At 42.8% G+C, this 72,089-nt stretch overlaps 2 protein-coding genes across 2 annotated transcripts; both read left to right on the top strand.

Annotated features, from left to right (window-relative positions):
• The first annotated feature begins 3,813 nt into the window (after positions 1 to 3,813).
• Positions 3,814 to 6,953, top strand: BCL2A1 (BCL2 related protein A1). The gene is made up of 2 exons (XM_084640385.1): positions 3,814 to 4,338; positions 6,200 to 6,953. Exons 1-2 carry the CDS (start codon positions 3,919 to 3,921, stop codon positions 6,305 to 6,307), a joined length of 528 nt encoding a protein of 175 aa, XP_084496511.1. The 5' UTR covers positions 3,814 to 3,918; the 3' UTR covers positions 6,308 to 6,953.
• A 12,531-nt stretch (positions 6,954 to 19,484) lies between these two features.
• Positions 19,485 to 51,043, top strand: MTHFS (methenyltetrahydrofolate synthetase). The gene is made up of 3 exons (XM_084642238.1): positions 19,485 to 19,703; positions 23,985 to 24,246; positions 50,599 to 51,043. The coding sequence occupies exons 1-3, from the start codon at positions 19,590 to 19,592 to the stop codon at positions 50,820 to 50,822; spliced, it is 600 nt and encodes a 199-aa protein (XP_084498364.1). The 5' UTR covers positions 19,485 to 19,589; the 3' UTR covers positions 50,823 to 51,043.
• Positions 51,044 to 72,089: the final 21,046 nt, after the last annotated feature.

The raw sequence follows: 72,089 nt of genomic DNA on the forward strand, positions 1-72,089 counted from the left end.
CGAGGTGTTTGAAAATTTTGCTCTTGGATCTAATGCTGCAACATAATGACATTGATTCCTGCAGGTCTTTTCCTTTGCCATGTAGTACCATGTTGAGATGGATATTTAGAATACCAGAATGAATTTGGCTGGAGCCTCAAATTTACCAGTGACACATGAAGTCTTTGTGGAGAGTTTGTAGGGCTCTAACAGGGCTTCACTTAGAATCATACTCCACTGCAAGGGAGACTTGAAGAGACATGTATATTGTTTGTTTCACCATTGGTAAAATATAGGGATCATTCAAACTGGCTCAGTGCTGGGTAAAAATCTGGAAAGGAAGATGAGGGAGGGCTCGGACAAAACCACACATAGAGGAACACTCCAGAACAGTGTCCCCTGGTTACCAACCACTCCAAGCTCCATCTCCGTATCTTAATGATGAATTTTGGTTCTGGGACCCAGTATGTTGCCATGCCTCACCTCATGATTACGAGGCTGGGTTTGGAGAAAGCTGAGTTTTATTGTGGGTGAGGCTATGTACTGTTTAGTGGGAGGTGGCAGGCAATGAGTAGTAGAGCCAGCCCCAGCCCCTGCTATGGCCTCTTTATGCCATTCTAGTGGAGGAGAGAGGTTGCAAAGGGGGCCTGCATGAGAATTCTTTCTGTGCAGGGGCAGAACAGGAGCAGCATGTAGCCTTCCACTGGGCATCCTTAGTCTCTGGTGTCTAGGCATGCTGAGAGCAGATGGATTGTTTCAGGGACGGGAGGGGGAATGGCTAGAGTGCTCAACACCTGGCAACGGTGGGCTCCACTGCAGCCCAATGGCAGCTGGGCAGAAGCTGCTGTAAATCAGAGGAGCCCCTCTGGCTCCTCTAATTCATGCTGGGATCCACATTGGCCTGCACATTATCCCAGAATATGTAAGGGGCAAGAGGAGCTTTGTCTCACCCACCCCTAGGGCTGTGCTACCTGGGCTGCATCTCCTGAGAGGTGCAGCACAGATTCTGGCCCCTGCCCACAGTCTGGTGAACTGGTTCAATTGTCTTAAGAAGCTGAGAACTGCTACCCTACTGCAGCTATTTCCTCTTCCATATCTCTGTCACATAAAGATTAGGAGAAGAGAAATCTTTTACACTGAACTGGATGCACATCTCTATTTAAGGAGATGAGCATCCCAAAACTTTGGAAATGAACTATTTAGTGTTTCTAGATTGACTGAATACCCCAAGAGATGCAAAAAATAAAAATAAAAAATCATCTAATCATTTATAGTGAGAGGCAGTGGGTCAGCACAAATACCATTGTGTTGCTGTTCCTTGCTGTGCACACAGACAGACACAATACACAGAACCCCTGAACAGATAACTGCTGTGACATTATTTCCTATATGGCTGGAACATTTCTGGTCATGCAGAAATGCTTGCTGCAGGCAGGTGGCAGCACACCACTGAGCAAACCAAACCATATTTTGCTTGACAATAACATAAATTAACCATTTGTGCTGTCAGAAAGGTTGCTTCTGATGTATTAATCATTTTCATTAATTTAGGAGGGGAAGTCACTTAGACCTCGCAAAGGACCACAGGTCGCCTCTGCTTCAAGATCTTTTTTGAGGGGTAACAGCTAATTTAGACCCCATCATTTTGTATGTATAGTTGGGATTATGTTTCCCAGTGTGCATTACTTTGCATTTATCAACATTGAATTTCGTCTGCCAGTTTGTTGCCCAGTCAGCCAGTTTAGTGAGATCTCTTTGTGACTCTCTGCAGTCAGCTTTGGACTTAACTATTTTGAGTAATTTTTTATTGTCTGCAAATTTTGCCACCTCCTTTTCCAGATCACTTACGAATATGCTGAACAGCACAGATCCCCTGCAGACTCTTGGCAGTGGTGTAGCCAGGTGGAGAAAACGGGGGGGGGGGGGGGGAATTAAAAAAAGGTGCCACCCGGCGGCGCTCAGGGTCTTCAGCAGCACTTCGGCGTCGGGTCCTTTACTCGCTCAGGTCTTCGGCGGCACTGAAGGACCCCCCCCCCCCCGCCACTGCAATGCCGCTGAAGACCAGAGCAAGTGAAGGACCCGACACTGAAGTGCTGCTGGAGACCCGGAGCGCCGCCTGACCCGTTGCCGAAGACCCGGAGCACCGCCGGGTGAGTAAAAATTAAAAAGGCACCAAAGAATTTAAAAGGGGCCACTTCTGCTCAGTGGGGGAGCGGCCGCTGCCCCGCTCCCCCCCTAGCTACGCTACTGATTCTGGGGGGACCCTGCTATTGACCTCTCTCCATCGTGAAAACTGACCATTTATTCCTCCCCTTTGTTTCTTAACTTTTAACCAGTTACTGATCCATGAGAGGCCCTTCCCTTTTACCCCATGACAGCTTACTCTGCTTAAGAGCCTTTGGTGAGGGACCTTGTCAAAGGCTTTCTGAAAGTTCAAGTACACTATATCCACTGGATCCCCCTTGCCACATGGTTACTGGCCTGCTGTAATTGTCAGGAACTCCTCTGGAGCCTTTTTAGAACTAGGCGTTGCATTAGCCACTCTACAGTCACTGGGTACAGAAGCCGATTTAAATGACAGATTTCATACTACAGTTAATAGTTCTGAAATGTCATGAGTTCCTTCGGAACTAATTTATCAGTTGTTTCACAACGTCCTCTCCTGACACCACAATCTGGGAGAGTTCCTCAGATTTGTCATCTGAAACGAATCGCTCAGGTGTGGGGATCTGCCCCACATCCTCCGCAGTGAAGACGGATGCAAAGATTCATTTAGCTTCTGTGCAATGGCCTTCTCTTGCTTGAGTGCTCCTTTGGCATCTCGATTGTCCAGTGGTCTTCCCGACTGTTGGGCAGGCTTTCTGCTTCTGATGTACTTACATTTTGTTGCTGTTAGTTTTTGTATCCTTAGCTAGTTGCTCTTCAGATTCTTTCTTGGCCTGCCTTATACTTTTATATTTGATTTGCCAGAGTTTATGCTCTTTTCTATTTTCCTCACTAGGATTTGGCTTCCAATTTTTGAAGGATATCTTTTTGGACAAGTCAGAGTTAGAGGAAGGCATGGTTGTTGGCCCCTACCATCCAGAGACCCTGCTCTTCTCTTCTGCTTCCCAAGAACCCTGTTGACACTGGGAGTACCAATATCTTTCTCAGCTGCTGCCCAGTAAAGACCCCTGTAATTTGTGTGTGTTCACAGTACAGGAGGCCATATCACTTAATGCTGACTGGATCAGTATTCTCTTATACCTGGATTCCCTGAGGGATGGAGGAGTTGTGAGGGGGAAGAACTTTGTCACAGTCAGTCACTCCATTCCAATCTTCAGAGCCTGATCTTCACTCACATGGGGGCTTTTGTAGGAATAAGGTCAGCGGTATAATCTTATAGAGCTGACACCCCTTCTTCCATAGGCAAGAGGAAAGATATACCAGATTTGGGTTCCCTTCTATCACTAACTGTGAAGATTTAGCCATCATCTCCATGCAGTTCAGAGTGAAGCATTGGCCACTGCCTGTGGCAGTGTATTTCTCAAGAATTGCATGTTCCAATAGTGTGCACTTTTCTTTTAAAAAGCAAAATGTGGCAGCTCCTCAATGGGTGTAAATCAGCACAGGTCCATTGAAACTACGCCAATTTACACTAGCAGAGGATGTGGCCCCCACTAATGTATTCTTGTAAGGCCTCACTTCCTGCATAATACATAATTTAGGATAAAGTTTTTTATTTTTTGCTTCTCTTTGACCTCAGTGAGAATTTTTCTTTCATTTCTGAACTCATAGCAACAACCCACACATTCATTTAAGGAAGCTTTAAGTCAGTGGGTTGTACAGGAACTTCTGTGATGCAAGTGCCTAGCTTGTAGATATTTAGTTCAGCTTTCACAGTGGATTAGCAGTTTCACACTGGTCAAAGGCTGTGCTTTGCTCTGAGTCTGCTTCTAAATGGAAAGCTCTGAGTACCGCTATGTTTACTATTTAGTCCAAGATTATCTGAAATACATTCTTCAGGAACCACAGCTTGGACCAGCCCCAAGCAGAGTTGCTCATGTCTTAAGAAACGCTGCATCCTTTCTGCAAAAGGAAAATGAAGAGAGTCTGAAACCATGTTTGGACACACTTGATATTACCTCTGTAGATGCTGCCAGAAGAATTTTCACTCAAATCATGGATGAAGAATTTGCTGATGGAAACACTAACTGGGGACGGATTTTGACAATATTTATGTTTGGAGGAATTCTTTCTAAGAGGCTTCAAGAACACAGAGTTCAGCTTACAGGAGATAATAAAGAGCAGATTTCTTATTTCATCACGGGGTACATTATAAACAACAAGGCTGAGTGGATAGAGGCAAATGGAGGTTGGGTAAGTTTCAGTGCTGTATTTTATAACCATTTTTCACTGCTGTCTACATCAGGAGAATTTTCCTTAATAAATTTTTTTAAAAATGCTCTTTTAACTACTGTCAAAAAGAATTGTCAACTTAGCCAGGGCTTTACCATTTGCTTTATTTAAAACTTTTATATCTTGAATTCTTCCTCGAGACTTAAAGCAAATATCTTGCTTCCGATATAAATTAGCAGACAATACAAGACCTTTTTAAGGTGCTTGTGACAGTATAAACCACTAAAGTAAGCCCTGAATCATTTGTACAGTACACTTTCCAAACTGAAATTAAAGTGAAAGGACGCAATAATAATGCTATGGTCCAGAGCCTTTTGAAGTCAATGGAAAGGGAAATCTTTATAGGTTAAATCCTGTCCACACTGAAGTCAATGGGAGTTTTGCCACTGAGCTCCATACAGCCAGGTTTTCATCCCCTGTCAATTTAGTTGTATGGGCTGATAATTAAATATAATTGGGGTCAAATCCTTCTAACCTTATTCGTGCACTGAGACTACTTGTGTGAGTGGAAATTGGCTGAGATATTCCTAGAACTTCCCCATGGTTATTTTACAAAAATGAGTAAAGTATCTGACAAACAGTATGCCTCTTTTTCCAGCTTCATATGTATGACCATTTAATTAAAGTCCCTGTGCTGATGCAGAGGAAAGTTGTAGGAAACTCCGCTCTTCTGCTTTGCAGGGTTTCATCATGCAAACTTGATTTTCTGTAGGAGTTTAGGGGAAGTTGATGGTAAATGCCATCAGAGCCTGAGATCCCCTGGTATTTTGTGTGTGTGTGTATATATGCAAATGCCACTTTCTCTTTATATCACCTCTTTGGGCCTGATTCTGCTCTCAGTGCAATGACTTTTGATTTACACCATTGTAGATGAGCTTAGAATCAGGCTTATTTTCTCCTTTCTCACCTGTCCCCCTTTACTACTGTCTTTGTCCTTTCCCACACTTTTCTCTAGCTTGCTTTTCTCTGTTTCTGTTGGGTAACAGTTGTAGTGAGTTAGTGGTGCTTCAAACATCACGTTTATAGAGGCTCCTTTGCCTGCCTCTTTCAGTCAAACCTGTTTAAGGTCAGCATCTATTCCTGCCATTTTTTTCTCCCAGTATCTGGAATTTTCAGTAAGTACCTCATAACACCAGAAAGAGAAGGCTTAAAGGGGGAATATTTATACGCATAAAACCTGGATTTGTGCTGGAAATGGCCCAACTTGATTATCATACACATTGTAAGGAGAGTGATCACTTTAGATAAGCTATTACCAGCAGGAGAGTGGGGTGGGAGGAGGTATTTTTTCATGCTTTGTGTGTATATAATAAGATCTTCTAAACTTTCCACAGTATGCATCCGATGAAGTGAGCTGTAGCTCACGAAAGCTCATGCTCAAATAAATTGGTTAGTCTCTAAGGTGCCACAAGCACTCCTTTTCCTTTTGTGAATACAGACTAACACAGCTGTTACTCTGAAACCTATAAGCATATTAAAACTGAAACACAGATAGTTATGTTACTTGCAGAAATGAGCCCGAACTCCAAAGTTTAAATCCAACCTAAATAATGAACCTTCCCCAGAAGGGAGTAGGCAGGGAGGGAGCAAATTTGGCCATGTTATAATCTGGAGATAAGACAGGCTTTGCATGATTTGCAAATAGTTTCAGCTATTGTTTTTAAAGCCCAGTTCATCTTTTTCTGAGGTAGTTGTAGGTAAACCTGTCTCTATGACAGCTCTATTGAACGGAAAGCCTCCTGCTATCATGAAACAATGGTGCATTTTTCACGAGCTCATTATTTTAAAGCTATAACCAGACTGTACATATTCTTCTCCACAGGAAAACGGCTTCCTACCTATGTTTGAGGAAAAACGATCATGGCTGTCCTTATTCAACATTAAAGCAAAAATCATGGATGCTTTTTCCTTCTTCAGTCAGTACTATTGACAAGATGGAGATCAGCCTTCCCCATGTAAACTGGATGTTGCCACAAGACTCATTGCAGTGGCTTTCTTCAAGCAAGAGGAAAATGAATCAGTCTTCTAGAATTAAGGATACGTTTTCTTGCTTACATTATATTTTAATTTACGTATTTACTAATAAATGTTTAGGTGCTGGCTTATTTGACAACACTGAAGACTAGAGTCTTCCTGCCATCGAAGAGGTACAGAACTGACCCCCAATATGCCTCAACCCTGACCTGGAGGGAATACCTCTTGGAGAGACAGAGAGCAGTTCAGTGTCTATCGCCTCTGATGCACCCTCAAAGACGTGCATTGTTTCACCTACATATAATCCAATGGGTTAGGAGCAGTATCAGTTTTAATTCTGAATTTTAAAAATTTTGTGAATTAAATTTATTACTTGATTGCATTTTGTTGTTTGCTTTATCAGCAGAAGACTTCTTAAATAAAGGGGCTAAAGCACTCACTGATGAAAGCACATGCAAGTTCATGAGATGGATCAAATGATCACTTGGGATCAGCAATTTAAAATGTGTGTATATATTCACTAATCAGTACAATGGCATCTGTTTAATAATTCCTTTTTTTAAAAAATGTTCTTCATATGCATGGTGCTCTTTCCAGCTGCAATGACCACTGACTTATTTGTTTAAAGAGATGCTTTTAAATGGCCAAGTGCAAAAAGTTTATTCAAAATCAATAAACTATTTATATCTTCGATAATTCAAATGTGATGAATGGGTTTTTGGAAAAAAGATTAAAATATAAACATATACTTAGGCTGAAAGTTTATTTTTACCAAGTTTCATCTCTGAAAAAACATTTTTTTCTATTCAGCTGAGTTAGATACACCTGGTAAAGCAAGTGTAGGCATAGGTGCAAATCTAGGCCGTATAGGCCTGATCCAAAGCCCACTGAAATCAATAAAAAGACTTGTTTACAAGCCAGTCTGTAGCATTTTTGGTGCATTATCTGGCAACGTGTATGAGCAGCCTGTTAGATCTTGATGAAATAATATATATGGATCAGATTTGGATGGCAGTACTAGATATTTAGGGGATACATTTAGTGACTGAAGTAGGAGCCTCTGAAAAGTCACAGGAACACCCTCTTGTTAAAGATTTCAACTTATGCTAAGTAAAAGACCTTTTCTTTAACTGTTAGGACCCTAGAATTCTCCTGGAATAGCTGATGAGAGTTGGGACTCACTGGTCTCCTTCCCTTACAGGAATGGAGAGAGTGAACCGGGGTAGGAAACACCAAGTACATATGGGTGGGGAACAGTGGCTCTGTGCCATGCCACTTCCTCTCCGAGAGCCCTCTATATAAGCAGGGTTCTGTGGTGTAGGATGTGCCATAGCAGGAAGGCAAGCAGTTGCTCTTGGAGGGCATGTTCTCAATGTGACGTGGTGGCTTTTTGATAGAAAATACTCAACTGTGAAAAAAGAGTTAAAAGCAGAATTAGCTCCCTCCACAGTTTCTCTTCTCACTTGAAGATGGGATACGGCACAGCTGTGAGGGTATGTTTACTGACAGTACAGCTCCTGGAGAATCTAGCTGCTGTTAAGGAGGCAGACTCTTGAGAGCACAAAGAGGTGGAAAGCCATCTTCAAAGATAGCCCGGGCTCTAGATAACGTGACATGCCTTTCCTGTGGATCCTTGGCATCCCTGGGATGTGCAAATCCAGCTTCATGTGACGAACCTCATGGAGTTTCTGTAGCACATTGTCTCTTCCTACAGGAGTCCTGGTGACTAAGTCACTGACCCTGGTCATTCACCTGCAGGGAGTGGTGCCTAAGATCTAAGAGTCCAGGTAGTTGTATTCCTTACACCATGTTAGATCAACAATTGTAGCAGGGAAAATCCAGAACCCCAAAAGCCTGGATTCAGGTCTCTTAACAGGTATATTTGTCTACATATTAAGAGTGCATTATGAATGCATTAGAGAGAAAATAGACAGATGTGAAGGAGGATAAGTGTCCGTCATGGGATTTTACCTTTTCCTCTGAAGCACCTGATACTGGCCACTGTAAAAAGCAGAATATTGGACAAGGCAGTTCCTATGGCTTTTTAAAAATAAAATCTTTAATGTATTTATTTGTAATCTAACCCTTCATATATATGTTCTGTTAAGGATTAGGGATTTTAAAGCATTTCAGTTCACCTTCAGACACAATTCTCAATGTTTATTTTAGTTGTCATTATTATTACTATTGTACAGGCAAAGAACTTCAGTAATTCCTAGGAACTGTAGATCAGCAGCAGGGAATCAAAAATGACCTTACCGCTAACTGTGAACAAAGTGGTTGTAAATTAAGTGTTTAAAGATTTGTATTTAGTTCTCCTTGTGAACTTCCTCTGTCAACTAAATGACACATTCATTGACATTCTTTGGGTATATTTTGCCCCAATGGAAAAATACAAGTTCATTTTTTGTCTAATAACTTAATATATTAAATATACAAAGCCAGAGTTGGCCTTTTATATAGACATAGAATTACAGATAGACAGTGTAATGGTTTTAGCACTTGTCTTTCATCTCTAAAACATGGGTTTAAATAAAGGAAGGTAGGATTATCCGCTAAATGATCCATTGGGACTATGGACTATCTTCACCAATAACAAAATCTATAGCTGCTCTGGATTTAAGAAAAAGAACAGCTAGTATATCTTCTTTTTATTATTTTATTATTCATTCTTTGTACTATTGTAGTTTCCAGGAGCCTTAGGCATGGAACAGAACTCCAGTGTGCTAGAAATGACAGACCCTGCCCCAAGGATCTTACAGTCTAAGTAAAAGACAATAGACAGCAGCTGGATACAGACAGATGGGGAGTTTAGGGAAACAATGAGACAATATTGATCAGCATGAGAGGCAGTAGTCAGCACCCCAACAGTCTAACCATTGTCACGTTTTTGTAGGCCTCACGGCAAGAGTTTTTAAGAAGCGTTTTGACTGAGAATAATGAGTTTGTTTTGCAGATGTTTACAGGGAACTTTTCCCAAGGCTGAGGGGAAGCATAGGAGAAAGTACAAACATGCTTGGTTACTGACATCATGTTATGCACCACCACATCTGCAGTGTATCTATACCACAGCCATTGAAGACATCACTTCAACTGTCAGGCAAAATATTGGAGCAGCAGACAATGCTCTGTTTCTGGAGGAAAGGCCAGTCAAACGGCACTGGAGCAGCACAGAAGATGAATACATCAGTACAGTGGTCAGGTAGTATCAGGATGTCACTGCAGCACATGATGGCATTGAGACCTACCAGATCACCTAATCCCATTTTTTTACCAATGGAGCATTGGTCATTATTTACTAGTATTTACTAGTGTTTGGTCAGATGTTTTAAATGCCCCAAGTGATGTGGCTTCTGCCCCTTTCCCTGGGAGATTGTTGCACAGGTTAATACGTGTTCCTGACAGGCATGATGCAAGACAGCACAAGCCACAGAAGCTGCTGACACATACTGAAAAGGAGGAATCACATTGACAAAAAAAGCCATCGTCCATTTCCTGTAACTCACAAAATTCCCCTAATGTTCCAGACACTGTCTCCTACTCTCCACCAGTTGCCATTTAGTCAGTATGAGGATGGGAAATCACTTGGTCAATGGCTGTTAAATTATATTAAGTTGTACTCCCCCTTTGGATAGCAAAACCATGATGGGGGCGATTTCTTTATGATGTTCTGTCTAGACGAGGCAAACATGATTTGCAACCAAGTGTTGGATGGGATGCCTTTCTACGAACACAACAGTCAACTTCAGACTGCTCTAAATTATGGTGGGGGGTAACATTAAAACCATCTTTGCCTCTGGTCCTGTGCTGAGCACAGCTCAGGCAGGGCAGTGAATCTGGAGCAATATTTCTAATAGAGTAGCAAAAAACGCCAAAATACAGTGAAAAGTACCTTTCATGTCTCTTCATTCATCAGAAAGAAACAACACAGGTCCCGGACATCTTCCAAAGTATTTTTGACAGTCACTTTCAATTGGTTGATTTAGTAGTAGATGCTAAAGTCTGAAGCATTAAAATAAATCTCACAGTAGTGAATCACCAGGCATTCTAAAATCAGAAGTCAAATCATGAGATTGGCTTAAAAATCACAAGACTTTAGTTATTTGCCTGGCTTCTGACTCTTTATGGTACACTTGGCTCACATTTTCAGACTGTTCTTTGGAACCATGAGGATTAGAATTTTCTGAAAGCAGAGACTGTTAGTCATCACTCAACTCCAAAAGCTACAGGTTTAAGAACATCAACCACTGCACCACTGGTGATAAAACCAGAAGAGCTGGCAAGGCTGATTTCAAGCTTACAAGGATTTGCAGTCAGAATGGGTGGGTCGGGGGTCTCATGGGTGTCCAGAATCACAGAATCATAGGACTGGAAGGGACCTTGTGCGGTCAATCTAGTCCAGTCCCCTGCACCCATGGTAAGTATTATCTAGACCGGGGTAGGCAAACTTTTTGGCCTCCCCAAACAGCCTGGCCCCCGTTCCCTATCCGCCCCTTCACTGCCCCCCTCAGAATTCCCAACCAATCCAACCCTCCCCCGCTCCTTGTCCCCTGACCGCCCCCTCCTGGGACCCCTGCCCCTAACTGCCCCCCTGAGACCCTACCCCCATCCAACCCACCCTGCTCCCTGTCCCCTGACTACCACCCGGGACCCCTGCCCCTTATCCAACCCCCCCCCCGACTCCCTGCCCCCTTACCATGCCACTCAGAGCACCAGGACTGGCAGCTGCACTGCCCAGCCAGAGCCAACCACACTGCAGTGCAGTCTAGAGCACCTGGGCAGGCTGGTGGCTCTCGCAGCCGCGCTGCCCAGCAGGAGCTCACAGCCCCGCTGCCCAGAGCGCTGGCAGCATGACGAGCTGAGGCTGCTGGGGAGGAGGAACAGCAGGGGAGGGGCCGGGGTCTAGCCTCCCCGGCCGGGAGCTCAAGGGCCAGGCAGGACAGTCCCGTGGGCCGGATGTGGCCCAGGGGCCGTAGTTTGCCCACCTCTGGTCTAGCTCCATCTCTGAACTAAATAGCACAACAGAGAACAGAACATATGACTTTACTACTTGAAACTGGTCTCTACCATTTGAGCTAAAAAAGAATCCCCAGTACAGTGAAGTAATAGGGCTCATAGAGCATCCTGTTTGTAGGCCTGTTTCTAGGGTCAGCCGGCTACAAAAACTTGGCAAGTCTCAAATTCCATCCATCCAATGAAATGTTAAATGGGGCATAAACAGACCAGCCTGGAGGCATTACACAACAGTGTAAGACATTTTCCATTTTTCTCCTCCCACATCTCAGGCAGACTCATTGAGCTAGTCAGGCTCAAGACTTATACAGATTCTGCAGAGAAACTGTAATGCAGGTTCCCTTGTTCTATGTGTGGGGCTGCCCCTAGTGTAAATTGGGTGGTCTTGCACTAGCCAGTGCGGGTGTGTACTTGTCACCACTGTCCTCTATGTTATGTTCATGACATACACTCAGAGAAGTTAGATAAAAACATAAACATAACAGACTGACTGCTGCTGGGCCCAGATCCTAACCTGCAAGCAAGGTCAGGGGAAACCCCTGAAATTTAAAGGGACAGCCTACAATTGTAACACAGTTTTCAAAACACCACACACTACAGGATAGAATGTTAGGTGACTCAAGTTTCTGTGAAACACAGAACCCTCCGTTGCCTTATCTGCAAATGGGCTAAAAGCCATATAATTGCTGATGGCAAACGATTCTTCTTTAGTTCAATATTCCCATACAGCGCAGAACAGCATCAGAGATACACAGTGCAGACTGGAGCAAAGACTTTCACCCTAGCATGTATTTAGTTGTGGTTTCCCCATATAAAAGAGAAAAAAAGGCTGGCACTATCATTTGAGCAAAACCCTTTAACTGTCTGTGTCATTCAAACAACAGTAGGATGAACTCCCAAGTTACTTCAGGTCAAACAATTCCATATTCTGTAACGGTTTGCAGATCTGCTGAGGAGTTAGCTAATTGTATGCAAAATGCTAGGAAGGACTCAAGGCTTTCCGAGGTCTGGGGCAATTCTGTGAAATTTTTTGTGCTCTTCAAAAGCCAATTCTTGTAAGTAAGCCCATTTCCCCTAAATTACCGCACATACAATAGCAGATGTTGTACAGCACGCTCTAGAGGGGAAAAAAAAAATTTTCCCACTACTTTCCCATCTGATGGTAAGTAATATTTGTTTATTTTATTTTATTTTAGTGTGTGCTGAGATGAGTCAGAAAGAAGAGAAACCTTTCATCCCTTTAGGAGAGTGTCAGTACTGTATCAGCTTCTGCCGTTCATTCTGTAATCGATCAGCTCCTGGAAATTGGGGCCGGGGGAGGAGGTTCAGGAGGGTTGACATTTTGCTATTCAATAGTGACACCTGCTCACTGCCCAGGAACACCTTAATGGAGGTCTCAGAAAACACAGTTCAGCCCTAATGGCTGACAGACAGATATGGTGATGTGAGTTGTGTCTACAGAGGTGGTGGTGGTTTTTGGGGCGGAGGTGGGAATCAGAGGAATATGGGGGAATACTGAATCATTTAGGAAATTACATTAATGTCCAACTAAATTCAGTAGCAGAACAGATTGTAGGGAGACTAGCTCTGTTGTATCTTCAGGTTCTCAAGTGAGAGAAGGCAGGGAGTCCATCATAAGCTCAGAAGTTTTGCATGGAGAGCAATCTGTGACGGAGTGAGATTTGCCAAATAGGTCACCATCAGCAGGTCTCAGAGTAGCAGCCGTGTTAGTCTGTATTCGCAAAAAGAAAAGGAGGACTTGTGGCACCTTAGAGCCTAACCATTTTATTTGAGCATAAGCTTTCGTGAGCTACAGCTCACTTCATCGGATGCATTCAGTGGAAAATACAGTGAGGAGATTTATATACACACAGAACATGAAAAAATGGGGTTTATCACGCACACTGTAAGGAGAGTGATCACTTAAGATGAGTTATTACCAGCAGGAGAGTGGGGGTGGGGGGAGGAAGAAAACCCTTTGTAGTGATAATCAAGGTGGGCCATTTCCAGCACCTTGATTATCACTACAAAGGGTTTTCTTCCTCCCCCCACCCCCATTCTCCTGCTGGTAATAGCTCATCTTAAGTGACCACTCTCCTTACAGTCTGCATGATAAACACACATTTTTTCATGTTCTATGTGTATATAAATCTCCTCACTGTATTTTTCACTGAATGCATCCGATGAAGTGAGCTGTAGCTCACGAAAGCTTATGCTCAGATAAATTGGTTAGTCTCTAAGGTGCCACAAGTCCTCCTTTTCCATCAGCAGGTCATTGATACTGCTGTTCAGCACTGTCTCAAAGTCCTCCAGTGAAATCCTTGGCACCTGGTTAATAATATCCATCAGGAAGTGCCCAACAGTGTTGTCAGCAGCCACTTTATCAGATAGCACATCCTCTGCGTACTGTAGCACTATGCTCAGGGTATCCTGGATCCTGGCTGACGCTGCCCCCACCTGCTGCAAGTCACTGGACAAGCCAATCACTCAACTGGTACTCAAAGAGGTGGGGGGGGGGGTTGAATAATGAGCATGCTAAGTGCTTGATAAAAGCACAGAGCTGACCTGAGCAAAGCCCCTGCAATCAGTGCTGTATCTGTTTGCAACTCTGCATGTGCTACATGTGTAAACCATATTGAGTTGCTCCTCTAGACATTAGGGACCATACCTGGAGACCCTTACCCAGGCAAATCTCTCAGGACTGAGTAAGGACTTCAGGATTTGGCCCTGTGCAGAATGCACTATCGCAAAGATAGCAGCTGGGAATTCAAACTTCTACAGCAAAACAAATGGTGAGACAGTGCAGCTCAGCATCCACTGTAAACTGCTCTCGATTGTTCATAACTCACCCCAAATCATTCCCATTACTGCCAGAACTTCCTCTCCCTCTCGCCTACTGCTGCCACAGCTTCTGTCACTGGGGCCAGAGGGGGATTGTTCAAATGTTCAGCAGCTCTCTGCTCCTCCAACCCCTCAGCAGCTGCTTCTCTCACGGGGGCCAGGCTGCTCTTGAGTGGCTCTCCAGTCTCTCAATCCACCCCAAGCCTGTGTTCCCTCTGGGAAGGCCATTAATGCTCTTTTGGGCAAAAAGAGTCTGAAGGGAAGGGACAGACTGCAGCAGTTCTTCTCTCTTGGGCAGTCTGTCCCTTCCCTTCAGTCTCTTTTTGCCCAAAGGAGCATTAATGGCCTTCCTTTATCTGCTCCCCTTGAGCACTAAAATGGAGACCCAACAGGAAGGACAGCAGGTCATGACTCCCACTGAGGCCCCTCTTGCAGCCTGACACAGAAAAGGCTGAGAAGGGACAGGGAAAGAGAGGGGAGACGGAAGCTGGGAATGGGCGACAGAGGGTGGATCACTTGATGATGACCTGTTCTGTTCATTCCCTCTGGGGCACCTGGCACTGGCCACTGTCAGAAGACAGGACTGGGCTAGATGGACCTTTGGTCTGACCCAGTATGGCCGTTCTTATGTTCTGATGAGACTGACTATCACAGGTCAGAACGAGAGTTGGTGATGGAAGTCTGTCTGGCAGCACACGTCTTAGTGTGAATCTGGTGAATTTGCATCTCAGATTTACTTATGTTTCAATGAGTCGAGCAATTGTCTTTTTATTATTAGTAATTGGTGATTTTCTGTTTCTTATTTGAGGAATCTCTAGTCACCAGGTTTTCAGTTATTTTGGGAGGAAAATATACACATTTTTTTAGACTAAAAACCCCCCAAACCTACTTTTTTTCCCCCACATACTTTTTAAAGTAAAACTTGAGTTGATGGCAGTAGATTTACACAGCCAGCAGAATTTGGCCTAAAGTTCAAATGTGGAGTCTAATTTTCCTTGATTTTAAATATCTAAATGTCAGCGTGGCTGTTTCCACAAGAGTCAGCAAAGCCTTGTTGAATCTTGATAGAGTTTGCATAAGTCTAAATGCACATTTCCGTTTAAATTACATGACTGTAACATGTGAATGGAAGCCCGAGACTCATCTCCACTGACTGTAAAAACCTCCTGGAGCTGATTTAATGATGAAATGAAACAGAGTTATTCAGCATTTTCTAAGAAGTGGGGGAAATGACATGGTGCAAAAAAAAGTAAGCCAATTGTTTTTATGAGAAAATCGAGAAGACAATGTGACATATGAATGTGACTTACACATTTCTAAGCAATAAAACAACCCATTTTCCTAGTTTTGTGCTCTCAACAGGTAGGGTCTTGGCCAGAGGTGGGCAAACTATGGCCTGCGGGGCACATCAGGCCAAAAAGTTTGCCCACCCTGGTTTAGCTGGTCATTTGTTGGAGGAAGAAAAAAAAGGAAGGAGATGTTCGCATGTACCTCACTGTTAAACTAGAAAGCCACCAAAAGCTGCAAAGTGTGTCTCCAGATACAAACATCCACATAATTAAGAGATCTTCACATCTGGATTTTAGTTTGACTTATTATATAAAGATGAGAGTCAGGGAATATTTGGATCTAGGGATTTTGGTCTAGCTCGGGGATGGGCAAATTTTTTGGACTGAGAGCCACATCGGGGTTCCAAAACTGTATGGAGGGCCGGGTAGGGAAGGCTGTGCCTCCCCAAACAGCCTGGCTCCCGCCCCCTGACTGCCCCTCTCAGAACCCCCAACCCATCTAAACCCCCCTGCTCTTTGGCCCCTGACCGCCCCCTTCCGGGACCCCCAACCCCTAACTGCCCCTGGGACCCCATCCCCTATCCAAGCCCCCTGCTCCCTGTCCCCTGACTGCCCCCATCCCTATCCAGACCCCCACCCCCTGACAAGCCCCCCCGGACTCCCATGCCTATCCACCCCCACCCCGTTCCCTGTCGCCTGACTGCCCCCCAGGACCCCTGCCCCTTATCCAACCCCTCCACTCCCTGCCCCCTTACCATGCCACTCAGAGCACCAGGACTGGCAGCCGTGCAGCTCAGCTGGAGCCAGCCACACTGCCGTGCAGTCTAGCGCACTGGGGCAGGCTGGCGGCTCTCGCAGCCGCACTACCCAGCAGGAGCTTGCAGCCCCGCCGCCCAGAGCGCTGGCGGCATGGCGAGCTGAGGCTGCAGGGGAAGGGGGACAGCAGGGGAGGGGCTGGGGGATTGCCTCCCTGGCCGGGAGCTCAAGGGCCGGGCAGGCCGGTCCGGATGTGGTCTTTGGGCCATAGTTTGCCCACCTCTGATCTAGACCATACCTGACAGGTGTTTGCTGAACCTGCTTTTAAAAATCTCCAGTGATGGAGATTCCACAACCTCCCTAGGCAATTTATTCCAGTGCTTAACCACCTTGACAGTTAGGAAGTTTTTTCCTAATGTCCAACCTCAACTGCCCTTGCTGCAATTTAAGCCAATTGCTTCTTGTCCTATCCTCAGAGGTTAAGGAGAACAATTTATCACCCTCTTATTTGTAATATCCTTTCAAGTACTTTAAAACTGTTTTCATTTCCCCCCTCAGTCTTCTCTTCTCCAGACTAAACAAACCCAATTTTTTCAATTTTCCCTCATAGGTCATGTTTCTAGACCTTTCATCATTTTTGTTCCAGAAGGGTCCTGTGCAAGAGCTTCCATTTTTTAAAGACAGTAATACATGTTTGTCAAGGTTCCTCCCCCACTCTGAACTCTAGGGTACAGATGTGGGGACCTGCATGAAAAACCTCCTAAGCTTATCTTTACCAGCTTAGGTCAAAACTTCCCCAAGGTACAAAATATTACACCCGTTATCCTTGGACTGGCCGCTACCACCACCAAACTAATACTGGTTACTGGGGAAGAGCTGTTTGGACGCGTCTTTCCCCCCAAAATACTTCCCAAAACCCTGCACCCCACTTCCTGGACAAGGTTTGGTAAAAAGCCTCACCAATTTGCCTAGATGACTACAGACCCAGACCCTTGGATCTTAAGAACAATGAACAATCCTCCCAACACTTGCACCCCCCCTTTCCTGGGAAATGTTGGATAAAAAGCCTCACCAATTTGCATAGGTGACCACAGACCCAAACCCTTGGATCTGAGAACAATGAAAAAGCATTCAGTGTTTTACAAGAAGACTTTTAATAAAAAATAGAAGTAAATAGAAATAAAGAAATCCCCCCTGTAAAATCAGGATGGTAGATATCTTACAGGGTAATTAGATTCAAAAACATAGAGAACCCCTCTAGGCAAAACCTTAAGTTACAAAAAAGATACACAGTCTCTAAGGTGCCACAAGTCCTCCTTTTCTTTTTACAGACAGAAATAGTTATTCTATTCAGCACAATTCTTTTCTCAGCCATTTAAAGAAATCATAATCTAACACATACCTAGCTAGATTACTTACTAAAAGTTCTAAGGACAGGTTTCAGAGTAGCAGCCGTGTTAGTCTGTATTCGCAAAAAGAAAAGGAGGACTTGTGGCACCTTAGAGACTAACCAATTTATTAGAGCATAAGCTTTCGTGAGCTACAGCTCTATTAGAGCATAAGCTTTCGTGAGCTACAGCTCACTTCCTCAGATGCATATCGTGGAGACTGCAGCAGGCTTTATATATACACAGAGAATATGAAACAATACCTATTCCCACCCCACTGTCCTGCTGGTAATAGCTTATCTAAAGTGATTTCCAGCACAAATCCAGGTTTTCTCACCCTCCACCCCCCCACACAAATTCACTCTCCTGCTGGATTTGTGCTGGAAATCACTTTAGATAAGCTATTACCAGCAGGACAGTGGGGTGGGAATAGGTATTGTTTCATATTCTCTGTGTATATATAAAGCCTGCTGCAGTCTCCACGATATGCATCTGAGGAAGTGAGCTGTAGCTCACGAAAGCTTATGCTCTAATAAATTGGTTAGTCTCTAAGGTGCCACAAGTCCTCCTTTTCTTTTTTTAAAAGTTCTAAGGCTCCATTCCTGGTCTATCCCTGGCAGAAACCAGCATACAGACACAGCCCTTTGTTTCTCTCCCTCCTCCCAGCTTTTGAAAGTATCTTGTCTCCTCATTGGTCATTTTGGTCAGGTGCCAGCGAGGTTACCTTTAGCTTCTTAACCCTTTACAGGTGAGAGGAGCTTTCCCCTGGCCAGGAGGGATTTCAAAGGGGTTTACCCTTCCCTTTATATTTATGACAATGTTAAAAACAGCTAGGAAGAGTTTACATTACAAAATCACATTGGACCCATGCGTCGCCTTACCATTGGCCCCCCACCCTGCAAACACTTCCAGGGGCTTAACCCTCAGCATGTGAGGAGCCCCAGAACACTGTGGGCAGCAGGAACCTGGGTGCTGGGCCCCTGGAGTCAGAAACCCCCTGGGCAGCAGGAGTGTGGGAACTGGGGCTCCAACTGGCACAGGGAACCTACTAGAAACCCCCAGGGCAGCGGGGGACTGGGTGCTGGGGATCCCCCTGGGCAGTTGGGTCCTGTGGATGCTGGCGATCCCCCTGGGCAGAACCAGAAACCAATCCTGCAGCGGGGGCCTGGGCGCTGGGGATCCCCCTGGGCAGGGGGAAGCAGAAACCAATCCTGCAGCGGGGGCCTGGGCGCTGGGGATCCCCCTGGGCAGGGGGAAGCAGAAACCATTCCTGCAGCGGGGGCCTGGGCGCTGGGGATCCCCCTGGGCAGGGGGAAGCAGAAACCAATCCTGCAGCAGGGGCCTGGGTGCTGGGGATCCCCCTGGGCAGGGGGAAGCAGAAACCAATCCTGCAGCGGGGGCCTGGGTGCTGGGGATCCCCCTGGGCAGGGGGAAGCAGAAACCAATCCTGCAGCGGGGGCCTGGGCGCTGGGGATCCCCCTGGGCAGGGGGAAGCAGAAACCATTCCTGCAGCGGGGGCCTGGGCGCTGGGGATCCCCCTGGGTAGGGGGAAGCAGAAACCGATCCGGCAGCGGGGGCCTGGGCGCTGGGGATCCCCCTGGGCAGGGGGAAGCAGAAACCAATCCTGCAGCGGGGGCCTGGGTGCTGGGGATCCCCCTGGGTAGGGGGAAGCAGAAACCGATCCGGCAGCGGGGGCCTGGGCGCTGGGGATCCCCCTGGGCAGGGGGAAGCAGAGACCGATCCGGCAGCGGGGGCCTGGGCGCTGGCGATCCCGGTGAGATCTCTAGCGATCAGGGCCCCTGGCCTGGCTGCAGCCCCCTGAGCAGCAGGCCTCGGGGCAGCGGGCGCTGCGGGGCGGGGAGCGGCGCGCAGAGCTGCGAGCGCCCGGGGGCTCATTCTGCGCACGGAGAGCCAAGGGGCGGGACCCGGCCCGGCTGGCGACTCCGGCGAGATGGCAGCGCCGCTGCGAGCCGCCAAACAAGCGCTGCGAGCGGAGCTGAAGCGGCGGCTGAGGGGGCTGAGCGAGGCGGAGAAGCAGCGCCAGTCCCGCCTGCTGAGCCGCAAGGTGGGTGCCCGGCGGGCTGAGGAGCGGCCCGGGGCCAGGACCCTGCCTCGCTGCCCTGCAGCTGGGCCTCCCCCGGCCTCTGCCCGGCCCTAGGACTAGCAGCAGCAAGCGGGTGAGGTCGGTGGCTCACGGGCTTCCCGCGTTTGCGGGGCAGGGACGGAGGCCCCGCCTGCGCCCTTCTCAGCCCTGATCGCCTTCGGGGCCCGCGGGGTCCAGCGTGCCCCGATACCAGCCGCAGGCCCTACCCACCGCTCCTGCCCTGAGCGGGCCCCGCGAGTCCTCCGGGCCAGGCCCGCGCTGGGCCAGCCTTGCTTCGGGGCCCCTTCCCCGCGCCCCAGGTGCAGATGAGCCTCACGCTGCCTGAATCTGCTGCAGGACTGCCCCCCCCCCCCCCCCTCCCTTAAACCTCTGCTCTCCACTCCTGCCTCCAGACCTGTGTCCCACAGGGGAGATGATCTCCAGACCTCTCTCCCCCCCGTTCATATCCCACCCAAAATATATATTTCTTCCTCCACGCCTACAAGTTGCGAGTTCATAATATTAAAATAATGTAGAACCTTTAAATCAGCTCCTCTGGATTTTCCAGTGCAGCCTGTTAACTATGGGCCTGGTTAGAATAATGATGTATTTCTTTAATAATAATAATTAATAATAAAAGGTAGCTAAGCTAGCACGTGTTCTAACACGTTTTTAAACACTACTGTAGTGAGGGGAGCGTGCATAGAGTTCACCTCAACTAATTAACACACATTAAAATACAACTTGCCCTGTCTCCCTTAGGGTTTAAAAACCTGTCAGCTAACATATTCTAAATATACACCTTTTATTCCAGTGTGGACAAGCCCATAGCCTCTCTTCTACTGAGAGTTCTTTCGACTGATTGCTGCTGTTTGTGCCTTGAACAGTACCAACTAAACTGATGCTGCTAAATGCATAATTTAAAACCAATGAGAAGCTCAGAAGCTTTACAACAGGCCTTTAAATGAATTTGGGCTGAGTTGTGAGGCCCTGATAATGCAAACATTTGTGGGTGTCCTCAACTTTACTACTGTGAATAGTCCTATTACTTTAAGGGACTGCTATTCATGATGGTAAAGTTAAACTATGTGTGTGTATGTTTACAGGATCAGGGCCCAAGTTTGTAAAGAAACCCAAAAGCAATGACATTTCACATGGTTTCAGGTTCTGTTGTGTATGTTTTATTCAGCTCTAAATTAATAGGCTGTGCCTAGCAATATTTATAAATAAACATCTAGCATGTGCTGAAATGATTTCTCTCATCTTGGCTTTTATTTTTAACTCTATCTGTACTTTCCACGTTTTTCTCTGTGTAATTTTATTGCTAATGTTATCATTTAAAAGCTATCATATTATACTTACACAAATAATATGCTAACACAGCATGCTAATAGTTTGTATTTTTCAAATACCCAGTGCATATGGATTAACAAAGTTGTTTTATAGATATTTTATTGTTTTAATAAACCGCATACAATTTTATTTTAAAGTTGCTGCATGTAGTCAAACACAGGAATTCTGGGGGAATCACATTTGTATTGTGTCTTTCAGTCAAAGGATCTCAAAGCACTTTATAGACTCCAATTAGCACCAATTGCTTCCACCTCTGGAGTACAATGTGACAGCACACAAACATTATGTAAGAAGTATAGATTTCTACCAAGTCTGAGAAAGTGGAACTTAAATAGGTTTCTCTCTCTGGGAATCCTATTCTTACAATATTTAATATAAAACATAATTTAACATGAAAATATAATTCTGAGTGAACCTCAAGTGCTTAACTTGCAATCTTTGAATTTCTTTAGTAGGACAGTGTGCCCTTAGTTTTGTTGAGAAATGTACATAGCATTTCCTGCCATCTTTATAAATGGTTAATTCACGAAGGGTACAATTTTCAGCAGCACTTGGCACTTACCTAATTCTGGTCCTATTGAACTCAGTAGTAAATCTACCATTCGTATCAGTGGAGGCAGAGTTATGGCAGTGCTGAAAGGTTTTGAACATCCGACCTGGAAGTGATAAAGTTGGGTTCACCTAAAGGGAAGATACTGGACCACTGTCTAGTTTGCAACAGAATGTGGAAACTGACTATGGCCTGAGTCTGCAAACACACAAGTGTTTAACTTTACTGCCGTGAGTAGCATGTGTAAGAGTTTGCAAGGCCAGGGACTTAAATATTTGCAAAATATACAGTGAAAATCTAAATGCAAAGCTCTTTTCAAACAGATTTGAAGTGGTAAATGGAGATAAAGGAATTACCTTCATTATCAGGAGACAAGTGTAGTGGGCATCGAGAAATGTTTGAAAATGTGGAGAAAACATCTTGAGCAAAGGCTGAAAAATTAACTTCATAACAGATGATAGGAATTGCAGCTGAGAAGGATAAAAGAGACTTGGCTACTTTACTTAGAACTTGAAGAATGCCTTTACGTAAATTCCCGTCTTCGAAAGATCTTAAATTCAAATTGGAATAGCTGCACTAGGCTGACCTTCTTACTAGTTTTTAATTAGCTACTGCATGACTGCGCTTGCTTAATGTTTGTGTTCCTGATTAAAGTCATGCTGTTTGCATGCTCTGATTCTGCAGTAATAGTCATCAGCTAATGTACAAAGGTCAAAGCATTTTCTCTTTGGAAACTTCTGGGGTGTGACAGGAGCTACTGTCTGGGCCAGGGAGACATCTTCAGGCTGTTGGTACTAATGTGAATGACTGTCTGATTGTATTTGTCTTCAAGGGCACAAAGTAACTGCACAATGCATTGATCGCACTATGAATTTTCTACACTGTGGAAGGGGAGGAATAGGTGGAAGAGGGAACCTGAAGAGAGAGAGAGAGAGGAAAAGCGTGGAATGGGATAGTTATTTTTAAAAAAAGGCAATAAAGAGATACAGTTGATTTAGTTTTTATATATAACACACACAGAAAGGGGGGAATAGCCAAATGTAAGAGATGTAGTCAGAGGTGAGGGAGAAAAATTAAGCAAAGGTTAAAAACAGATGCAAGTAGAAAAAGGAATATAGGTGAGAATTAAAGAACTATAAAAAAAGGAAAGTGACAAGGTCAAAGCGTAGAAAGGCAATTAGCCCAGGATTATACAAACACACAAAAGATAATTCTAATTCTGGTATGAATACTCCAGTCCCATTAAATAAGACTAAATTAATAAATGTAGCCCCTATATTGCCCTGCACTTTGCCATTTGCACCACTATAGAGTTGAGTGCAAATCACTTTCAAATCAGAATGGAAGCATATTACACTTTCTTTGTACTGTTGTAAGTGATGACACAAGGTGCAGGGCAATCAGGACCCTGGCCTTAAAAACCCTTTTTTAAAATTTCAGTGTGGTTCAGGAGGGTGTTATACAAGATCTGAAACTTTTTACATTTTATCATGCACACCACATATGCAATTTCTAATTCTCTTCCCTTGTCCAGCTTTTTGGTTTAGAGGGCCGCTTTTAGATCAAACATTCCCTAGATCATCTAGAAGAGCGGGCAGCAGTAAGACTGCCTATCAGCAGAAGCATTTAGGAAAACACTTTTGGGACCTCAAACTCCTGTACAGAGGTCAGTTCAGGCTAAAGAACTAAGGGCCTGATCTCACAAGACATTGAGCCTCAGTTTATTTTCCTAGGTAGGCAGGAGGAAACAACTTTTGCCTGAGCTAAAGCTTTTCGCTAGTGTTTTCTTTTTGAGTTTTGGACATTGACACTGTCATTGACGTACTTCTCACCTGTCAAGACCCACATGTGGGACAAAATGTATGACTTAAAACATAAATGAGAAATACAGACACTTTCTCTGCTCTGTGGACTAGCATCTCCCCATCCCATGCACTTTTTTCTGCAGTGATGTTGTTTGTCTGAACATGCTTATACTACACACTTTAAAAATACATAAAATACAAATGGTTGTAGGATCAGCAAAATACGCTGAACACTGGTCCTGTGCCAGTGACAAGAGGGAAATGTTCCATCCATGAATTATCGCACAAATGCTGTCCCAAAACTATGTTGCTATATCCTCAGTAATGCTAATATGGTTTATAAACTGAGTATATAAAATAATCTATGTTAATTTCACTTTTAGTAAACAGAGGGGTGGAGGGGGAAAAGTTTTCCTGATATGAAACATTAAAGAGGGAGTTTATATTTTCAAACTTTTCACAGAGAATATTGCTCAAACCTGATTTTTTAAGTAAAAAAAATAAGTGGATCTTTTCATAAGCTTTTAAACCTCATTGCAATAATTTCCCATGTAGGTGATTGGGCATTCCAAGTACCAAGAGTCCCAAAGAATTGCAGTCTTTCTGAGTATGCAAGACGAAATCGAGACAGAAGAAATCATTAAGGACATATTTCAGAGAGGGAAGGAGTGTTTCATTCCACGGTACAAGCCCCAGAGCAGTCACATGGATATGGTCAAGTTAACTTCCGCTGAAGAAATTTGTTCACTTCCTTTGACATCTTGGAACATTCATCAGCCTTGTGATAATGATGTAAGGGAAGAAGCGTTGTCTGTGGGTAAGTGTTTCCTTCTTTCTGATGCTGAATCTCGGGTGATGCCTACACTAGAGAGCTTACTCCAGCCCTCACAACTGGCAGTAGCTCTCCCGCTGACATAGCGCTGTCCGCACTGGCGCTTAAATTGGCGTAAGTTATGTTGCTCAAGGGGGTAGCTAATTCAATCTCTGAGTGACACAATTTATGATGATTTAAGCTGTAGTGTAGCCATAGCCTCAGACTCAATGAGCAGGAGTTGCCTTGGGTCAATAAGAAGCTATTAGAAGGGAAGGACAGTGTGTTAGAATGCACTCTGGTTCCTGATATCCTAATTTCTGGAAGTTTTAGGCTGGACTGTAGGAATTTTTATAGAATCTTGGATCCTAAATGTTGTTGTGTGTCGATGTATCCTAGTGTCTTCGCAGAGCCTGCAGAACAGCTTTCAGGATTAAGTTCTTAGACTGCAAAATAAAAGCACTTTCTACTAGAGCTGGGTGAATATTTCAAATTATTTTGGGTCATTATTCATTCACATTTTCATTTGTTTGTTCATTTCAGCCTCAGGCTCTTGGCACTTTACAAGATCTAAAAGTTAGTCTGTTTTATAAGTCAATATAAAAATTCTAGTCTGTAGAAAACTAATTTTACTGCCATTTGACCTCCAAATCAAACCCCACCACATCCAGCTCTTCAATCCAACCCTCTCCAACTGCCCACAAATTATAAACAAACTTGCTTTGCCTTTGTTCACATTCCTTCTTTGTTTGCTTTCTGCAAATATTCCAGTGAACATCTTCACTGGCAGAAACATTTAAGAATATTAATGGAAAGCAAATGCTGAATTCATGTGAGAAACCTGATTCTGAGGGTATGTTTACAGTGGTGAGTTTCTGCGCAACAAGTTACGCCACTTTTATTAAAGCGCAGGAATTAAACCACTGTTGCGTGTCCACACTGTGCTCCTTGTGATGGTGGGGCCCATCCACATTAGCAGCTCTTGCATTGTGCAACTGTGCAACTGGCCGCAGGGTGCTTTGGGAAGGGTTTGCAATGCCTCATGGGGCAGGCACAGTGTCACATGATATTGGTTTCCCAACCACATTGTTCCATGGGCATCCTACTATGTTGCCAGGTGCTTTTCAAGGGCAGTCAGAAACAGAGCCTTGAAAGTGGAGGGATGCATGCCTTCACGGCAGCTGGCCGAGTTCAAAACAATGAGCAGAGCGGTCACTTGAGGGATTATGGGACACTTCCGGAGGCCAGTTGATTGCTTTCTGTGCTGTAATGTGTTTACACTGCCAATACAACGCTAGAGCCTCTGTGCTATAAGGCTTCCGACTCTTGTCAAGGTGTTTTTTTTGCAACGCTGCAACTGAGGAGTTTCTGCGCACAAAGTGGCTTGGCAGTATGTACACCTCGGGAGTTACACCACAGAAAGCTGCTTTACTGCACAGAAACTTGCCAGTGTAGACAAGGCCTGAGAGTTGCTCACCTATACAGAGACTTACCAGATTGCACACACTGGGTGAAGTTGCCAACAGCTCCTGTAAGTTGGATACTGCAGCAATTCAAACCAATTCAGTTTAACTGGATTTTAAATGTTTATTATTAGCATGTTCTTTTCCCAGAAGCATTAGTTTTCTTTCATGGGAATTCTCTTTAGTCATTTAGTGTTATCAGCATTAGCACCAGTATTAAGTCTCCATCTATTAGCATATTCACTTTATTTTGCTTCAGTTGATTGACTTGTTAATTTCTTCTCTTTTGTCCATCCTTCTCACTTTAGAATTCTCTATATTCACGTTAGATGGCAGGTGATTTCATTTGCCTCCTATGGTCATTCTTTCTTTCCCCTGTATCCAGCATTTTTTTTGTTACTTCCTTTCCTGTTGTCTGTCTTGCATGAAATTCTGTAAATTATTAATCAGCAGGTTTGAGGCCTTTGAAAGGTGGCTTTTAAAATGTCTAACATTTTATTTAGTTAAGCTTAGTTCAGCCATAAGAAACAACTTACTACATGTGAACTATGGTTAGTTGCATTTAACAAGCCTAAGTTAGAGATCAAAATGAGAAAACAGGAGAATCATAGGGCAAAACTCAACTACAGTTGGGAGGAGGAGAATGGCAAGGAGGGGTAATGTAGGGACCACTGTAGCTCTTGTGCACTGTGGAAGGAGCCTGGCACAGAAGTCTGCAATAGGGCATCCCGGGGAGGCAAGTTTACATGGATCCTGTACCTCCCACTTCAGGTAGTGCCAGAAGGGCTGGAATAGCAGCTAAAGCTGGACAGAGTTTTTCAAATTTGAATGTTTTGATGGAAGTTTGAATTAAAAAAAGAATTAGGAAAAAATGTTCCCAAGTTTCAGCTCTCTGTAATAATGACTTGTGTGTGTGTGCGTGCGTACATGGCAAAACATGTTTTGGTCCTGGGTTAAGGGGGTGGAGTTTTCTTCCTCAATCTTCATGTATGGAACCTTATTATTATCTATTTGTGGTATCTTTAGATGAGTTCAGAGGTTATCCTGTTCAGAGACTGGAAATGCAGACCTCCTTCCTCTTCCCCTGAATAGCTTTTGAAAGGTTAGAAAGTGCATTTAGGGTCTTTGAGGCTATTGCATGATGAGACACGAAGTAGACAGACTATTCCTAACAGAAAAACATACAGAACCTGTGCAAAAAGTTGTTGCCATATTTTTATTATGGGTGTTGCCATATTTATTAAACTTTGGTCCATTTGCAGGAATGCCAAACTGCTTTGTTACCACCCTTATCATCCATTGTAATTATGAATGTCTGACTCCTTTATCAACATGATCTGATCAAATACTGTAGTGATGCATGGTATTTACATTGTTATAAGTAGACAACATGGTGTTTTCATAGTAAAGTTCCCATTGCTTGCATATATTGCAATTTATTTTCCATGAAATATCTTGCAGGTACAGCAATAAGTTATGTCACCACTGACTATATTCATTTATACATGACAAAACACAAAGCTCAGATCTAGACTGTCCGTAAAACTTTGCTTCTCACAAGTCTTACTCTTAAGGAGGATAGCTCACTATCTATTCTGTGCATGGTGTTGTTAAACCTTGGGTATGCATTCCAGGTTCTAACACAGAGGTGGGCAAACTACGGCCCATGGGACCGTTCTGCCCGGCACTTGAGCTCCTGGCCGGGGAGGCTAGCCCTCAGCCCCTCTCCTGCTGTTCCCCCTCCCCCACAGCCTCAGCTCACCATGCTGCCACTTTGGGTGGCGGGGCTGTGAGCTTCTGCTGGGCAGCGCGGCTGCGAGAGCCGCCGGCCTGCCCTGGTGCTCTAGACTGCGTGGCAGTGTGGCTGGCTCCAGCCAGGCAGCACGGCTGCCAGTTCTGGTGCTCTGAGTGGCATGGTAAGGAGGCGGGGAGCAGGGGGTTGGATAAGGGGCAGGGGGTTCCGGGGGGCAGTCAGGGGAGAGGGAGCAAGGAGCGGTTGGATAGGTGTGGGAGTTCCAGTGGGCCTGTCAGGGGGCGGGGGTCTGGATAGGGGTTGGAGCAGTCAGGGGACAGGGAGCAGGGAGGGGTTGGATAGGGGGTGAGGTCCCAGGGGCAGGGGGTCCTGGGAGGCGGCAGTCAGGGGACAAGGGGCGGGGGGTTGGATGGGGTGGGGATTCTGAGGGGGGCAGTCAGGGGGCGGGAAGTGCGAGAGGGTGGATAGGGAGCGGGGGCCAGGCTGTTTGGGGAGGCACAGCCTTCCCTACCTAGCCCTCCTTACAGTTTCGGAACCCCGATGTGGCCCTCAGGCCAAAATGTTTGCCCACCCCTGTTCTAACAGATGGATAGTCCCTTTAATTATAGTCCTTTCTCTGTTAGATCAGGATTGTCCATTTTCATTTTGGCTGTGCACAGCATTACGCACATTATTGATGTAAAAATAGATCAAGACAATTTCTCTAAGAGGAAGTCTTTCATCCTCTCTACCATGTAAAAATGACACAGGTCATTTGTCGTTTACAATGTTGATTTCTGTTGGCCTTTCTAGATACACCGGACCCTCGCTAGAACGCGGGATTTGGGATCCATGCCAAGTACCGCGTTATAGCGGGGACTGCGTTAAAATGAAATTCCTGTGTACAGTAAATGTCACATCCATAAAGTATAGAAAACCTTAGAAAATAAACTACTTGAAGGAAACAATAAATGAGAAAAAAAGTGTTGCTTTATTCGAGATTTAAAGTAGACATTACAATAAACTAGTCTAGTTTTTCTTAAAAAAGTCGTTGAGTTGCTTTTGCTTCTTGCTGCTGTGCTGCTTCTGCTTAGCAAACTGCAAAAGGCTACGTAGCTGCATAATTTTTATAGGCTCAACGTCTTGCGTCTCGAACCATCTCAAAGCAGTCTCTAAGCCGGCTACAGTCGCAGTTGACGTTGGAACAACGTCCACTTCATCTTCCTCTTCTTCTTCCACATCGAAAGCCAATTCTTCAGCTTCTGGAATGTTGTTTGGTCGTACTGCCTGAAGAATTTGGTCATCCGTTAGACTTTCAGCAACAGGACAAAATTCTTCTGCTTCATCGGCGCCTCTTATCCAGGACTCAAATATTTTGTGGCAGAACAGTTACCCCGAGCGTGGACAGTTGCGGGCACAGCTCCTGCATCTACTCCATGTCTGTTCTTCCAACTTCCTCCTCTGTAAATCCCTTGAAGTCGAATTCCTCGTCAGACTGATCTGCTTTCTTCATTTTCTTCCAGGAGCGGGTGGCCAAACGACTCTCTCAGTCCCACCATCCAACAACGGTTTATTGTTTCAGCATGTAATAAATTCCAGGAATCACCGCTAATGTAAAAGAAGTCTTTTATAGTCAACTTCTTCAGAAAATCGGTGACAGACAACTCGCTTTCTATCATGTGTCGTACCAAGTTCCGTTGATAGTACAGCTTAAAAATGGCGATAACACCTTGATCAAGTGGCTGGATTTTGAAAGTTGTGTTTTTAGGTAAGTATACAACCCATATTTTACTGTCACAGGTTCTGAGTCTTTTGGCTGGAGGATGTGCTGGGCAGTTGTGTAGCAAAAGAACAGCCTTTTCTTCTAAGCATTTTGCCCGCAAATGCTTTCGCATAGAAGGGACAAATTTGGTGAAGAACCATTGTTCAGAAATCTCTCTTGTCATCCAGGAAGTTCTGGAGTTCTTGTACGAAAACGGCAGGCAATTCACATTTACGTGATGAAAGCACCAAGGCATGCAAGACTTTCCAATGCACAATGGTTTTAATTTATGCTTGCCTATTGCATTCACACAAAACAATAAAGTAAGGCGATCTTTTGCCTGTTTATATCCTTCTTTCTTATGTTCATCTGTTCCGACAACCAGGGTTTTATCGGGCAACATTTTATAATAAATTTCTGTTTCGTCTGCATTGTAAACCTGTTCCTCCGAGTAACCCTCTGCCTGTAAAATTTCCCTCAGTTTCACAGGGTACGATTGTGCATCGTCATCATCAGCAGAGCGTTTTTCTCCCGAAACTGCAATCTGAGAGATTTCGTGTCTTTTCTGAACTCGCCTTAAAATTGCTGAATTCACCATTAAGTTCCCAGTCGAATTTTTCCGCTTGTATGGCTTTTAGAAGACTAGAGATCAGAATGCCTTTCTGCTGTTCTTGCACAAACCACATGTACACCACAGAATCAAGATCGGCAGCATTCGATAAATGGGCTCGTTTTCTTTGAATGTGCTCTTCATCCAGGTTAGGAATGTAACTTCCGAGCTTGTTAGCATTCTTTAGTCATCCACGAAAGGTGGACTCGTTAATGCCAGTATCATGGCTAATCTTTGCCTGGGTTTCGCCATTTCTAAGTCGTTCGATAGCATCCAATTTCTCCTGCACTGAGTAAGCCTTCCTTTTGCCCGACATTTTTGACATCTTTCTAAAGATAAATACAGTACTGTACCTGTACATTTTTATTACATTACATTTGTATGGCATTCTAGGCCTACAGCAATCGTCTTAGGGCTTGTCTACACTACCGTGCGGGGTCGATCTAAGATACGCAAGTTCAGCTACGGGAATAGCTGATGCTCTCTTGTCAACTGCACTTACACTCCTCATTCTGGTGGTGTACTAGAGTCGACAGGAGAGCTCTCAGCGGTCAATTTATCGCGTCTATACTCAAAAAAAATTGTACTGTGCTTACTTAAAATTGGGATTCATGGCCGCGACTGCGTTATATCCGAATTTGCATTACGTAGACGCGCGTTCTAGTGAGGGTCCGGTGTACTAAGCAATAAAATGAGCGAAGGTGCAACAGTGGCAAAGTCAAAGTTCAGCCCCTTGTGAGTCTGCGTTATGATTCAGTCTTTAATTACATGATAACTTACTATTTTTAACACACAACTCCTGTCTAATTCAGTGCGCAGGATAGACTTGCTCTGGGGATGCATTAGGGTTGCGTAGAGCTGCTTACACCAGTTAGCATGATCTCTTTGAAAGGAAAATGGATACTTTCAATTTACAATTGCAGCAACCCACTGGTAAGTACTTTGAAATTGTTACTGAGGGAGCATTAGCCCCATTTCAAAGTTTGCCATTGGGAACTACCTTGTGGAAATATTTTTAGCTGGAAATACTCTGTTTTAGTCACCTTTTAAGTCCTACTATTTATTTATGTTGCACTCACTGCACGCAGGACTTTGGGAGCTATAGTCAGCTCAGAATTCTTAACAACTTAAAAATATATAGAGCCTTTAGTGTTGAGACATATGGATTGGCAATATGTTCTTGAGAGGATCACATGAAACATATGGCTACCAAAGAAAGCTGGCATTTTAAAAAAGATAAGAGGCTGAATTTTAAAAACAGTGCACCAGGAATAAGAGAACTTGGAAATATGAGACACATAAAGGAGTTTAGAAATAGAAAACAATATAAGAGGAAAATAGTATAACTGAAAGCAAAGTAAATGTCTTATATGTCACTTCAGACACATTAGTTGTTCAATAGCTATACATGAAAATATGATGGTAGCTTATAAAACTGTGTTAGGCATTCTGAAATAAGACACATTGCATACAATACTCTGGGGGTTACTGAGACAGACTGAAAGAAGATATGTTCTGAATGTCAGATGAATGGAATGTACATATGTTGGAAGCAATGATGTTAAATATTACTGCATAGTGGGAAAACAGAAGGCTCCAAACAAGATTTTAAAGTGATTGAGGGTACTAGTAGATTGTCTTCTCTTTGGGGAGACTTGATTAAAACTTACAGTACAATATATGTCAAGAGATAGATTATAATTTGAAATCTCTTTAGAATGGTCATAAAAAGAAAAGCTGAGACCATGGCATGAAACCAAATTGAAAATTGAATCTTAGCTCTTAATGTAATTTATTTTTTAATGAAATGATTTAAAGTTTGGATTGAACTTCTACTTGAAGACAATGAGCCATAGTGTATTGTTGCATAGGAAGAGTCAATTCAGTTCTAGTGAGTTGTTAACATTCTGGTGTTGACTTCTTTGGTGAAGAGATGATTCGTCCTCCCTTGTAACATAGGAATTGCCATCCTCGATAAAACCAGTGTTGCATCTTGTTCAGTAACCTGTTTCTGACAGTGTCTAATATCAAATACTTACTTCAGGGAAAGGTGCAAGAAATCCCTGAGTGTGTAGCTATGTAATAATGTGTCCATATTTTCTTTCTTTTCTTTTGCTCTCATCATTATTATAAGAATCTAATCCTTTTCGGAATTGTAGTTAGCTTTTTGTCTTAATCTTACCTTGTAGCAATGAGTTCCACAGGTTAATTATGTGCAATGTAAAAATATATTTCCTTGTATCAATTTTAAATTTTCTACCTTTCAATTTCATCAACTGGCCTACTGTCCTTGTATTATGAGAGGGTAACTATGACCACCTGATTTACCTTCTCTATACTATTAATTGTTCTTTTAAAGCTCTATCCTATCACCTTGTATTTGTTTCCTCTCTAAACTAAACCTTTCCAGTCTCTTTTCACAACCGTCTTCTCTGGGCCGCTGATATTTCTTCCACTGGTCTCTGAACCCCTTCTATTTCTGCTATCTCCTTTTAAAGAGAGGATGACCAGAATGGAATCCAGTATCTGAAGCAAAGGTATATGTAATTTGATTTATGTAATGGCTGTGTAATATTTTCAGTATTATTTCTTTTCTATTTCTGTATACACCCTAATGTTTGCTTTCTGACATCATCTGCCCACAGAGCAGTCCACATGGATGCCCAGGTCTTTTTCCTGAGTTGTTACAAAAACTACCCTCCATATCCTCTAGGTCCATAAAATACATTATTTGTTATAAGGTATGTCTACATTGGAGCTGGGAGTGAGCCTCCCAGCCTGGGTAGACAGACTTGCAGTAGCTTGGCTCGAGCTTTCCTAATGGGTAAGGCTGGAATAACACCTGTAGCCAAAACAGTACAGGTTTGAGACCCAGCCATGACAGCAGCCATGTCCCACTGGCCTTCTTTTGTTTTCCATCCTTTGGCTGAGTGATGGGGACTTCTACCACCTCCTAATATGACATTCCACCAGCTGGCTCTTGGACTGAGGACATGAGAGTCATACAGAGTTGCCTGCTGTTGATCTGGCTTCTTCACTAGCTTCTAGCACAGGGGTGGGCAAACTTGACCCAAGGGCCCCATCTGGGTATGGAAATTATATAGCAGGCCATGAATGCTCATGCAGCTGGGGGCTGGGGTGTGGGAGGGGGTGAGGGCTCCGGCTGGGGGTGCGGGCTCTGGGGTGGGACCAGAAATGAGGAGTTCAGGGTGCAGGAGGAGGCTCTGGGCTGGAGCAGGAGGTTGGGGTGCGGGCTCTGGGTGGGGCTGGGGTTGGGAGTGCAGGAGGGTGCTCCCGGGCTGGGACGGAGGGGTTTGGAGGGTGGGAGGGTGGATCAGGGCTGGGGAAGGAGTTTGGGGCACAGGAGGGGGTCAGGGGTGCAGGCTCCAGGTGGCGCTTACCTCAAGCAGCTCCTGGAAGCAGTGGCATGTCCCCACTCCAGCTCCTACGTTGAGGTGCTGCCCCGTCCGCAGGCGCTGCCCCTGCACCTCCCATTGGCCGCAGTTCCTAGCCAATGGGAGCTGCGGTGGCAGCGCTTGGGTTGGGGCAGCGTGTGGAGCCCCCTGGCTGCCCCTACATGCAGGAGCTGGAGGGAGGACATACTGCTGCTTCCAGGAGCTGTGCGGAACGGGGCAAGCTCCTGACCATGCTCCCCAGCTGGAGCGCCGGAGCGGGGAAAGCCCTGGACCCTGCTCCACAGCAAAAGCTCAAGAACTGGATTAAAACATCTAAAGGGCCGGATGCGGCCCCTGGGCCATAGTTTGCCCACCCCTGTTCTAGCAGCTACCTGAACCTGTTTAGTAACAATCAACACCCACTCCTCTGGATTTTTATGTGCACTTTTAGTTGTGCCCTTAGCTCTTCTTGTGCTCAGAAACACATATGATACTAAAGTCCCTTTTCCCTCACCACTTCTGCTTTCCCTTTCTTTGGAATGTAATAAATAAATGAACTGCTGAAGTACAAAAGCAGGTGGATTTCATTGGCATCATTCTGTAACGTTTTAAACTTCTTTACTCTGAACTCATTTTGTGTAGCCAGTAGAACATGAACAAAATATGGCTTAATTCTAACAGCATATCTAACCAACAGCGTGTTGCTGAAGTTCTAAAAGCATTTGGAATATTAAAGCTGTTCACTCTTGTAAAGTTCATTAACTGTTTGAAAGATTGCTGTTCCTTCTAATCACACTTAAGTGTTGTATCACTATTCTCTGTGCATAAAATGTCCTTGTTAATGTCTCTCACTCAGCAAAACAACCGAAAAGATTACTTTTTCTGTAATTAATTGAAGTGTAAAGGAAAGTGGAAATGGCATAGTAACAGGTTGTAAATACACTGTAAGTGGCTCTGAAGTGTTTTGTCTCAAAGAGGGCTAATTTTATTACAGTGTGAACAATACCACTGTTATTTTCTTGGTACTGTTTCCTAGATACAGAAGTCTTTCAAAAGCAAATAACGGGTTGGCATTTGTTCTGGATTATGGCCCGAGACATACATCAGAGTTTTAAGAGAAAAATTTGAACATGCGAGTATTACTTTCTACCTCCACGAGACTAAAGAGAGAGATTTTATCTTCATTGCTTTTATTCTACAGATTATTTTTGTTCATGACTTTTGGAGTAAATGTAGAGCAGGACTGGCAGCGTTGGAGCCTGGACCCCTCTCTTTGTCCACAGAGTAGAGACAGTATGGGCAATAGGAGTGGATATGTCTCCATGCTGCCCAAGAGTGTGCTTCAGCCTGGTCTTGGATGCACCATCTCTAGGGAGGGAAGATCTCCCTCCGTGGCCCATTTAATCCTCGTCCTCTTTGGTGAGATGACTAACAGTGGACCAGTTTGTAATACAGTTAACTCACAGGACCTCCTCATTATGTACACTGGGAAGTACCTTGGAGCCTGGAGAAGGAGGACTCCTCAGCGCCAGAGTGCGGGATGGTTCTCCTGCTGCTTCATAATGTGAGTAGGGATATAACTCTGCCTGAGCATCACATTCCGGTTCAACAATTCCAGCTTGTGCTGACTCTAGTTATTTTGAGTATTTGTGATGTGAAGACCCATCAAGCCAGCACTTTCGTGCTCTGAAGTGATGCAGTGATTTCCCTTTACCAGCAGGTGTCAGGATTCTACAGATTTAGTAGCGTGAGCTAGTGTCATTTTTGCTGTCTCCTGTAATTAAAATCTTGTTTAGGCATTGCAGTCACACACAGGGGAGAGCAAATGTTCCAACCTAATGTCTAAAATAATGAGCGATCACGGAGTAGGTGCTGGGATTCTAGGTGTGGTCTTTTTTATAAAGCTGGTCGTCTGTAAAAGGCTTGTGTGTAAGAAATTTAGTGGGAGAAAGCAGCCATTCTCAGAGTCATTGTGATGATAAAACATGTCTGACACAGATGGTAGTGGTGCAGTCACCTGCTGATTACATGCACAATAAACTTGCCATATAAACTTTCCTAACCTTTCTATCCTTGGACTAACTCTTTAGGGGAGTTATGTTTATGCATCAAAGAAGAAATTAATGGCTTACATCTTAATGGTTTATATTTCACAGACAATTTAGTTGGTCCAGCAATGGAGTAAAAATATTGATAGTAACACTGCATAATCTGTTATAAATAGTGGATAGTTTGGGGATTTTTTTTTATCTGTCATATTTCCATTTAGTCATTTTTATTGATTCTAAAGTGTACAGATAATAACAATACAGAGAAGCAGAATAATAAGATCTGAAAATGTCATGTACACTGGGGGCTTGTTCCCACATACAGCACTGCAGAGGTGCAGCAGCAGTACTTAATGAAGACGCTACCTATGCTTCTCCTGTCAGCATAGGTACTCCACCTCCCCAGAGGAAGTAGCTGTGTCAACAGTGAAGACCTCTTATCTACCTAGTGCTGTCTATACCAGGAGTTTGGTCGGTATAACTATGTCGCTCAGGGGTATGGATTTTTCACACCTCTGAGCGTGACAGTAATACAGAAATAAGTTTGCAGTGTAGACCAAGCCTAAAATCCTCATATTTTTATACTGTTTTACAAGTATAAGGTCCATCCTGGCATGAACACTTCAAATGCCAGTGCTGTTGCAAGTTTCTTTAAAGCAGAAGCTTTGTGACTAGCATTTGCTGATCTAACAAAAGGTATCAACATATTGCAAAGTTGCTCTTGCACAGATTTGTCCTCCTTTTGGCTCCTTAGCAAGTGCTCTGTATTTTGCTGTCTTAACTTTGCATTTTGACCCAGGTGCAACCCCTTAACGCCAGAAAGCTTTCACTATCTGTGTTTTTCCAGTCAAGTTATTCTAGCCTTTTTGCTCAGGAATAGGGATTATGGGAGCAAATAACTCACCTGTCAAAGAAGGAAGTATTAAGGCAGATAACTAGAGCCTTTCTAAGCAATTATTTCTTTGACTTTGGACTTGCAAAACCAGAGAGTGTTTTAAATGGCTTTAAGTGAGGAATGTGGCTTATATGCTTTGCTTACATAATATACTTTATGAAAATACTTCAAAGAACCACCCCAATTAAATTGCATTTCTCCTAGCAAATTCTGAAAAGGGGACGTACTAAACTTTAAACCTGAGCTGACATATAGCTTAAATCACAAGTGAAAGGCAGCATGTGATGGTTTCAGTCTGATCCCTGACGTACTCTTTTTCATATTGTGAAACCAGCTACAGTTTTGGCTCAAGTCTTAAAGTGATGCCACCAGAGGCCATGATTGTAAATGAAAGGATATTTATTGGTGAAGCTAGTAGGAATGTCTGTGGAATGCGGACATGTACTCCATACCTGGCTCCAGCCAGTGCTGTAAGCCTCTCCCATTCTTAGGTACTAAATGTACAATAATGTATTTTTTAAAAAGGGAATAAAAATGGAATGAGACTGTTTATTTGTATCTCAGGATATTGGAATAAAAGCTGAGCAAAGAGCATTATTGGTGTATTTTGCAACTTTATTAATGAAAGAATTACTGCCACTCATCTGTTTTAAACCTGTATGACTGATGGGGATCATGCAGTTTCTCAGGGAGAGGTGTAAATATTTTATTAAGCCATAGTTCAGCAGGACAAGTGTGAATTGTGAAGACTAATGTTTCATGCTGACACAAAACATTGACATGGATGAGTAGATGGATAAATGATGAATTGCTCAATACCTGTTTGTTGAGTCCACTGATGATTCTGTTTTCTGCAAAATATTTTATTCAGGTAATAACAAAAAATATTTAACTTACTCTGAGTCATTGTATTGGATGGATATACTTTTGGGGGATTTTAATGTATAAAGGGACAGTATTCCACTGGGATTTTTCTGAGTGAATGGTATTGCACAGAGAATATGTCAACACAGGTCACCACCACCTCTTGTGGACATGCACAAGGCATTGCCTGCAGTGTAACCAGTGTGATTCCACTGCTGGGGGGCAGGGGCTCCAAGGGAGCACATCTTGTGAGCTATGGAGCCCAGCTATGGAACTCCCTGTGCAGTGGGGACTTGGCAGTGAGGTGGGCCAAGGAAGCAGCTGTAGCAAGGACTGTGGACCTGCTGTGTTATGAATTCATTGGCCATCCCTGCTGCAGGAGGAGTGGTGCACAGTCACCACAGAGCCTGTTCTGGCCTTGAGGTCGGGAGCAGTGTTTCCGAAGCGGGAGCAGTGTTTCCGAAGCAGCAGCAGAATCATCCTGCACTGTGGTGGTAAGGAGCTCTTCTCCAGGCTCCAAAGAACTTCTCAGCATACAGTGCAGTGACTTGGGCTTTTGTGCTGGAGGAAGGGCTGGGCTGGAGTGCTTAAGAAAGAATTTTGGTTTTAGCCCTTTAAAACTCAGGATGCTGCTTAACATTATAAATAAATCAAGTGCCAATAAACTGATCAAGAGAGTACTGGGATTCACAGGGAGAGTAGAGGGAGGAATTAGTTATCTAGTATTTTCTACTCTGATAGGCCCCAATTCAGCAATGCATTTGAGTATGTACTTAAGTCCTAATAAAGTCATTGGGACTTAAGCGTGTGCTTTAGGGCCTGACCCACAGCCGATTGACTTCAGTGGTCTTCAGAAGGAGGCCCTTACTCACTAGGGATGGTTTGCTGAATTGGGGGTCTCACTATCTAGCATGAGGTTGCCAATTGTCCTTTTATTATAAGGGATATCCCTCGTTTAAATAGAAAACTGTCCATACTAAAAATCAGTATGGCATGCCTTTTATCTCATATTTCAACCAGGATCGTAGTACTGTCATACTGGTCCAGAGTGTTGCTCCAGCATCTGAAATCCAGCAAGGAGCAGCACTTCACTTTGCAAAGTGCTGCTGATTGGCAACTTGACGTGACGCCCCAGGTCACACCACCACTCAGATTTGGCCTACCACCCCTCTGTCTCCAGACCACCACTGCAAGTTACCCCTCGCATTGAAATCTGAAACCGTGTCCCTGAAGATTGTGGGCGTAGCTTCCTCCAGCTTCTGCCTTCCTCTAGTCCACACCCCACCCCTTCTTTCAGCAGCAGGCAAAGATCAGCCACTGCAGCCTCCAGCTCAGTTCCTGGTACTTGCCTGAGGTCCTGGGTTCTCTGCGGCACCCAATGCTGGAGAGAGAGAACCCCTAGGAAGGACTGGGGAGGAGATGGGACACACCCCTAGAGGCTCAAGGGAAGACTGAGGTCTGTGCCATATTTTTGATATACAGTGGTGGGAACCCTAATCTAGCCGTTCGTTTTGAATGGATACCCTTGAATTGATACCCTGGCATGTGTTGAATAAATGGTAGTCTCTCTTGGGACCTCATTCCAAAGAAATAAGTGGACATCAATAATTAGAATAATTAGCATCATTATTAATAAACAAAATAAATGCTGCCAAAGTGCCTGGAATACTGCATTGTTAAAAACATTCACTGCATATCACACATCTGGAGGGAAAGGCATTTAAATAGTCACCATTTAAAATTAGCTATGGTAGTTGATTTTTTCAAATAAAATCAGATCTGAAGTTTAGTCCCATAATACAAATCTGTTTGAGATTGTAAGGGAAGTATGGCAGTGAGAACTATAGAAATGTCTACATGAAAAGCAGCTTAAAATCCCCCCAGCAAATACCTAAAATGGCAGAAAAAGAATCAATGATTTTTCTCACGTAGGTAACTTGTTTGTTGTGTCTCGCATGTAGTTCATTATCTCAGCACAGCAAAGTGGAGACAGTGCGGAGCTATGCGGATTTACCCCAGCCGAGGATCTGGCCCTTTTTGCTTTAGGTTACTATTTCCAAGGAGGTGTGAATTTTTGCTGAGTGACGGGTATTGATTTTCAAGGGCTTGACTGTTTGTGTGAGCTAACATGAGTTATTAGATATGAATTTTCTTTCTGTTCAGGGGATTCTTTCTGCTTTTTAGCAGACTGGCTGGGGGAAGTTGAGATACGTAATTGCTGGTGTTTGTGTAATCACTTGCATTATTGGTAAATGTCAGCATAATTGGTTCTGGATGAATAACTTTTCCAAATAGCTTATTAATTGCAGCAAAGGGCAATGTTTTTGTCTCCTTTCTCATTAGATCAGGGCAGATTGATAAAACAATACATCTCCCACTGTTAAATGTGTATACTACAGGGCATGGGTTCCACACACAATGATTTGGGAAAGTGCAGCATAGCTATAGGTTTCCCACAGTCAGGGTCCTTCAAGTTTGCTCTCAGTACTGATTGCTTTAGCTGTTTTTATTTCCTCCCTACCATTTAGCCAGAAGGGCAGACAGATGGTTGTCTCTGAAACTGAGCCCTACAATTCTGGGACCATGTTCCCAGCTCAGGATTGTGGACTTGTTCCTGTTGATCTCAACATGCTCAGGATTAGGCCCTAAAGTGAGCAGGTTTCTCATTTACACCCGTCATCTCAGATAGTGCAACCTCTGCAATGACCAAGACTCTGATTTTGAATTCAAAGATTTCCACAAAAGCTCAGGACTTTTCTAAACTTCAGAGCTGAAGTATTAGTGTTATTAACAACTGCAGCAGCTGTGCTGGCCTCATCCCGACTATGCAGGGAAAAGGCCCCTCAGCCTAGCATCACTGCTACTTATCAAATTATTTATTTATTTAGATATACCATTATTCTTATCTATTTATTATCTATATTGTGGTAGCACCTAACAGCCCCACTTGTGGAGCTGGGCACCATTGTGCTAGGTGCTGTACAAACACAGAACAAAAAGACAGTCCCTGCCCTAAAGACCTTACATTAAAAAAGAATGCCCATACAAAAGCTCCCAGCACCCTGACAATAATTAAACTTGCAATAACCACCCAAAAGCATTAATACTAATATACAAATAAATTAACTTCATTAATCGAAGGTAGCAATTTACCTCAGTCAACAGAAGTACAGATACTCCAGAAAAGCCTCTCACCTTCCCCCAGTCATGCCCAGGCACATACCCAGGTCCTTCCCCCAAAACCCCACCAAACAAGTGGCTGAGCTAGGAAAATTTGTATCAAAGGTAGTCTGGGGCTAAGCTAGCATGGGAAAGCACAACACTGGAGACAAGTGAGTCTCTGAGCCAATGAAACTTCCAAATAAATGTCGGTAAACTTTGTGTGTGAATGAGGAATGATGTTAAGTGATAACCATGAGTGTGCCCTAATTGGCTCAAAAGGAAGTACCCCACTATTAAAGGGCACTCCTAGATTACTCACAACATTATTACCCATGGTTGGATCCTCCAATCCACAACAAATCATCTAAACTTCATCCCCTGGATGTTAGTACAAATGATGTCTTGGGTCAGGTGTTCAAAAGAGCTCTGCTTCCATTTAGGCACCAAAATAAGCAGCCAAGTTTTAGAAGATAGATTTTAAAGACAGGTTTCAGAGTTCAGCATCCTGTCTGAAAGAGCCATAGTGACAGCTACTAAGTACTGCTGGAAATCTGGCTCCATGTCTAGTGACTGTGTAGCACTTTGTGTATTTCCCGCTTCCATCCATTTGTCACAACTGGGCATGCTGTTGAATGGGTTTACCTTGGGTAAAATTTTGAAAAGCACATTGGTGATTTAGGAGGCTAAGTCTTGTTTTCAAAAGTGATTTAGGCAGTTAGGAGCCAAAGTTTCATTGAAAGTCAATGGGTTCCTAAATGACTAAGTAATTTTTGAAAATGATTCGTAGAATGGGATTTTCAAAAGTGCCTAAGCAAGGTAAAGTGCCTAACTCCAATGGACTTTCAATGGCACTTCTGCAAATCCAGTTGTAGTCCCCTAAGTCACTGAGTCCCAGATTCTCAAAGTTACCTCCTGACTCCCATTGAATATCTTTTAGGATCTGGGCCTTACATGTTTTTGAAAATGTTACCCATGTTTAAATGAATCTTGCGCTAAAATTTAGAGAGAGATTATTTTTAGAAGGAAATAAAGAATTTCAATATGTGATGAGGTGCATAGATAGAGCCTTTGTAAGCCGTTAGCCTTTAGTATTAGAACTTTCCCAAGCTAAGCAAGCCCTATCTCCAGCTGCTTTACCCGTTTCTGTGTTTTGTATGCCACCAGGATGGATATCTTTAATGTTAAAGGCAATTGAGTGTGTTAACTTTTGTTTCTATGCAATCAGAATAGAACTGTAGGCAGAAAGCAGTTAGAGTTTTTTCCCTGTTTGAAAAGTGAAGTTTTACAAAAAAATAAAATGTAGATATTTTTATTTCTGTGATCTGCCACCCAGCTGAGTTGCATAACTCGGAGATCAAAGAAACTTTTCATTCCCTGATGTTGGATAGGTTTTGAAAGCAGTCAGCAGTGAATGGTGTTGGAAAGGCAGGCACATAAACTGGTCTTCTGTTGCTTATGGTGTCCATTCTGTGGAGAGAGAATATCTTTCCAGGAGGATGGCTTAAACACAAAAGTAAATGATGCTCTCTGGGATCGATTCTCCATTGATCTGCAATCATTCACAGCTATGAAAGTGAGTGGCAAATGCTACCAAATCAATGTGTGATCGAGGGATTGAAAGCGCTGTATAACAAATAAATATTACACAAGCTGCAAGGCCCTTTGTGCGGATGCAAGAATTAGGGCTGTCAATTAATTGCAGTTAACTCACACAATTAACTAAAAAAAAGTAATCACAATTAATCACATTGTTAAACAATAGAATACCAATTGAAATTTATTTAATATATTGGATGTTTTTCTACATTTTCATAGATACTGTATTCTGTGTTTTAATTGAAATCAAATTGTATATTATTTTTGATGATAAATATTTGCACTGTAAAAATGATAACCTAAAGAAATAGTATTTTTCAATTCACCTCATATAAGTACTGTGGTGCAATCTCTTTGCTGTGAAAGTGCAATTTACAAATGAAAATTTTTGTTTTGTTACATAACTGCACTCAGAACAAAACAATGTAAACCTTCAGAGCCTACAAGTGCACTCAGTCCTACTTCTTGTTCAGCCAAGGTGTGGATCATGCTTTCAGAAGTCTTTTTTGAGCGACACACTCATGTGGAAACTACAAAACCTGAACAACCAAAAAAGAAAATCAGCCTTCTGCTGGTGGCATCTGACTCCGATAATGAAAATGAACATTCGTTGGTGTACACTGCTTTTGATTGTTATCAAGCAGAACCCGTCGTCATCATGTACACATGTCCCCTGAATGGTGGTTGAAGCATGAAGGGACATATGAATCTTTAGCACATCTGGCACTTGAGACGCCAGCTACAACAGTGCCATGAGAACACCTCTTCTCACTTTCAGGTGTCATTGTCAACAAGAAGCAGGCAGTGTTATCGCCTGCAAATATGAGCAAGCCTGTTTGTCTGAGCGATTGCCTGAACAAGAAGTAGGACTGGGTGGACTTGCAGGCTCTAAAATTTTACATTGTTTTATGTTTGAATTTAGTTTTTTGTACATAATTCTACATTTGTAAGTTCAACTTTCATGATAAAGAGATTGTACTACAGTACTTGTATTAGGTGAATTGAAAAATACTATTTCTTTTGTTTTTTTATGGTGCAAATACTTGTAATAAAAAATAAATATAAAGTGAGCACTAAACACTTTGTATTCTGTATTGTAATTGAAATCAATATATTTGAAAATGTAGAAAACATCCAAAAATATTTAAATAAATGGTATTCTATTATGGTTTAATGGTGCGATCATTTGCTTGACAGCCCTAACAAGAATATAAGCAGCACAAACGCTGTACTTCAGGAAAATGGTTAAAATGCCAAATGGCTGCTGTGAAAGGTGGAGACACTATCTGAGCTTTTTTAATGACAGGTTTCAGAGTAGCAGCCATGTTAGTCTGTATCCGCAAAAAGAAAAGGAGTACTTGTGGCATCTTAGAGACTAACAACTTTATTTGAGCATAAGCTTTTGTTAGCTACAGCTCACTTCATCGGATGCATGTAGTGGAAAATATAAGTGGGGAGATTTTATATACACAGAGAACATGGAACAATGGGTGTTACCATACAGACTGTAACAAGAGTGATCAGGTAAAGTGAGCCCAACAAAGAAAATAGAACAGCACTAGCCATCACCTTCAGCCCCCAACTAAAACCTCTCCAGTGCATCATCAAGGATCTACAACCTATCCTGAAGGATGACCCATCACTCTCACAGATCTTGGCAGACAGGCCAGTCCTTGCTTACAGACAGTCCCCCAACTGGAAGCAAATACTCACCAGCAACCGCACACCACGCAACAAAACCACTAACCCAGGAACCTATCCTTGCAACAAAGCCCGTTGCCAACTGTGCCCACATATCTATTCAGGGGACACCATCATAGGCCTTAATCATATCAGCCACACTGTCAAAGGCTCGTTCATCTGCACATCTACCTATGTGATATATGCCATCGCGTGCCAGCAATGCCCCTCTGCCATGTATATTGGCCAAACCGGACAGTCTCTATGTAAAAGAATAAATGGACACAAATCAGATGTCAAGAATTATAACATTCAAAAACCAGTCGGAGTACACTTCAATCTCTCTGGTCACTCAATTACAGACCTAAAAGTGGCAATTCTTCAACAAAAACACTTCAAAAACAGACTCCAACGAGAGACTGCTGAATTGGAATTAATTTGCAAACTGGATACAATTAACTTAGGCTTGAATAAAGACTGGGAGTGGATGTGTCATTACACAAAGTAAAACTATTTCCCCATGTTTATTCCCCCCTGCCCCCCACTGTTCCTCAGACGTTCTTGTCAACTGTTGGAAATGGGCCACCTTGATTATCACTACAAAAGGTTCCCCCTGGCCCCGCCCTCCTGCTGGTAATAGCTCACCTTACCTGATAACTCTCCTTACAGTCTGTATGGTAACACCTATTGTTTCATGTTCTCTGTGTATATAAAATCTCCCCACTGTACTTTCTACTGAATGCATCCGATGAAGTGAGCTGTAGCTCACGAAAGCTTATGCTCAAATAAATTAGTTAGTCTCTAAGGTGCCACAAGTCCTCCTTTTCTTTTTATCTGACCTTTTGTGATCCTAAGCTCAGGAGGCTTATGTGCTGACAGCATGCATTTTTGACATATGTTGCCTCTCCCTTGCAGGGACACAGGAAATGCTGTGATTCTACCTCTGACTACCAAGGCCCAGATTCTGCCTCGGCATTGTGTGGGTGCAAGGGGGCAGGGGAATAAGTAGTCTTCCCTCACGCTTTGCATGGCCCATGTTAGGGACAAACAGAATTGCAGGCCTTGTGCTTTGGGGAGTAGAGGGGCTGCTCTTTCCCTGATTCTAATGGCATATACGAAGCCGCAGAGGGGACAGGAAAGGTGGGAGGAGGTGAGATCATGCCTTCAGACAGCCTAATGAGGGCAAATCCACCACAGCAGTAAGAGAAAGCGAAGCCTCATTGTATCACTGTTTAAATCAGCTTAGAGTGGTATCCGTGTTTCAGCCCACCACTGGCAGTGACTGTGACCTAACAGTGATTAGGGCAGGGGACTGGAAACCTGCGTACCAGGTTTCTGTTTCTGCTTTTACCACTGATTTGTCAAATCCTTGGGCAAGTCACTTCACCCCTTTGTGTCTTATTTTGCCCATCCGTTAAATGATAATTGTACTTTCCAAACCCACTGAGGTGCTGTGAAGCTTGTTTAATGTTTGTAAAATATAAGGTCCTTGGAAGGAAGATGCTATATCAGTGCAATATGTTATTGTATAAGTAGGCAGTGAATACTGCAGATTATATATTTTATGTATTATCTTATTATTAAATGTTCTCATGCCTTGTGACACGAGGCAACCCAGTGTTTCCGCCTTCATGTGTCTAATGCCATGTTTCTTGCTTCCTCGTAGTCTGTTTCCATGACAGCGATATCTTTCTCAAGGGTGTTCTCATATGTCATCTGTTGTCCTTCTCTTTTCCCTCTTCCTCCAAGTGGTATCCAACGAAGGTTTTGTCTAGGAATAGTTTTTTGACATCAGTACAACATGGCTAAACCTCTTTAGCCTTCTTTCTCGAATCATTGTCACTATAGTCTTTTGGCCAGTCCTTCGTAACACGTCATCATTACAGTAGAACTTCAGAGTTACAAACACCAGAGTTATGAATTGACCAGTCAACCATACACCTCATTTGGAACTGGAAGTACACTATCAGGCAGCAGCAGAGACCAAAAAAAAAAAAAGCAAATACAGTACAGTACTTCGTTAAACATAAACTACTAAAAAAAAAATAAAGGGAGAGCAGCATTTTTCTTCTTCATAATAAAGTTTAAAAGCTGTATTAAATCAATGTTCAGTTGTAAACTTTTGAAAGAACAGCCATAATGTTTTGTTCAGAGTTACGAACATTTCAGAGTTATGAACAACGTCCATTCCTGAGATGTTTGTAACTCTGAGGTGCTGCTGTAGTTACTTTATCCCACCAGCTGACACCAAGTATTCTCCACAAGCATCTCTTTGCCAAGTTTCAGAAGCATGTAACAATGTGAGGATCACAATAACACTGTATAGCTTCATCTTGGTTCTTGTATGAATTTCCTTATTTTTCCAAATATTTGCCAGTTTTGAAAAACTCCACTTGCCTTTCCAGTTCTTGCTTTCACCTCCTTATGGAGATGGCCATCAGCACTGCTTGTGCTTCCAAGATATACAAGCTCATTGACTCTGCTGTATTCTTTACTCTCAATCACATGCGCACCATCATTGCTGATTCCTCTTTCTAAGATCATGACTTTCATTTTCTTTTCACTGATTTTTAGTCCTACTTTGGCAGCCTCATATTTGACATTGATAATAGTCTTTTTTGTGGACATTGCAGAGAAGAAGGAAAAAGTCGATAAGGAAAGGCAAATGAATCGGGCATTCTCTCCTTTCCAGTTTAAACTGCGCTTAGGTTTTGAACGATAATAAAAATAAATCATTGTTTACATAGTACAGCCCAAATCCCCACCCTGTCCTTCAGTGGACGTGGACCCAGCTGTGTGTGGAGAAAAGGGAAAGAAGAGGCAAGGGTCCATACTGGGTGGAGCATGGTTCTGTGGGGGTAGGAGGTGCTAGCATGTCCATGAGTGGCAGCTACTTGGGAGGCAGGGGTGGAGGTGTCACTATTACCGCAAGGATCCTATGTATGGGGGCAAGCGCTATGGGGGTGAGAGGGACTTTCCCTTCCCAACCTTGTACTATCCTGTTGAGGCCCTGTTCAGTGCAGATGCTGGTCTTCTGCAGCTTCATTCCTGGTACCCCTGTGTGAATTATGTGGTTGCACCTCTGATCCTACTATAGTTGGTCCCCAACCATTGTCATAAGGGGGCTTCACTGCTCCCCTGCAGCCTGAGGAGTGGAGGATTCTTCTCCGATGGAGCTCTCCAGCACTCCGCCAAATTACAGAGATTAGAGTCTGGGGGCAGGATTTGGGGCTAATGCTACCTGAACTGACTTTAGTTTCCTTGCAGGGTAGCACCCATGGCATGTCATGTTTCTACTGAAATCCTGTTGGGTATTTTACTTTACTTGTGCTGCGTGAGTTGTTTTGAAATCAGACAGTACATTGTGAGTCAGGGCAAAGAAATTCTACAGCACTCTGGCATATTGAAAAGTGTGAGGGTGCCTATTACAATATTTACAGCATAATTTTTCATATTGAAGATTTGCACAAGCTTGTTTGAGTTACTCAGCATAAAATCAATGATTGCAGAGGGGCATACTGATTAGAACAGATTCTGGTTCTCTAGAGATCCCAGAAAAAAATCCAACAGTTTCTTAAACTAATGCATCTAAATTCATTGAAGCGTGGCTTGTGCCACCAGTGAAGTAATACAGAAAATTTATTTCTTCCAGCATTGTCCTTGCCAATTCCCTCTTTCCACAGCACTCCCACTCACAATGCCTTCTTCTTGCTTGCAATATACATATAAAGTAAAAGGAAAGTGACTGCGTAAAATGCACCTTGTTACTCTGGAGATTTGCCCCTTGTATATATTCATATCTGCTGACTTTAGTGACTAAAATAAGTTTTTACTGCTCTTTGCCTTATGAGCTCAAGCGAGCTGAGAGAGAGTGCGCTCGAGGCTATTCCTTGTGCATCGTCAGCATAATTGTTTTCTAAGTTCCAGTCGCAGGGTCAGTCATTTATACTCATGCAGCCCCAATGAAAGGCAAGAGATACCGGAGGCATAATTTGAAGGGAATGGGCTGTACAGGGGTAACTGGGGGGAGAATTTGACCTTTATTACTGGTGACAATGCTAAAGGAGGAAAGAGATCACTTGACTCTTAGGGTATGTATACACTGCAGTTAGACACCTGCAACTGGCCCATGCCTGCTGACTCAAGTTCACAGGGCTCAGGCTCACAGGACTGTTTAATTATGATGTAGACACTTGGGCTACAGCCCAAGCTCTGGGTCCGTCCCAGCTCAGATCCTAGAGCCCAGGCTCCAGTCCGAGCTCAAACGTCTACACTGCAATTAAACAGCCTCTTAGACTAAGCTCCACCAGCCCAGTCAGCTGGCATGGTCCAGCTACAGGTTTTTAATTACCATGTAGATGTACCCCTAGATCCCAGACTGAGTTTACAGGCTTGTCAGCAAATGTATCTTTTGACTTGTAAACTGAGCACATATGATCTCCAGTGGCTGAGACACCATAAACATGGAACTTCGTGATGCTGTTTTTACAGTGTCACTTTTTAAGGTACAACTGAACTTTAAGACCTCATGCTCAGCTCTTCTGTGTTCCTATTTTACTCTTATTTGCCATTTGTCTCCCCTTTTAAATCAAAATGTTCAGAACTCTACAGTGCTCTCACTTCCCCTTTTATTTCAGGTTGGAGGGAACCAATAAACATTTCACAGACTTCCCATTGGCCAATTCCCTGCTGTTCCTCCCTTGGCTTTTTTGAAAGCAAGATGACTAAACTGGCTCAAGCCATATTTGCGAGATACAACTTCCACTATCTCACTTTGCATTTTTTATATTCTAATTAGACAGAAGGGTAGAATGGATGGACATTCACACCAGTAATTCTTCTTTCAAGAATGATGAGCAGTGAAAGGAAATCGGACAGTCTGCTCTGTTTGTGCAAATGTATTGTCCTGAGTGTATTTTTTAACTTACTTTCCAGAGTTTAGTGCTTGTACATGGCATCAGGTGGATACCCTGGAAACATCCCTACTCACCTGTAGCACTTCCAGTGTAACCTTCCCTACACCGCCTTGTGTGTTAAGCCTCATCCCTGACTCACAGATGGGAGGTAGTGCATTATCTGTCAACTAGGTGTCCCGTTTTGATGTTGGTTTGAGATAAGAACAATGCAATTCAAGATGGTGGCAGATGCTGTTTTGCAGTTAGGGCAAGATGTAAAAATACCTGGAACTAGTGAAGTAACCAAAGTAACTTTAATAAAACACCACTGCTGAAACACCATTATTGGGATGCAAATAAGGAACAGTAAACAGGATGTTAATGAATGCCCTATCCAGATTCTTACAGATCAGCTGTGTTTTCTAGGCTTCACCCTATATTTCTGTCTTCCTCATTTTAATCTTTTTTTCTGGCACAGCAACATCGGACAGAACACTGTTTCCTTACACTGTGAAACAATAAGCGTGGTGCTCCTGGTTCCAAAGAGCTGCACTAGGTTAGCCAGGCTTATTTGTTCAGACGATACCTTTGCAGGACTTTTCATACTCGCAGGACAAACAGTCGTGCTCTACATGTTGTCTGCCTCTAAACTTGGCAGCAGTTCAGCATAGTCGGTTTCCTTTTTCTGCCTGGCAGAGATGTGAATCATCTTCCAAAACAAGGTGGGCAGCAGACTCTAAATTCTAGTTGTCCTACTGGTTTGACCCCCCAGACCACATCAGTCTCCAAAGTATTACTAATGATGGAAAAATGGTTAATCTGATCCTGAATGTACTGTGCTATTTTTTCTAGTCTGGTTGGGTGGATCACCTGTAAAGGTTTTACCATTTACACATTAGACCACATATCTGTTTTGTTTAGGAGAATGACTTCTTAGCCAACAGCAGTTTGGTTTCTCTCCTATCCAAGCTAACTGCTAACCCACTTGGGATTAGAAGCTCAGTCATGAAGGGATAAACTCTCCCCTCCTGTGGGAAAAACATGTAGAGAAAAAAGCTCTTGTAGAATTTCAAGAGGCTGAACTTCTGGGGTTTCAGAAGACTGTTGCCCTCACTGGGGAGGAATGTGAGCATCATAGAGGGGCAGGGGCCTGGCCTTGAAACCCTCAGGCTCTGGGGAACTCAGTACCAAAGCTGACAGATCCTGATGCAACCACAAGGAGAGTCAACATCTTTGTGCTGCTGCCTGGAGCCCCTAGCAGCTGTTCACTGTTGCCCACCCCACTGCCTCCCAGAAAGGGATAGGCCAAACAGAGGAATTAATACCGCTTACAGTAGCGTTGCGTCCTCTGTACATTTCTGCTCACAAATCCTTTGAACTTTGGGGAACATGCCATACAGAGTGGCTGCTCCATGGCTCCACGATGGTGCCCCCTTCCACACAAACTCAGATATCCTTGGGGAAGGTGGGGAAGCATGCATCCATTCCCACAATTTAGCCCCTATTTGGCCTTTGCTCCCCACCACAGAACAGAATGGGACCCCATAGCATATAAGCCAAAATTTATGAATCAGGGAGACTGGGAGTAAGAGGGACCTGGTTGTAGATTGAGCCATGGGAGCCACAGAGATGGCTCAAGCAAGATTATTACTAGTACCAGTGTTTTTTCCCCCAACCCAATAACTGTGGGTAATCATTTAAAAAAACCTGACCTAGCTAACAAGAGCATACAGTGTGTCCTACATATAAAATAAAGTAGCAAGTTTGTCACAGTGGCCTATGTTTAGAACATACCACATCCCTTGGCTTGGTTTATGGGGAGCCAGGAGGAGGTTCAATTACAGGAAATTCTACCACTGTGCTGAGAAGTTTCCTCCCACTATATCTTTTCTTTTAATTTCTTTTTCTTCTACGTTTTATGGCTGGTACTGTGGGTTGCTCTTCTTCTTCTTCCCACACTTACTAGGGCTTGTTTGAAGATAGGTGTTTTTTCCCTTCAGGCTTTTCATAGGCCTAATTATTTTTGCTGCTGATCTAATAGGCACTTGATAAGGTGACTATGTAGAGTTTCAGATTTAATATTCAAGGTATTTTTCATCTATGCAAGAAAAAGGAGGCATTTGGCAAAATATAAAACTAGCATTTTAGCTTAATGTCAGCAGATATGTGTAAATATTTAAGCCATAGGGAAATCCACAGCACTGGTTTGTTAATCCACTATTCTTTATTTCATTTGATGTATTTTTTTTCCAACAGGAGGCCTTGACCTCATCCTCATGCCAGGCCTTGGGTTTGATAAAAGCGGCAACAGATTGGGAAGAGGGAAAGGATACTATGACACCTACCTTGAACGATGCATGCATCATCCCAAAGGAAAACCTTACACAATTGCCTTGGCTTTCAAGGAACAGATCTGTGACTCAGTGCCAGTGGCAGAAAATGATATCCAAATAGATGAAATCCTTTATGAAGATAGCTAAAAGCATCTGGATACCGCTGACTACAAACTGACCAACCAAAGATTTCATATCAAGGCACAAACTTGTAATAGTCATACGTTATTTTTGTAGCAATAAAATACACTATTTTTAACAAAACAAAACAAAAAAGCCCTACATTCATGTTAATAAGGACTACATTGATCTCATTCTAATTATCAAATATCTATTGTGAAGTCTTATTCTAGAATCAATAGAAACAAGAATAGGTGACTATTTTATTAAAATAAAGATAATTTAATCTAATTATGTTTCTGTTTGTTGAATTACCCAATATTTAACATGACTGTTTTATTGCCCTTCTTTAAAATCAAGCTCAGTTACTAATGAGATGTCATGATCCAATCTGAAAGCAACTATTTGTTGGAAATAAAGTTTCAAATATGGCCATAGCACTTACCAATTATGCATGACCATCAACAAAACATTAGTATCCAAGAAATCACCGCTTAAGTCATCATACTAACATGATCACAAAGGGGTAAATAGAAAAAGCCTTTGATTGTAAAATCAATTTAGATTACATACTTGGTGGTGTGACGGGGCAAGGCCAGATGGCTATAGAAAAGTAGTGGGAGACGGATATATCAGCTCCAGGCTAAACAAATCCCTGGTACCAAGATAAGTGAAATGGCAGCTGCTCCAGGTCAATTAAGACACCTGGGGCCAATTGAGAACTTTCCAGAAGGCAGGGAGAATGCTAGGTTGATTGGGACACCTGAAGCCAATCGGGCTGGCTGAAACTGGTTAAAAGCCTCCCAGTTAGTCAGGTGGGTGTGCATGTCAGGAGCTGTGGGAGGAAGTTGCGCTGTTGGAGAGACTGAGTAGTACACACCATATCAGGCACAAGAAAGGAGGCCCTGAGGTAAGGGTGAAGCGGAGCTTGAGGAAGTGAGGGCTGCTGTGCGGGAAGTAGCCCAGGGCATTGTACATGTCATGTTTCTAAAAGGTCAGCTACCATAGCTGATACTATTAGGGTCCCTGGGTTGGAGCCCGGAGTAGAGGGTGGGCCCGGGCTCCCCCCCCCCCCACCTTTGCCCCCTGATTAATCACTGAGACTGGGAGACAACAGAGACTGTGCAAAGAAGGATAACTTCTCCTCACCTCCCTTGGTGGCTTATGATGAAAATGGCTCAGTAGACTGTGACCCTTGTCTCTAGAGAAGGAAGGGTTACGTGCAGGGTCACAGTGAGCCTCTGAGGCTAGCGAAATCCGCCAGGAAACGCGGGACCCACGGAGGCAAGGACAGAGCTTTGTCACCGTGGTTAAACCATTGTCTAATTGTAGAAGATCTGTATGCTAGCAACTCTGTAGTTAGGGATCTGACCATGTTTTTAATATATACCCAATCCATGTTTTTAATATATACCCAATCTCCATGTTTCAAATATAAACCCATAAAAATTCCCTTGGGCAGAAACTTGGTAGATGAGTTCTCAAGCTGAGCATTTTTTTAAACTATAACTCAGAAATGGTTTTAATTTAAAACCTACAATTTTTGATGTCGTTACTCCATAATGTATTGGACTAGTGCATGACATTTGGGTACAATATGTTGAAGAAAGGCAAGAGAGAAGCCTAGAGGAATTGCAGGGAGAGCAACTACTGCAGGATGATAGGGTTTAGAAGGGATGGATTCAGAAAAGGTTAAAGGAATGAAATAGGTACAAATTGGTGAAAGGGGTTATTGGAGATGGTGGAAGGGAACATTTCTGGAATGCAGAATAACTTACATAAAGGGAGAGAGAGGTACAGGTAGCAGTGCAGGAAGGGAAGTGGGCAGTGCAGAGCTGCTCTGTCCCTTACCCTGTGCAGGTGGGTGGGAAAGTGTGGAAATGTTCTTACTGGCAAAGCTACACTGGGTATAGACCTCATATGGCAGGGATCAGCAACCTTTGGCACGCAGCCCACCAGAGTAAGCCCCCTGGCGGGCCGGGCCAGTTTGTTTACCTGCCGCGTCCGCAGGTTCGGCCGATCGCGGCTCCCACTGGCTGTGCTTCCCTGGAGCAGCATAGAAAGTGGGAGGAGCACTGTGCGCTCTCCTTAGCGGGCTGCTCCAGTGGCAGCCCAATAGGATGTTGCCCCTGGCTCAGGACAGATTCGATAGTCATGATTTAGCCCATCCTGTGGGTATTTAGATTTATAAAATTGTCTGTGCACAATTCAGCACCTAGCTTTTTTGTAGCACTATGCCAGATAGCTCTCTGTCCATGTCCCAGGTAAGAAATAGCATTGGAGTGCACCAAAATATTCCCAGTATTGGGCTCTATGCACCATCCAAAGTAATTGTGTGAAGACTGAAAAATATCCATTGAAAGGATGTGGTGGTAGTTAGCGTTTTAATGTAATATTCAGATATGGGAATTAAAGAGAAACAGAAGGTAACAATGAAAGGGAACGCAATCTTCATTTTATTTCAATCCTACCCTTGCCTCCTTCAGAACATTTTTTGTACATGTATAATTTCTTTCAACCCGCACATTATTTCATTCATTTTAACCAATTCAGTCTGTTTGCACATTAAAAATTCTATGAATTCTCAAGCACTGACTACAGAACAGAAAGCCCTTAAGACTTCACCGATAATTTTTGTGAACTAAATCATGCTTACAATATACATGGGCTTTTTAATCTAGAACTGTTGTATTCAATTTCACTTCTATTTTTGATACCATAGTAACTCAATAACCACTTGTTAAAAAATTCTATGTAATTGTAAATTCAGTAGATTTGAGGGTTTGCTTCAGGATGAAGTTAAATTTCTCCCAAATATAATGACGGTATCCATGGAATGGAAGAAGCCACAAAGAGATCTGACAGAATTCTCTGTTTTGAAACAGCCCAGGAGGGTATTTGCATTTGAAAGGTCCCAATGCAGATGCATTGCTGATCAGCTCTTTGGAAAGATCTGTTGCTGCAAAAAATGATCAACTCTTTGAGTTCAACCTCCCAAATAGATAGAGCTCCTCAAATAGTGGATGCATCTGCTGATAATGCATATAGGGCTTAATTATACAACCCTGCTGTCTTTGACCAAATTTCTTGCGTGAGTAAGGATTGCGGGACTGGCCCTCTTGAATTTAACCAAAAGGGCAAATTTATCTTGAAGAAGATATGAGTAATAATAATATACTGTCATCCTTATGGGATTTTTAAGTGAAATTGAGTTGTACCTCTAGAAAATGGAATCTTTAGAGAGAGAGAACATGAAGATGCTGGATAAATATGTACTGATGTGAGTTTGGGGTGGTCACATTACCCACAAATGCTGAAGCAATGAGTGAGTTATGCAGATCATTGCAAATGAGTGCTGATAAACTAACTGATAAGCATGACTGCTATATGGAGACCTATCAGAAATGAGTTAGTGGTCTCAGGCTAGTTCTTAGTGAACTGATGCCCCTGCCATAAAGTCAGCCCTTTAATTGGTAGGAGCTGGTGGTCTCACTGGCAGTCTCAGCTTAGAAGGCAATAATGGATGAAACGTGGAGAATGAAGGACTCTGAGGCCACCTAGAGGCAGTCCCGACAGAACAGGGTTGATAATATTGTTGGGCAGCACAGAGACGCTTGTATTATCATTGCCTGTGTCCAAACAGAGAACTCAACCTTCCAGCATTAGCAAGCTGAAAAATTTCAGGAATAATACTTAAGTGTATATAATATTAAATTGCTGTGTCAATGCTCATTGTTTCATATAGGGTCTATTTTAAAGGCTCTACCTTTGGGTAGGTAAATATATAGATTAATTCATACATCTTAAAGCCAGAGGGCCATTGCATCTTCAAGTCTAGCCTCCTGTATAACACAGGCCAGGGAATTTCACCCAATTACTCCTGTACTGAGCCTATTTACTTGTGTTTGATTATGGCATAACTTCCAGAATGGCATCCAGTCTTGATGTGAAGGTTTCAAGAGCTGGAGAATCCTTCACTGCTTCTGGCAGTTTGTTTCAATGGATGATCACTCTCACTGTTATAAATTTGCATTTAGCACTGATTTGAAGTTGTCCGGCTTTAACATCCAGGCACCGGTTCTTGTTATGCCTTTCTCAACTAGGTTAAAAGAGACCTTAATACCTGGTACTTTCTCCCTGCGGAGATACTTACACACCATAGAATGCAGTCAGAATGGGTGGGTCGGGGTCTCATAGGCAGCCAGAATCATAGGACTGGAAAGGACCTAATTAGGTCATCTAGTCCAGTCCCCTGCACTCATGGCAGGACTAAATATTATCTAGACCATCCCTGATAGGTTTTTGTCTAACCTGTTCTTTAAAATGTCCAATGACGGAGATACTGTACCTTCCCTAGGCAATTTATTCCAGTCCTTAACTACTCTGACAGGAAGATTTTCCTAATGTCCAACCTAAACTTCCCTTGTTGCAATTTAAACCCATTGCTTCTTGTCCTATCCTCAGAGATTAAAGAAAACAATTTTTCTCCCTCTTCCTTGTAACTACCTTTTATGTACTTTAAAATTATTATGTCCATCTTCGGTCTTCTCTTTTCCAGACTAAATAAACCCAATTTTTTCAATCTTCTCTCATAGGTCACGTTTCTAGACTTTTAATCATTTTTGTTGTTGTTCTCTGGACTTTCTCCAATTCGTCCACATCTTTCCTGAAATGTGAGTCCCAGAACTGGCCATAATACTCCAGTTGAGGCCTAATCAGTACGGAGTAGAGTGGAAGAATTACTTCTTGTGTCTTGCTTAAAACACTCCTGCTAATACATCCCAGAATGATGTCACCTCTCAAACTTCTTTTGTATAAGCTAAACAGTGTGAGCTCCTTAAGGTTCCTGTTTGTGGGTGGATGGATGGATAGATGGTGTAAGACCTAACAGAATTAGTGGTAGCAATTTCTGGTATGATATAGTTAGTAAAATTATGGCTCCCATGCATTAGTATCTGATTTTTATTTTTCAGTTTTGTAAACTGAGTGCAGATAGATTTTATTAGAGAGGATTTGCGTTTTATGAAAGATGAATTATGCACCACTTTATCATGTGCATTGAACTCCTTTGTTTGGCTTTTGATGTGCTGATGATCTTTTGGAAATACAGGATTTGAATGTAATGTAAATGTAATGTATGGCGTTTGATTAATGTCAGCCTTGTGCATTATTGGATGGAATTTAATAAAATGTAATTAATGGTGTTGTAATGAAATGGATATTTTGCCGTTTCATATATAGTCACTTTATAATATTGAGGATTTGGATTCAGTTAATATATTTTATATGCTCTAAGAAATGACTCAGGAAATGGAACTGAAACGCTCAACTATGAACATAGTCTGTAAAAACAACGCAGTGAATGTTCATTTTTCTTTGCCTTCAATCACTTTCATACCAAATTGGCTCAGTTTACCAGTGAAAAGATGTTTCATATTCTCTGTGTATATATAAAGCCTGCTGCAGTTTCCACGATATGCATCTGAGGAAGTGAGCTGTAGCTCACGAAAGCTTATGCTCTAATAAATTGGTTAGTCTCTAAGGTGCCACAAGTACTCCTTTTCTTTTTGCGAATACAGACTAACACGGCTGTTACTCTGAAACCAGTGAAAAGATGATTTTTCTAACTTCCCATTTTGCTAACTCAGCCTGGGATCTGAAAGTCAAGCTGGGTCTTTCTGTTTCTTGCATCATAAAGACTGCAGCCAGAAGGCTAGCTGATAATTTTGGTGATGATGCCCGAAGGAGAATAGTCTCCAGCTTGCTGTTCCTTACCTGTATTGGCTGGCAGCTGTACAAACTTGGTTATGTCAGTAAGTCAGGCAGTTACAGTTCAAGACACGGAGTAGACATGCTGAGTGAGAAGATGCAGATTTGGTACAACTCCTGTTCTGACTATTATAATCCTTTTCCCATCACTGAACTTATGTTAATGTATGAAAAAATGGTTGCAGCATGTTTGTGAACATTAGTGTGCAGGAGTAGAATTCTAGCTTCTTTTTGCGGACTGATGCACACTGCTCATTAACCCCTTGTGAGCACTCAGCTGTTAGGAGTTTGGGAGCAAATTCTTCTCTGTTATATTGGTGTGGTCAATGCACCTGCACTTGTGTGACTGAGACCACAGTTCAGCTAAACACTTCAAGCACAATCTATCCTTATTCAGCAAAGCACATGCTTAAATCCCATTAAAGTCAATGGGACTTCTGCAAATGCTCTAGTGCTTTGCTGACTATGGATGGTTTGCTGAATCAGGATTTGAAAACGACATTAGGAGCTTTGCCTTTTTTGTTAGACACCTAATTTTGACTGCACAGATTCTCTTGTAGTTTCATATTATACATAGAATTAAGAGATCACACCAGTGAAACAGAACATTGTCAGAGGATAATGGTTTCCTGCTGCTACATAAATGCTGAGGCAAAGCCATGGAGTTTGTTTTCAAACTAGGACATCATAATCTTTTGACCATGTTCTATTAGAATGACTTATTTCATTTAAACAGGATGACTGCTGTAGATTGAAACATTTTATCTGATGCCTGTTCGCCCAGTGTAATAATGGTTTCAGGATGTACCATTGATGTCCTGCGGCATTCTTTATAGAAGAGATTGATTATTGTACCTTAGCCAATTAGATATCTCTTTATTCACAAAAAATTTACTATCACCTTTTTGAATAAACTCTTATCTGACTGGTTAGAGTTTGATTTGTTAACTTTAATAAATGAATAATGGCCAGGCTGACTGGTACAGATTCCATTCGGATTATAATAGGTAATCAACCATGTTTTAAAAAAGTATTATATGATGAATAGGTTCTGGGGACAGCACAAAATACTCAGCACAGGAACAAAGTACTGAGATGGAGCTAAAAGGCTCTGTTATAGATTTTACTTCGTGTTTTTGTTTTGTTTTTCATGTGGAAATTTGAGGGGGAAAATGGAAGAATTTGAACTAAAAATATAGGCCCCAATCCTGCAAAGACTTGTGCATACGCCTAACTTTACTTGCAAGAGCCAACAGAAGTCAGTGCAACCACCTAGTGTACAAGGTTAAGCACATGTGTAAGTCTTTGAAGGATTAGGGCCATAATTTATCAGGGGCTCTCAGACTTCTTATATTGCGGACCACATTTTAATACCGAGATTCTCCCATAGACACTTTCCCTCCCAGTCCCAGTTGCAAACCATTCCCTGGCTATTACAGCAGTTGTTTACATGGGAAAGTATTCCATGTATTTTTGCTTGGGAACAAGCAGGAGATGTTAGTACTATGTGCTCAGCCAGCTCTCAGTGGATCACCAAAGGTGTTTTGTAGGTCAACAGCGCTCCCTTGGCCATAGTTTGGGAACCACTGGATACTGGTTATTGTGGGTGACTCTTTCAATTTGGTGATAGAAAAACATGAACTTATATTATCTTGACAATTGTGGAGCTCCGAGTCATAACTAGGGCATTTTAGCACCCGGTGTGAGCGAGCATATTTGCATCCCCTACTGTATTTTTCCTTCATTTCTCTGCCCCATTTTTCCACCTCCACGGCTTTGCGTCATGGGTGGCTGCCCCATTTGTCCTGTCCTGGTTACAGCCCTGGTGAAGCTAAATAAATGCAACAGCTTTAATTGGACATCCAAGCCTTCCTGCTGCCACTCAGTTTTTTTTTTTTAGCCATATACCCTGATATCATTGTCAGCTTTACAGCATATAACAGTGTTTTCATGGGACAGGGTTAAGGAACTGGAATGCAGGTCAGAATAATTTAAATTTACTCAGCATACAATATCACTTGGGGGAGCAGGGCAAACTGCCAAAACTGAATTGACTGGTTCTTCTACAGTATCCATTAATGCTGGAATGTCACATTAGGAATTATAAAAATGTGTTCTAAATGGTTTAATCTTTCCCCAAATGGGTACGCTACGGTCTGTTTCAGTCTCCAAATACAGTGAACATCATTATCGCTCTTCTCGTGACAAAGCAGTCGAAGCAGTAAAGTTCCACCTTGTTTGTAAACAAGTCTGCCTGCCTTGCATAAGAAATGGATAGTTTAAGGGAAAATATCATTACCAAAGAAATAATTATACTTCAGTATCCCAGCAGGGAACGCTAGCTATCGCAGAGTTTTCACTAAGATCTGACCAATGGAGGAGTTAAAATTAAAAACTGTCCCTGGGGAGAAACTCGTAAATTATTTATTGCAAGGGGCTTTTCCAAGATATTTTAGTTTAATTACCCTCTCCCCAAAATAAAGGCCTAAGAGACAAATTAACTTAAAGGTTGAAAATGACTCTTTTTAAAAGCACATTCATGTCTATGCGAGGTACAGATTCTGTGAGTGAGGCGCAAATGTAAGGCAAAATCACTGGAGGCTTAAATTATTTATGATTTAAAAGTGGTTTGCACAATAATACATGGTGTTATACGCCTATGGGCCTGATCCAAAGCCCACTGAAGTCAATGGTCCCATTAACCTCTGTGAGTTTTGGCTGAGGTTCATAGGCCTTATCCTGCAGTGACCCTATTGCAAATGGACACTTGCTCATAGCTGGGACTCTATTGACTTCACTGGGGCTTTGCAAGGGTGCAGATGTTGGCTTGTGAGGAGCTCTTTGCAGGATATGGGATCACAGATGGACATAAAGAAAGGCGGCTAGGTGCCAGTGGATGGACAGACACAATGTTAATGGCTGGTTCATCCACTTGCAAATGGGTGAGGTTTGGTTATTTTGCCCTCTTCTGCTGAACAGATATGGTTGGGATACTTGCCACTCAAGCTTTTCAGGTGCTGAACACTTCCTGAAGGGAGGCAGAGAGATTTAGCGCTTTGAGGAGAACGGGAAGTCAGGAGACGAGAACTGTTTACCTGGCCCTGCCACCCTTCGGGAGCAGAGGGTGGAACATCTAACTCTCATCTATTTTGCCAGAGGATGAGCCAGCCCTTACTACTGAGTCTGCTCATCTGTTGGTGCATGTAATGTGGTTCCAGAGCTCGCCCATAAAGTCACTCCCCTGTCCTTCAAATTCCTCCATAAGACACACTTCTGCTGTGATGACACTAGGAAACTGTCAGCTGGTAACTAGGGCAACTAAGTAGGGACTTCTGATTTTTATCTTATTTATGGACCTATGTAAATGCATGTTCTATTCCTCTCTCCCTTGTTCTCCTTCCCACAGTCCTTCCAACTGTTTGTTGCACGTACTCGTAGCTTCTTGTTTTAATTAGACTGTAAACTCTTTGGGGCAGGGTACATCTTCTCCTCTTTGTTTGCATAGCACCCAGCACAATGCCAGTTCTGATTGTGGCCTCTAGGGGCTGCTGTAATGCAAATAATAACTCTCCACCAAGCAAGTTGAATAGAAATTGACACACAAAAGCTGCTTAGTCATTCATCAGGTAGCTGAGATCTTAGTTTTTACTTTGTTATGGTGTAAATTTGCTGCTTAGTTTCTCAGCCTTTCTGAAAACTATTGAATCATGAAAAGAAAAATGCATGTAGCAAATGCCATCTTGTCTGTCACCAGGATAATGCATTAAATGGCTTATCAATTCCAGGAGAAGACTACAGTCCCTGTGAGACTGCTCCGATGCATATTTAGGGAACAAAATATGTTGACGACTTCAGAATAGCTTTGACTGCAAGATTATGGTGCATAAAATAAACACATATTTTATTCTACCGCATCCAATAGTACCTGTGGGAATAAGAAAGGCATGCCGACATTTCTATAATTTAGCTTATTCATGGGAAAGTGACAAATGAAAAATGCATGCAACACAAATTTGAAGAACTGTTATTTAATGGATAGCGCTCTATGGCTTGAATGTTATCAGCTGAAAACAAAGAGATTTAATTACTAGGAGTGGCAGATCTATATTAATACATATGGAAATGTCCCATAGAATATAATAAAAATGAAAACCTTTCTATAGGTTTTTGTTACCACCTTATAGAATTGAGTAGAGAATTATACACTTTATATTGAAATAGTTACAAATAAAACTGTTGAAGAGGATCATTTGCTATTAAATATTACAGGTTTATAGAGTAATTGCTATAGAGACCGATTCAATTGGATATTACTTTTTCATTCTGGATTTAGATAGAAATACAATCCATATTGGATTTATATAATTCCTTTTACAAATCTTCTTGCTTTTGTCTGAATTTCTTTCTTGTCAGGAATTTGTCAGGATTTTACAAATAGAGAAACTGGCCTAGAGCAGTTGTTTCTTACTCGGGATATTACAGCTGGTGATTGGCATAGCCAGGAATAAAACCCTGCTCTTCTTATTTCCACTCCCAAGCCCTATCTTCTGGTCAAGGCTCCCATCAATGTGCTTTAGCTCTGAATTGTAGGGATGATCTAAATTGTACGGGACCGTCTTTTTCTTCTATGTGAATATAGTACACAGCACAATCGGGTTCTGGTCTACAACTAGGACTGCTAGGCTCTATAGTCATTATAGCAATTAATAAATGAGCAGCTAGTTCAGTCTCAATAAGAAGTACAAACCTTGGTCTCCAATGAGAGTGCTAGCCAAGTGGCTAATTACTGCTAGCTGTAGCGGTGGTTTTTGTCATGTGGACACTTGTGGTTTGGGGACTGGACTGAGACCACTAAACTCACATAGGCCTGCAAACAGCCATCAGATGTGACTTCTGGTCACAATTGGCTTGGGTTGGATACAAACTAGGGCTGAAAGGCTCTATCCCAAGCTGCTGGGGCGGCCATACCTTCAGCTGTTGTTATTGTCTTGGGTAACAATTCCACAGATCGCTGCACAACAACACTAAAACAGTCACGTGAACAAAATGGAGTTTAATAACAAAAAAAGGATAAACAGCAAATGCCACAGATTTCTGTTTTGTTTTAAAGTCACTCCTAGTCCCCATAGAGAAGGAAGCCAAAAGACGGAGATCCTGACTGGAAAATCTACGTATAATAAAAACAGCAAATGCAGGGAGAGCAGATGAGTCTCTGAACCCAACCTATGAAGGAACCTGTTTAAAAGTCTAGTCTAAAAGAACAAATAATTCTGGAGCAGTTATAATCAATTACAGTGTAACAAAGACACACTTTGAGTGCAATGGAGACCAAGACTACCACCTTCCAGCTGGCTAATCAGCTGCCATGGCTCTGTTTCCCCAGGCCTGGGGCTGCAGTTTGTGACTCGCTCTTTCTATTCATCATTAAAAGAGGGAACTTGCCCTTCATGCCAGAAACCTGCTGCGGCTCAGACTCATCTAACCCCGTGGTGAAGGTGACAGTTCAGGCAGAGATGTTAACAACACACTAGGAAGCTGTGCTGTATTTCCTCTAGCTAAGGATTTGGAGCTGCCATAGCTGTTATGGAGATGTGCCGTCCAATCAGGCTGTGCTGTGGCTCTGGCAATGGAGGATGACTGTCATCTGGGGCTACAGAAGCAGTGATGAGCTGCCAGAAGCTCAAGAACCGGTTCCTTCACTTGCTCTGGGTCTTCAGCGGCACTTTGGTGGCACGTCCTTCAGTCCCTCCAGGTCTTCGGCGGCACTGAAGGACCCGCCGCTGAAGGCTCGGAGTGCCACTGGGTCAGTAAAAATTCACATGGGAGACTTCCCAGCCGAGAGCTCAGGTGGGATGGACAGGACAGTTCTGTGGGCCAGATCCTGTCTGTCCCGCCTGAGCTTCCCCACTCCTTTAACAACCGGTTCTAAACCAGCTTCAAAATTTAACAACTGGTTCATGCGAACTGGCTCCAGCTCACCACTGTACAGAAGTGTTAGTTCTTTACCATGTCAATCTTCTTTTTAGGGTTTTTTGATAATGTCTCAGAGAGAGGAGGAATACGATCAATAATCTTTAGGGGGCATCATTTTGTGAACCCATCAACCCTTTAAAAAGATTAGAGATGATAAAAAAAAAACAGAAATCCAAGAAATTAAACAGATGGAGGGGAAATGAAGCAAGTCATTTCCTAGTTGTTCTGCAAATCGCCACCTGGTGATTCCTCACAGATCCTGGTGTGCAGATGTACACTACTCATTCAGTTTCAGGATAAATACTGTTCTTTCTGCAAGTGTTAAAAGCATCATTACAGCTTATTAAGTAGAAGAAAAGGCTTGTTTCCCTGAAACTTTTGTTGCCTAAAGTGACTTCACTTTAATATGTTTTCTCTGTTTTGAGAGTATGTAGCCTTGGAGAGGTGATTTAATAGCTTTGCCTCAGTTTCCGCAGTGGGTAACTGAGCTCTCAGAATTAATAGCAAAGCCTCTTTATTTAATGTTTGTAAAATACTTTGAGATCATTGGTTAGAAGTCTCTACAAATGCCTGTTTTCATTGTTTTGCTCTGCACTGCATCCTGAAATGAAATTGGCCTGTTACAGCTCCCAGTAACCACTTACGTGACAGCCACCATCTCGGCCAGCCCCAGGCATTGAATCAGGGACCTTGGGAGCTGAAAGTGCAGATTTCCACACAGCTTGAGTTAAGAAGCCAAGCGCGGTAGCTAGAGGCTGTAATAAACTTGCCTTTTCTGTGAATCAGGCACAGAACACACGAGCAGTGGGGAATAACAAAGGCAGTTGTTGGTTTGTAGAAAATAAATGTAAATTAAATTTTAAAGTCAGTTTTTGGCTAAAATTAGAACTTGTGGGCCTGATTTGCTGTAATTTGTAACAGGGGACATCTCCAGTTGTAAACTAGTTTCCACCATGCTTGCATACTATTGTGGCACTAGGGTTGCCAATTTTGGTTGGACATATTCCTGCAGGTTTCATCACATGACATAATCTTTAATTAAAGATTAATCTTTAATTCCTGGAGACCCCAGGGCAATCCTGGAGGGTTGGGAACCATATGTGGCACACAGATTAACATTACTGACTAAATATGAAACGTTATTTAAATATGAAGCCGTGAAGTTCTGCCTCTGATCACTAGATCACTGTGAAAGCAGGGTAGAAAATGGTTTCTAATCTCTGACTCAGGGTGCCACATCCTGCCAGTGTCCATCAGCATGGTGACTGCCAGTAGGAGGCTGTGAAATGGCAGTTTCAATTGGCTGCTTGGTTTGCAGATGTGCTTTATAACTAGAGCAATGTGTATCTCTGACAGCTAAACTCAGCAAAGTGAGTGCACCGCAGCTGCCTTACAATAGATCCAAATGGGCTAAGCCCAAGCGGCCACATCCTCCTACCTTGATCCAGCACAGGAGCCCCTCTCCCACACATGGATCTCTCGTGAAGAAGTGGTGAGTACTGCCTCTACACTAATGCCACTTCCCTTGCTGAAAGGCGCTGTGCTGGAGCGTCCCATGGCTGGCACTTCACAGCCTTCCAGCGTGTTTGGACGTAGTGAGGAAGGAGAAGGATGGTGTGGTCCTTGGCGCGGGACCTAGCGTGTTGGAGAGGAAAAGGTGGCTTTAATTCACTGTCCAACTCTTCTGATCATTGACCAACCCCTAGCATATCTTAGAATTCCCCAAGGACTACTGTAAGATACACTGGCTACAACAGGTCCTAAGGGAAAGAATTTAATAGTAATATGTCATCATTCTGCATCTCTGTGAGGCCCTTGTTTGCTGTTCATTGGTTCTATTTGGTCTTCCACAAAACAGTTTGTTGTCTGTAGCCTTAAATGTGGGACAAGGTGAGTGTGTATACTAAACCTTCATCGCTCATTACTTTGTCCTATTGAATCTCATATCCCAAATGGCTGTAGTGCTCTGCTTTTTATATACAACATTTTGCTAAATATAAACTCTGTTTAACAAGTGAACAATGCTGTTGCAAGGCATACAAGATAATGACTTTCAGCCTAAGAAATAGTAATGGTGACATGCCCAGCCACTAAATCAGGAAGATCTGATTTCAAGGCGGTGGCTATAACAGGTTGAGTTTGGTGATTTCTTTCCCCTCCCATAATTTGTATGAGTGTAGAAAGTAGGTTACTAGCTTAATGAGTCAGAGCCCTATTGACTGAGGACTTTGAGAACGATAAAATTAAACTCTGCTTTAATGCTGCTTTGCTTCTCTGCAAGAGCGCAGCAAGTTAACCCACCACCAAAGTTTCACTCTGTTCTTGTTCATCTAGAAAATATGTACAGCAAGTGAAATATGTGCTGATAATTATTTCGACAGCCTTCATGTATGTACATCATAAAGGATTAGCACAGACAAGCATGGGTGGAACAAACTTCAGGATTACAATAGCCTGTGGCAATTGCAGTGATTAAGAGGAAGTTAATTAGAAGGCACTACACAAATAGACCCTAGAGTTTATTTTTTAAATTTGCATTTGGAATGGGAGCCTCATTTTTAATGTGTGTGGTTAGTATTCCCTATGGACTTCCCTGGCAGTTATACCATTTCTGTTCACACCAGCAGGTTATATTCAGTAATCCATAAAAATAGTGTCTTTCTTTTAAAAAAAAAAAACACGAAAGATTTTTCCTGGTTCTCACAAGAGACAGGCATGGGTGGAACCACTGTACAATATTTATGTAAGATCAGAAATGCTCCAGGTTGCTTGAGAAAATGTATCCAATCATTTTTGTTGGTGTTGCCTGTTTTAGATGAAAATTGGTACAATATCACGCACATGCAGCTGAAGAAGAAAACTTCCTTGTTAAACAGATAAACACTGGATTTGGGATTTATGCCTAGCAGATGGAAGATCCCACTTGGATTTTCAAGCATGTTTTTCTTACTTATTATTGGTGGTCATCGTAGCACCCAGGAGCCCTAAATGTGGAGCAGGGCCTCATTGTGTTAAGAGCTGTACAAAAACCTTGTGCATACCTGTGCATTATGAGGTAACCCACTGGTGAGTTTGTGTTGCAGGTGCCACTCTGTGCAGAACCCACAGAGGATATGGGTTGCTACAGGCCCACCTGGAAAGCCTTGGCTCTTTAGCCAAACTGTAACAGCTTGTGCTTTTGGCTATGGCGGCCCTCCATTCAGTCCCTCGAATGTTAGCCGTTAGTTGTGGGCTTATGTTATCCCTGGAAGGAGCAGGTTGGTTGATATAAAAAGATCCATGAAATAAAGATAAGCAGACAAACATTTAAGGCTGTGATGTTTCACTTTACGCACTTAAATAATCCCATTGAAGTCAATAAAACTACTTGTGTGTCTGTATAAAGTGTCGCACACGGTTAACTGTTACCAGGATTGAGGCCTAAGCTTGTGTTTACGTTTTATTTTCAGCAACCAAATGGAGAAACTGGCCTTTCTGTATCTCATAGCTTTGCTGCAACTAAGCCCAGGGAAACAGCAGCCTGGAACATCTGCTCTGCAGTAACACACACAGCTGGCTGAATGGTAGAAAGAGTGGGTCATATGCCATCAGCTTTTAAGCAGAGCAAAATGATTTCAGTAAGAAGTTCTGCTCAATAATCTGTGTTGTGATATGGCCCTCTAACCTAAATACCTTCTGCAGGTATAAAGTACTGTTTCTAGTCCATAGCACATTAGGAAATATTAACAGTTAGGAAAGGTTAAAAAACGGGGCATGTTTAGTCTTGAGAAAAGAAGACTGATGGAGGGACCTCAAAATGGTCTTCAGATACATTAAAGGCTTTTGTAAAAAGGACAGTGATGAAATTGTTCTCCATGTCCACTGAAGGTAGGACAAGAAGTAATCAGCTTGATCTGCAGCAAGGGAGATTTAGGTTAGCTATTAGCAAAATCTGTCTAACTATAAGGATTGTTAAGCACTGGAACAGGTCACCAAGGGAGGTGGTGAAACCCCCACTGTAACAAGGTGGTTTGCCTAGCGGCTGGAGAGCCTGAGGCTAGCCAGTCAGGCTTACAAGATGAGTCCCATGGTCCCACCAGAGAGGAATCTGCTGATCCAATGTAAAAGGCAGCAGGAAGCTGCAAGGAGGGAGGTGGCTGAGACTGCCAGAGGCAGGAGGTCTGGCAGTAAGCTGGAGAAGCTCAGGGAACAGGAGATTGTGTGGAGCTAGGTCTGATGGAAGGAGCAAGGGAAAACTTGGGCTGAGTTTATATTGTGCATCCTGCTTTAGTGAGGATTTTTGATCATTTATACTAATTTGAAACACATTTCATCCAATCTCGCCCATTGTATTGACCTTCCTTCCAGAATATCTAAGCAGATGAGTTCCATTTTGTGCTCAGAAATCAGTATTATTGTGTATATTACAGTAGCACTGAGGAGCCCCAGTCATGGGCCAGAGCCCCGTTGAGCTAGGTGCTATACAAACAGAACAAAAAGATGGAATATATTTCCATATATTTTTCTTACCATACAAGCTTACTGAGAATCCTTCTGAGCAGAGGTTCAACAGTGCTAACTTTGAGCAAACTTGACTTAAAACTAATAAATTATTAAAAGGCAAAAGGGGGGAAATAAATTAGCTCAATTCCAAAGTTTGTGAGAAACTGTAAAACAAAGAATATAGAATTTAAAAAAATACTGCTAATTTTGGAACACTTATCTTCATAAGATCCACTAATTTTAGAATTAATTCTGTTTAAATTGCAGGGCACTGGACTTGACCTCTCAAGGTCCTTTCCAGTCCTAAATTTCTACGATAAACCTTTCTTCCTTTTATTGAGATTTTGCATTATTCCCAATCGAATGAAGAAAGATGGAACACTTTTTGAATTATTTTTTTCCTTCCAAAAAAAAATCCCTTGGTTTTGAAGATCACATTGTAATATGCAAGAATCCAGCCAAGGACATCTTATTTTCATTTTAATGTATTAAATGTTGCTTAGATTTCAGCTGAATATGTAACCCTTTATTAAACTATGGCTAATGAGATAGAACTCAGTTAGGAAGACTAAAATATAGAAAGATTAAGTCAGAAGACCAGAATGAACACTTGTACTCCTTTACTTTTATTAAATCCATTTAAAACTAACTTTTCCATTTATCTTTCTTGAGATTTTCATTACTTTCTTATCCAGTGAGGACCAGATGCAGTTGTTAGTTTTATCGTTCATTTGTCTAATCTTCTCTTAGCTGTTGGGGCATTCAGGCATTGGATGTGATATTTCACTGCCAGTCTGAGATATTGTTTTATCCCCTTCCTTCCACTATATCCTGTCTCCTCTTACTGGCTGTCATTACTGAGTCTTTCTTGCAGTTAGGAGGATAGAATATCCATCTCTAAGATCCTGTTCAGAGTCATTCCAGAAAGGAGCTAGCAGAAGACGCTATAAAAATGGCTGTTGGCCATCCAACTTCCCCCTAGAAGAGTCATAGAATCATAGGACTGGAAGGGACCTTGAGAGGTCATCTAGTCCAGTCCCTTGCACTCAAGGCAGGACTAAGTATTATCTAGACCATCCCTGACAGGTGTTTGTCTGACCTGTTCCTAAAAAGCTCCACCGATAGAGATTCCACAACCTCCCTAGGCAATTTATTCCAGTGCTTAACCACCCTGACAGTTACAAAGTTTTTCCTAATGTTCAACCTAAACCTCCCTTGCTGCAATTTCAGCCCCTTGCTTTTTGTCCTAGCCTCAGAGGTTAAGAAGAACAATTTTTCTCCTTCCTCTTTGTAACAACCTTTTATGTACTTGAAAACTGCTATTATGTCCCCTCTGAGTCATCTTTTCTTCAGACTAAACAAACCCAATTTTTTTCAATCTTCCCTCATAGGTCATATTTTCTAGATCTTTGGTCATTTTTGTTGCTCTTCTCTGGACATTCTCCAATTTGACCACATCTTTCCTGAAATGTGGTGCCCAGAACTGGACACAATGCTCCAGTTGAGGCCTAATCAGCGTGGAGTAGAGCAGAAGAATTACTTCTCGTGGCTTGCTTACAACCCTCCTGCTAATGCATCCCAGAATGATGTTTGCTTTTTTTTGCAACAGTGTTACACTGTTGACTCATATTCAGCTTGTGGTCCACTATGGCCCCGCAATACTCCTTCCTAGGCAGTCATGTGCCATTTTGTATGTGTGCAACTGGTTGTGCCTTCCTATGTGGAGTACTTTGCATTTGTCCTTACTGAATGTCATCCTATTTACTTCAGACTATTTCTCCAGTTTGTCCAGATCATTTTGAATTATAATCCTATCCTCCAAAGCACTTGCAACCCTTCCCAGCTTGGTGTCATCCGCAGACTTTATAAGTGTACTCTCTATCCATTATCTAAATCATTGATGAAGACATTGAACAGAACAGAACCCAGAACTGATCCCTGTGGGACCCCACTCATTGTGCCCTTCCAGCATGAGTGAACTACTGATAACTACTCTCTGGGAAAAGCTTTCCAACCAGTTTTACACCCACCTTATCGTAGCTCCATCTAGGTTGCATTTCCCTAATGGTGTGTGAAGAAGGAAAAAGGGATAAATTCATAACATGTTATTTGCAAAGAATAATTCTCTCAGTTCCATTCCTCTGCCACCCCTCCCTGTAAATAATCAGCTGCTGGAGCAGAAGAACTGAAAAAATGCTGTAGCAGTGTGTGGCAGGGAGAGACTGCAAGAAAGAGCACAGATCTGAGAAATAGAATACTGGGCCAAGTTGCCCAAGCCTCAATCTCTACCTTAGAGATCCGGGGTCTGCACCTTCCCTTACCCATTATTATAGTGAAAATAGTGCCATGCACACACAATAAAAACAAATGTGTATTCTTATTGTTTCACTCTCAACAGCTAGATTACGTTGGTTATAATAGCTCAGCAATTGTTGCTCGGAAGTGATTTACATTAAACTGTTGCTTATTTTATGTGAGGTTTCCTTTTCCTTTTAAAGAAACCGCTTGATCAGTAATAATTATGCTTGTAGCAGTGTACTGGCAATTGGGTTATTTTCCATCAAGAGACCCACACTATTATTTAATGAAAAGAAACCTGAGTCTAAGGCCCCAGTCCTTCAGTGAGGCCCACACAGATATCCAGGACATAAATCATTTGGTCGGCTGCTCAGACAAGTTAGTGAGGACTCAATCACTGTTTTTTCAATGTGCATGGCTGAATATTTCTCATAATTCCTTGAGAGACAGTAATTAAATACCATCACATATGAATTATTTAAGCTCAGTACCAATGTGGACACAAGAACAAATGGATATAAACTGGCCATCGGAAAGTTTAGACTTGAAATTAGACGAAGGTTTCTAACCATCAGAGGAGTGAAGTTCTGGAATAGCCTTCCAAAGGAAGCAGTGAGGGCAAAAGACCTATCTGGCTTTAAGATTAAACTCAATAAGTTTATGGAGGAGATGGTATGATGGGATAACATGATTTTGGCAATTATTTGATTTTTAAATATTCATGGTAAATAGGCCCAATGGCCTGAGATGGGATGTTAGATGGGGTGAGATCTGAGCTCCTACAGAGAATTCTTTCCTGGGTATCTGGCTAGTGAATCTTGCCCATATGCTCAGGGTTCAGCTGATCGTCATATTTGGGATCGGGAAGGAATTTTCCTCAAGGGCAGATTGGAAGAGGCTCTGGGGTTTTTTTGCCTTTGTAGCATGCGGCACGGGTCACTTGCTGGAGGATTCTCTGCTCCTTGAAGTCTTTAAACCATGATTTGAGGACTTCAATAGCTCAGACATAGGTGAGAGGTTTATCTCAGGAGTGGGTGGGTGAGATTCTGTGGCCTGCATTGTGCAGGAGGTCAGACTAGATGATCATAATGGTCCCTTCTGACCTTAATATCTATGAACCAATGCGTCCCATCTAGAGAACAAACTCATGCTCGTAATTATTTAGCCACCGCATTAAACAAACTAGCTCCTTATTAAAAATAGATGCAGAAGATTCAATTAGATGTAACAGTGTATTGTGAATTTTATGAAGTGTTGGCTTTATTTCTACTGGTCCTTGGCAATAATGAAACAGTCTTTTATATTTACACAGGAGGAATATTTTTTCTTTTTAAATACTCATTTTCTTCTTAATCTTAAAGTCATGGTAAACCAGTTCTACCTTCTCCAGAAGCCATAGGGCAGGTAGTGGGAGAAAGCTTTTCCTTGCATTCCAACTACATTTACCCTCCATAAAGTCCAGGACAATGGAGTCCCAGTCCATCACCCAGGCTCTGAGGTGCTACCACAGTACATATGATAAATGATTATAAGAGTGGATGATCAGGGCCTCTCATCTGGTTGTACCAAGCTCAAACTCCACTGAAATTAATGTAAAGACTAGAGAATCAGTCCCATTACAGAAGAGTGTTGAATATATGGAATTCTCTTAGCTGTTATTCTCCCTCCCCTGGCTGTGTATGTAAGCTTAATGCCAGTAGAGCAGTGTGCTATTCTGTCCAATCAATCTCCCTGGATGACAGATTTCAAAGTTCCCTGGTGTCTTTATTTTAGTGCATGTCCTGTAACATCCCTCCAGCCATTAGCTGCCTATGTGTCAGAAGACTACAACTCCTTATTAATCATTACAACAGACCTTTCTCTCACCAACCAGTTTTTGTCTCTTGCCCTAGCCCTTGTGCTTTGGAAGCACATTACCTTTTGCCGAGAGATTGGAATTACACCCAGATCCATAAGGGCTGCCCTTACTGCTCCATGAAATGCTAGATAGGAAAGAGGTTGTAAATTGGACTTGGAGCTAGGACACTCTACCCACACCTTAATCCGTCAACTCTACAGCAAGTGCAGCCCCTACCAGCCATTGGAGTGAAGATCAGGTTTGCTCTTTTTCTTAAGCTCCTGCATGGCACTAACATAGTTATGAAACTCTTTAAACTACATTTATAAAATAGTCTGATGCAACCGCTGTTAAGATGGAAAACTAGGCACAGATCAGAATGGAAAAGTATGTCAAACACAGGAGGGGTTGGATCCTTGCATACAGTTTGTATATCAGTCTTGTCCTTCCTTGAACTGCTGTGCTTGAAGCTGTGAAAGTGGAACTACGAATTTCATCACCAATTTGAACAACGCCTGTTGGCTTATGTCATTACATCACTTCACAGAGATGCCACCATCCAGAGATGGTACTTTTGGAAATATGGTGAATCCTAACTGCTTTGGGGAGTTTGTAATGTTGGTCATTTAAAGGACTGTGGTCATCTGAGTGACCATTGGGTAGCTCCTTAACGACCCATTTCTCGCTTCTACTTCACAAACCAATAAGCTCTAGAAAATAGCATAAGAGTTAAAGTTGTCCACACAATATGTTAATCTGGAAGGTGATATGGAAAGAGGGAACATTATAAGTAGTTTCACAGTCAAATTTTGGGTTTTGCTAATTAGTTGTGTCTATATTTAGATGCCAAATTTCTCTTGCTTTTCAAGGTGGGTAAATGTTGTAATGTGAGAAACATCACTGAGACATATTTAGCTTCACTAAGCACCCACATT

This window comes from Lepidochelys olivacea, assembly GCF_965140295.1.
Source record: "Lepidochelys olivacea isolate rLepOli2 genome assembly, chromosome: 10".
Lineage (NCBI taxonomy): Eukaryota > Metazoa > Chordata > Testudines > Cheloniidae > Lepidochelys > Lepidochelys olivacea.

Bases quoted from the DNA above. Each gene is read 5' to 3' on its own strand.
- MTHFS (XM_084642238.1), top strand. From the start codon at position 19,590: ATGGCAGCGCCGCTGCGAGCCGCCAAACAAGCGCTGCGAGCGGAGCTG. The intron at 19,704-23,984 runs GTGGGTGCCCGG...TTTCCCATGTAG, and splicing joins CCCGCCTGCTGAGCCGCAAG to GTGATTGGGCATTCCAAGTA. The intron at 24,247-50,598 runs GTAAGTGTTTCC...TTTTTCCAACAG, and splicing joins GGAAGAAGCGTTGTCTGTGG to GAGGCCTTGACCTCATCCTC.
- BCL2A1 (XM_084640385.1), top strand. From the start codon at position 3,919: ATGGAAAGCTCTGAGTACCGCTATGTTTACTATTTAGTCCAAGATTAT. The intron at 4,339-6,199 runs GTAAGTTTCAGT...TCTTCTCCACAG, and splicing joins TAGAGGCAAATGGAGGTTGG to GAAAACGGCTTCCTACCTAT.